A 71,813-nucleotide genomic window follows, 5' to 3' on the forward strand; every position below is an offset into this window, starting at 1 on the left:
GCCTCTGTCTTCTTGGGGACAGTTTTAGGTGAGCCAACACATCCACTTTTATGCACTCTAGGGATCTGAACACTGGTCTTCCTCCCTGTATAGTCAGTACTCTAAGTCCTGAGGCATCTCCCCAATCCTGCTAAGTCTCCTTTAAGAACAACTCTATAACCTCTGAACTTCTAATTATTCAATCAGAAATGATATTTCTTTTCCTCAAAAACCTGTAGCAACTCTGGACCATAACATTGATATATCAATCTATAGCAAGCATCAAGGATAGACAAGAGTATGTGTGCCTCGTCTTCTCTAAGTCTAGTTCCCTCAATGTTTAAATACTATTTTTTAAAAGTTGTCTCATCTACAATTTCCATCCAGAGTACAGTTGTAAATTTCTTGAAAAGAGCAATCCTCATAGGTCCAATTCCCCCAAGGCAATGGCTCTCCATGCTAACCCCTGGACTAGCAATGTCAGCATCACCTTGGAACATGTTAGAAATGCAAATTTCTATCTGGCTCCTAAGACCTACTGAATCAGAAATTCTGCTGGAGACCCAACAATCTGTGCTTTAACAAGCCTTTGGGTGATCCGGCTGTGAAAGTTTGAGAACCAATGCCCTAGAGCACCTAAAACAATCCCCTGAATATTTATTCATTCCACATCCATCCAATAAATATTTATGGATTGCCTACTACTTGCCTGGCATTAGGTTAGGTACACACAGCATAAGAACATGGACCCTGCTCCCATGCATTTGTAGGCTAGCAAAGAGACAGATATTATTAAGCAATTTCATGAATAAATATAAAATGGCAGCTGTCATAAGCTGTGCACAGAAGACCCATGAAACCTTATGGAGTGATCATGTCTGAGATATGCCTCTGAAAAAAGAGTGCCACTTGGGCTACAAATGAGGGATGACTGTATATTAACATATGATGAGGGACCACAGCACTTTCCTGACTGGGAGAAACACCTGTGCAAAGGCCTGTACTATTGGAAGCTGCAACCAGAAAGGTCGGAGCTCAGCAAGTTGGGAGGAACCTAATTAAAGGTGGATTTCCACTACACATGAAAAAAATCATGGCCTTATAAAAGTATGGAGAAAAGCCGATGAAATGTTTAAACAGGAGCATGGGTAGGTTTAGGGATTGCATGACTATAGCTCTGTTTGGAACAGATGCCACCGTGAAAGTGAACCAAACAGGGAAGGAGAGGGTTTGGGAAGGCATTGACTTTTGCTGCAATGCAGAAAAAGGAAGGTGTCTGCCTAGACCATAAACTTGGTGCAGAAGAGAAGGAGATTTGTGGGTGGAGAGGTAAAAGGGAGGTAAAAATTGACAGAATTGGTGGCTGATGGATATTACAAATAAAGAAAACTAAGTGTCAAGGATGATTCTAGGGTTCTCTGGGTTGAGTAATGAAAGAACGATAGTGCCATTACCAAAAATAAGAAGCACTTGGGAACAACCAGTAGACCAACTGGCAAAAGTGACGTGTGTAAGAAGACTCCAGGAAACACTAGAGAAAATAGGGCACCAATGAAAAGCTTTATCAGAGTGGCAGACCTTTCTTCCATGACTGAACAAGGAAAAGACTGACGCCTGGTATCCCTAAGCTATTTTAGAAGAAAGTTGATGTAGTCCCATCTACCAGATCCTGGACTATGATCTGCTTAGAGATGGATGCAGGGTTCAGTGGTAGCTTAGGGATGAATGGAGAATATCTAAAAGGCTGTTGCAGGGCGTGAGATTAGTTTCATCAGAGAAGGAGGATCAGCAGGAAATATTGAGGTTAGTATTTTTAACTCATCACAGTGCCTATCTGACCCATGATGCAAATTTCCTTCATGGGTCCTCTTGTCTTACCTTGATTGTAGAGAAAGTGAGTTCACATACACTAACTGAACTTAAATTTTTATTATTCAAATGTGTTAAAAGTCTGGAGAGGACCTTGGAACCTAACAGACATACATAGATTGTTTAGTAGATGATGAATGGATTCTATAAACTGTTTTAATTTGTCCATTTATGAAAATAACTGTAACTAGGCCATTTCACATATGAGCACATAACATAGCAATGTTACACTAATTCTAACCTTCCTTCAAGGCAGTCCTAGAGTAACTATTCCAGCATTTTCTCAAAATTTTGGCTGTCACTTTCTCTCTTTACATGTTCCATTTGATGAGCCCAAATTGTGTCAGGCCGAGCTATAACATCAGGGGCTAACCTCAGGGAAAGGTTCCAGGATCTCATTACTGGTGACCTGATTGGGAATGAAGGGGCCTGAGTACTGCCTGTGGCATTGATGGAAGGCCTCTGTGTCCTCTCCCACCGCCTGTTCCCTGGCAGGGTCAAGCACAGCCTGGCTCTACCTCGTCTAGGTGATACCATTTTCACAGAGTCAGGACAGCTTTGGAAAAGTTTCTGAAAGGGAAAGTGGGTGGAGATGGAGAGCCCAGATGGCCAGAAATCTTCTAGAATTCACTAGGAAATGATATAAAAGTAAAACCTTCTGATTCTTTGTATTCTCTATCCTACCTCTTTCATCCTCTCCTGATGCCTGAATTGTGAAGGTTAAAGAAGGTTAATTGTTGTTAGGAGGCCACTTGTTCATTTACCGGCTGCCCAGACTCCCGAAATAATCACACAGAAACTGTATTAATTAAATCACTGCTTGGCTCTAGCTTCTTATTGGCTAACTCTTATATCTTAATTTAATCCATTTCTATTAATCTGTGTATCACCAATTGACTGTGGCTTACTAGGTAAAGTTCCAGTGTCTGTCTCTGGCGGGGCTACATTGCTTCTTCTTGACTCCACCTTCTTTCTCCTAGTTTAGTTTTCCCCACCTACCTCTACTCTACCCTATCAGGCCAAGCCAGTTTCTTTATTAACCAATGGTATTCACAGTATACAGAGGGGAATCCCACCTCACCTCCCTTTTTCTGTTTAAATAAAAATGGAAGGTTTTAACTTTAACATAGTAAAATTACATATAACAAAACAGTTATCAAGCAAGAATTACAGTTACAGTATTTACATTTACTTTATTTTTCATCATATAAAAAACTATAACTGTATATTCTTCAACTCCATCAAAGACCCCAGAAGGATATATCTTAAGTAAACAGGAAGAGCATTGTAAGCAATATCCAAAACTTGAGAATTGACAGAGACATCTCACTGCCTGGACAGTCACCCAAAGTTCTTCTGTACTGTTGGGGCATCCATCTTCAGCCTACAAGCCCATAGTATCTAGCAGACTTTTCCACAAAGTGGAAAATTTCAAAGACAGTTATGCCTATATTGGCAGTTTGTCAATCACGTTCTTCTGTGTCCTGCAGAATGTCTGGCAGATTCTTTCATGAAACAGGAACCCCGAAGGATGGTCTCACCTTTAGGCAAAATAAGCAGTCATTTCTCTGTTGGTCCTGCATATCCAGTTCATATAGCTTACCATCAAGCAGTCCAGACAAGAGCAGTTTCTTGCCCAAATGACTAGCAAACTCCATAAGGACCTTCTTTGATGCCCATCATCCTCTTGAAGTAGATTGATGGTGCCAGAAGCAGATGTGTCTCAAGTTATGAAAAGTCTAACTTTCTTAAAACATTTTAAATGCCATATTCTGAAGGTTTCTCAAAGATTAGAAGAATACCTATCTAATTGAAATATATCTCTATATATCTAGAAAACCTAACTAACATGACTATAATTTTGAATATTATAGATGATTATCTATTAACCTGTCTTTCTTACTTATCCATTACATTTTTAGATGAACTGTACAATCACAATAACTTAATCAAGAGCAGAAATATACATATAATAAGATTGACCTAAAATTTGTATCAATAGAACAAGTTTAATACCAATGCAAATCTCTATAGCATATCCCTCTTGAAATGTAAACAAACATTTAAGAACAATATTTGGGAATATGGGTGTAGTTCTCTCCAAACTGCTTCCTGCTTTTTTTGGGGGCAAAGTGATTTTGGGGGATGTTCACAGCAACCTTTTGGAGGTTTGAGTCATCAAACCACATTAGTCTGGAAGGATTCCATAGTTTCTCATCCTCTGTGGAAACAAACAAACAAAAAAAAAAAACAACTCTTTTCCAAAGCAACATATCCTTAGACCCAAATTTTGAAGACAAAATACCTTTAAAGTATATATGTTTGTTGTTGACTGAGGTTTCTGTTCCACCCGGTTCCTCAGTCGTTCAGTCCCAAGGAAATCACACAGAGGTATACATTAATTATAAACTGATTGGCCTAGTATTTCAGGCCTCTTATTAACTCTTATAACTTATTTTAGCCCATAATTCTTATCTGTGTTAGCCACGTGGCTTGGTACTTTTTTTTTTTTTTTTGGTGAGGGAGTCACATCTTGCTTGCTCTGTGTTTGGCTTCCTCTCTTTATAGGTAATGTCTGCAGACTGAAACTTCCCTCTTCCCAGAATTCTCATTGCCACGCTTCTACTTCCTGCCTGATCACCATCACCCTGCCTATACTTCCTGCCTGGCTACTGGCCAATCAGCATTTTATTAAAAATAATACAAGTGACAAGATAAAAGACCATTGTCCCGACTTCCATCCTCCTCCTCTCCCCCTCTGCTTCTCTCATTCTCTCCCCCCGTCTGTCTCTGTCTCTCTGTATCTCTCCCTCCCTCCCATCCCCAAATAAAACTCTACACTCAAGCTCTTAAAAAAAAAAAAGACCATTGTCCCACAGCACTCCCCCATCCTTTTTTAAAAAACAAGAACTCTGAATCAAATCTCCCTTGTTTAGTTTTCTTCCTGACCATTATCCATAACAACTTGCAACCAACAGCTTGAGCATATTTCTGACTAACTCGTATCCTAAACTAACCCATCTCCATTAATCTTTGTATCACCACATTGTTGTGGCTTACTGGATAAAGTTCCATCTAGTGTCTGTCTCCAGTGAGGGCTACATGGTTTCTCCTTGATTCTGCCTTCTTTCTTCCAGCATTCATTTTAGTTTTCCCTGCCTAGCTCTACTATACCCTATCAGGCCAATCCAGTTTCCTTATTAACTAATGATGTTCACAGCATACAAAGAGGAGTCCCACATCAGATAATCATTTCCAAGAGAGCGAAAAAGTACCTTATAAGTTGTTTTCCAGTGAACAAAGGTCCCTGGGAGAGAGGAATATGTTCATATACCCCTCATAGCTTTCAGACTCAATAGCAACTATTATAAACTAAGTCTGGGGGGCTATAGAGATGTCTCAGTGAGTAAAGATAACCTGAATTTGATCTATATATCCCATATAAAAGTGGAAGAAGAGAACTAACTTCACAAATATATCCTTTGATCCACCTGTTTCATGGTGTGCATCACACACACGTACCATGCAACACATGTGCACAAATACATATAATAAGTAGCTTATTTGAAGTTCTACTGCACACATATGAATAATAAGTAGTTATTCAAAGAGTATTACAGGATAATTACTTTTCAAGTTGCTGATGAGTCTTCCTTCTCGGAAGGCAATGAAGACAGAACAGTAGAGGACCAAAGGAAAGCAGTAGCAGCAAGTGGTCTGCTGGAGAACATCTGACTGCCATGGTAATCTTTGAAGCACGTGTTCTTAAATGTTCTTAAATCTCAGGGCCCCCTTCACCTCTTTAGTATTCCCAAATAATCCAATATCTGGCAGTATTTCTAATTTGTTATGTTATTTTGCATAAAGATTATAAAGAAAAATTTGATCTGGGGGGGATGTACATTTGGTGAAGAACAAAATTTTGTAGCACCCTCTCAAAAAAATTTTGACTAGGGCTAGGAATATTGGTTAGAGGGCTTGCCTAGCATGTAGGAAATTTGCCATTTCCACAAGAACACTGTGGTATGTTGATGAAAGAAACCAGATAATTGTGAGTTGTCTAATTTTGCATTACATCAACTGCACACATGCACACACAGACACATACTGGTCATCTACATCTTCTTAAAGGATACTTGAAGTATGATGGAGTCTATAAATGAACATGAAACTTGTATTCTGCACATTAATCTGAAAATGGAAAATCATATCTTGGAATTAGAGATAAATAAATTGATGGTAGGGGACTGCATATCCTGGGAATCTCTTGTGGTCTCACAGCCACACTTGGGGGAACACTGATCTAGAATCTTCAGGAGGAACATGAGTGACTCTAATATGGTAGGATAAATTCAACTAAAAGGTAATAAGCTACATAATATAACCTCTATCTCTTAAAATGACTGGAAACTATGATAGAATAGTAAAATGTCAAAGCTGAAAGATGCATTGGTGTACTAATCTAAATTCTTGCTTTTCAGAAGAAAAAAATGAACACTAAACAAGGCCTGCCCTACAATGGAAATAGTCTTGTTAATTAGAAAGTCAGACTTGGAAGTCATCTCATTGGTGGGTTGCAAATGGAGTATTTTTAATATTTATTTTTATTTACATGTATGTGTGTCTGTATGAGTGAACGTTATAGGTGAACAGGTGTCTTCAGAGGCAAGAAGAGGGCATTGCCTCCTCTGGAGCAGGAGTCACAGGTGACTGTGGACCACCTGGTCTAGGTGCTGGGAACCAAACTGGGGTCCTCTGAAAAAGTAGTGCACTCTCTTAATTGCTGAGCCATCTCTCCAGACTGTCATTTTTTTCTCACCACATGGGCCAACAAAAAAATTAAACCACGCCTACTGTTAAAAGACACCTCTAAAACCTCAAAGGATACATACCTTTCTTTCCCATTCATTCCATTTTCCCACTGATCTATTGGCATACATCTGACCTTAAAAGTGAACATCTTAGAGGTTCAAATAGTAGGCAACCTTAGAAACTGGAGAATAAAAAGAAAGAAATGGCTGCTTACACGCCTCATAGTTTCTGAGAGCAATATCCTTGGCTTTGTGCAAGGCAGAACCTCTGCAGCTGTGCACAGCACTCCTGGCCAAGCATCCAACAGCCAGGGAATGACCTTGCAATTTTCTTAGTTACTTCTCTTTTTTTCCACTGCTATGATATTTTAATAAAACATTTATATTTCTGGAGCTATACTTAATTTTACAATATACATGACATGACAAGCAAAAGGAAGAAAACAGATATTTTCCCAACAAAATACTTAAAAATATTTTTTTTAGTTTATGACATATACCTCTTGCCCAGTCTCTTGTATTTGTTACACATGTTTTGTTTTGTTTTTTTTTTTTTAAAGAAAGCCTCATATAAAAAAGTAGCTATATTTTTTATACTAGTGGGCTTTCAAATGAAATACCTGGATGTTCTGTTTATCAATGTATATTGCATAGAAATGGGTACAGATAAAACATTAATAAGCCAGTTTTTGAATGGCTGCTCTACCTTAGGTTTATGTATACCTTTAAGAGTATACATTCTGTGGGTATAATAAGGTTTTTTTTAATGCATTTCAATTTAATTTTTAAAAGTCTTCTAAATTTTATTTTCAATACCACTGTGATTTCTATAACAACTATCCCCTAGGTACACCTAGTTATTTTTCTATTGCTGTGAAGAGATGCCATCTTCAAGGCAAGTTATGGGCCTAAGACTTTATAGGGGCTTACAGTTCCAGAGGATTAAAACCCATAACCATCATGGCAGGGGACATGGCAGCAGGCAGACATTGGATGGAGAGATTGTCCTTCCCAGTCTCACTACCCTATAGACTTGACCCAAATAAAGTATTGTGTTCAGAACAACAGCTATATCACACCACTGCTTCATACGGAGGCTGCCCTCAACCCAAATTTGTCAGGTTTTTTTTTCCTAGTATGCTCTTGTTTCTCTGTGATCAGTCCTGGTTTCTTTTTATTTTCCCTCCTTCCTCCAACTCATAGCCTAAGAATTTCCAGGTCATTTCACAGAACCACCACAGAGGTCACAGAGAAAGATGAGGGGGAGGAAGAACGGGCCTCCCTATTGTCTCTCTCCCACAGCAACAAGAGCAGATCTTTCTTACATACGGAAACATTGACAACAGTTTATATGCTGAAGCATTTCATGGTAAAGTCGTTCAATATCACTGCCGTAGCTCATCTGAGCAGGGGAAACTTTGGGTCTGCATGATGCTACTCGCTCTCTTCCTCCCATATTTTATCTCATAGGTTCAGAGCAGCATTCCGCTAGCTAGTGTCATTCTATTCTGATTTCTGCCATCACTGCATTTTCTGTCCCTCTCAGCTTTGTGCCATCTGTAGGGGTGACTCACTTGACAGCTCTGTCCTTAAACTAATTCAGTAATAAAAACGTTGAAAATCATTCAGTCCGTGAGCAAGCCCCTAGACACCTCCCACACGTGTATCAGTTCATTAATTGGCACTCTGGGATTGAGTGTCCGAATCAGTTATCAGCCAACAGAACTGCATACACTGGCCCTCTTACGTTGAACCTAAAATTAAGATGCATCTCTGTCTGGCAAAATGGACAAGCTTGAGAAGGGTAAATGTGCAGGAGTCAGTTGTCTGGGGACTTCATGCTGGGAGTTAGATCTGTGGCTTTCTTCTTGCTGTGACCAAACCCCTGTCCAGAAGCAAGTCGGATGAAGAACTTATCTTGGCTCACAGTTGAAGAGGAGACAGCCATTGCCATCGTGGAGGGAGATTGCTCAGCAGGGAGGAAAGAATGCAGCAGGCAACTGTCTGGTGAGGGAGTGTGCAACTCCTCACACCCCTTCTTGTCAGAACAGAAAGCAGAGAGTGGCCAGGAGTTAGGACTCATCTATGAAGACCGGCAACCCTACTTCCTCCAATGAGGATCCTTCTCCTAAGAGTTCCATAGCCTTAAGGAATAGGTTAGGGTTCAAGTGTTGAAACACATACAGCTGTATGGGACATTTCACATTCAAACCACAGTATGGATGATGAGGAGCCCTGTACACAGATGCCTGGCATAGCAGGGCTAGAGACTGAATGGCAGAACGACAGCTGTCTTCTCTTCACACCCTCTTCTTTCCACCAAAACAGCCTTTTTCTTATCTGTTCTATATATTCTCTCTGGGGAAAAGTTCACCAAGCAAGCTCTCTTAAAAAAGAAAAGAAAAAAAGAAAGAAAAAAAATGAGAGCCAGAATTTTAAAATATTCCCATCTTTAAGCCTGGTTATATTTTAAAAGTTCACCTGTCTAAAAAAAAAAAAAAAAGCTTCAGAGCCTCTTATTTTAAAGTTCATTCACTGTTCATTAATCCCCACAGCCAGAACATCCTCACATACTTATCTAAAGGTCATATTTATTCTATTAATGTAGAAATGACCAATTATATTGGTCACCACGTATCTCAAAGAGGTCACATTTAATAAGGACTATTAGCACCAATTTGGTAGAGGAAATTAATGCCGGTATTCTCATGTGAATAATGCAAAATCAACAGTGATCCTTGGGAAACAATGGGTTACATAAGCAATGAGATACTACAGGGCTGGGAAAGGACCCAACAGGCACCTGACCCAGCACAGAGATTCTCAGTTAAGACGCTACCTCACAGCTATGCTTGCATATTTTAAAGTTTGATGCCAATGCACAGTTAGTACTCAAATCAGTGCTCGTGAATGAAGAACAGAGATGTCATCAAATAACTCCTAAATGCTTCTGTCATTGGTGGAAGGCATGGTGACTCAGTAGTAAGGAATGTCTTGACACCATCTGTGACTTAGTTAACGATTCTTTGAGTCTTTTACTTTTTTCCAGGGGGTCACCAGAAGCTCTGTAGAGGTAAGAATTCATTAAAAAATGCAAAGAATTACTAGGTAACACAAACTCTTAAGATTTAGGACAGAGAGATCTTGCATCTCCTGCAAGGACACTAGGACTAGTCACTGGAATGCGATGTCACTGTAGTCCTCAAGTAGAGTAAAAATGGTAAACATTCTCACTTCCACCCATGAAGGTTATTAGCACAGTGAAGCACTTACTGGTGTCAGAGACATCATAAAGAAGGATAAGTGTCGTCACCTCCTTCATCTCAAGGAAGCTATAGGGCTAAGGATGCAGCTCAGTTAGCACAGGACTTGCCTACCATCCCTGAAGCCCTGAGTTCCAGTACCACCTAAAACTGGGTGTATTGGTGCAAAACTGTCAGAGAGGTAGAGGCAGAAGGATCAGAAGTTCAAGTTGCCCTTAGCTACACAGCAAGTTCAATGTTAGCCTGAACAACATGGGCCTCTGCCTCAGAATAGAAAAACGGTTTGACGTGATGTTTGGAAATCCTTGAGAAATGATTAGACGTGTAATACACGTAGGATAAAGGCCTAATATGACTCATGTCACAGTGTTATGGGGAGGTCAGGAAGGAATGGATTAATTGTGAGAAGTGCTGATGAGAACAATTTTCATGGAAAGATATATATAGTGAACACTTGAGATTCCAAGTCAATTTGCATCGATTGAATGTTTAGCTGTAGTTACCAGACTACAAGCCTTAACAATGTGACCACAATTTTGAGATAGAACTTGGAAATTTTATATGGATGATATGTAATGGTTTGGGGATTGTGATTTTTTTCCTAATTCATTCATCGTTAGCATCCCATATGCAACATGTAATGGAAAAAATAATTTGGAGCTGGGCTTGACGCTAGAACCCTATAATCCTTGGGACACTAAGGCAGGAAGATCTTGAATTTTGTTGGGTTACAGAGTGAATTCCAGCCATCTGAAGTACACAGCAAGAGCCTGACAGAGACTGATAGTAAGAAGAAAAAGAATCTGTAAGATGACTTTGGGTAAATAAAAAAGTAGTCTAAAGTGATTTGTAGTGGGAGACGATACTGTGTATAAGAACAGGGCAGTGGGAATCAGTGTGTGTGATGAAAACAAGGACAGTTAGTGCTGGGAAAGAATGCACAACCAACTGGAAAGGCAAGAGGGTAAGAAAACAAGGACCTGGAAGTCTCAGAAATGAGTTTCTGTTTAAGGATACCTACAAAGGCATAGAGTCACTAGAGGAAGATGAAGGAGTTAATTCCTCAGAAAGACCTAAGAATTATAAATCTACCCAATGTCAGGGCACCCAATTTTATAAAAAACAAATGTTATTAAGTGTAAATGAAGAGAGAGGCTCTTGCAGTGGAGATCTCAAACTCCTGTTCTCACCCACAGACAAATCACTCAAGCAAAAAATCCTAACTAACCGTGAGGATTAAACTGCACTGTGGATCTCATGGAATCAGCAGGCATTTATAAGATGTTCTCCTCAACAACTGCAGAATACACATTCCCTTTTCAGAACATGGAATTTTCTCCATAATATACCACATATTATATTAGGCTACAAACTACGCTTACCAAGTTCAAACCCTCTGAGATCATAGTCTTTGTCTTCTCTGATCACAATGGGATGAAACTGCACATTAACAACTTAAGGAACTGTGGAAAGCACACAAACAAGACTGCAGCGTGCTTTTTAATGGAAAAGTGAAACATTGAACAAGTCAGAGAAATGTTTTAAATCTTCTCAAAACAGATAAAATGAGAGACGCAACATATCAAAAACTTAAGTACAAAACAAAATCCGTAGTGAGATGGAGACTAACATAATCAGCACCTCATTTACGGCCTCATATCAGAAAAATAGAAAAAAAAAATGGGCTGGAGAGATGGTTCCATGGTTAAGAGCAAATACTTTTCTCCCAGGAGATCTGAGTTCAGTTCTCAGCATGAAAGTCTAGCAGCTTAGAACTAACTGCCTGCAACTCCAGCTCCAAAGGGAACAGATACCTCCAGACTCTGCAGTACCAACAGTTTGTGTATACACACACACCAAAATGAATATTCTAAGAGAAAAATGGAAATATATTTCAAATAAACAACCAACAATGTAGCTCATGAAATTAGAAAACCAAGAATAAGCCAAACCTAAAATTAGAAGAAGGAAAGAAATAATAATCATCAGAGCAGAAATAACCTAATAAAAGGTCTCAGCTCACAAAAACACGGAGCCATACAAAAGATAAATGAATCGTTGAAAACACAAGGTCGGCATAATTTAACCAAACTATGAAAAAAGAGAAAATGCCCAAGTAAACAAAATTAGAAATCCAGAGCAAAACTCAAGGAACTCAACAACCTAACCAAAAAAAAAAAATGAATCCAATTAAAAATTGGAAAATAATTTGACGAGGTACTTCTCAAAATGGCCAATAAGCATGTGTAATTGCTTAGTATCGTTAACTATCAGGGAAATACAAATTAAAACTGTGTTGTGAGACTATCTCAACTCAGAATGACTATTACCAAAAATAAATGAATGACAAATGTTGGCAAGGTCCCAAGTGAGCGCCGTGTGAGTGCGGTGGGCAGATGAAGGCTTCCACTAGAAGCTCTGTGAGAGAGGGAGAAGAGGAACCCAGATCTACAGCTCTGGAGCTCACAAGGCTTCTTCATAGAGTCTGCCGCAGATGAAGGGAGACAGAAATAACCTTCTCTTACTTTACTTGTTCTCCACCTTCTCCACAGCAGTCATCTTAAGAACCTGAGGCACACTCCTAGGAGGTCCGTCTATGACTCAAAGCTTCCCTGAAGCACTAGGATTCAAGCCAACCTTGTATTTTATTGTATTGTGTATTTACCTTGGTTGAGATAGGAATTATTTGTTAATTCTTGGCTGACGCTCTTTTGGTTATACATAGATTCAGAAAGTTTTCCACATTTCCTAAATAACTAAAACTGAAACTTCTTTTCAATTCCTCAAGACCAGGCTCCTGGCCATCTTCTGCATTATGTAATACTACATCATAAAAGAAGGTATTCAATATCCCTTATAGCTCACCTATTAAATCGCTAGCCATTGGCTGGACTGTCATGGAGAAGCAGAAAGTGGAGATATGGAGCAGCACACTACCCGAACAAGTCATACAGCTTCCTAGTGTCTTCCCACCAGCTGGAGAAAGTTTAGCCCTGGTGATTAAGATGGTGAGAGGTGATTAAGATTGTAATAGGTGATGTGTCCTATATGGCTCCAGGCATTGGCCTACTTTGAACACTGAGGGGATGAAGAAATGACAAACACATGGACACACCAAAAAGCTGGGATCAGGTGGCCTGAGCTCGCTGATGGAGAAGCCATAGAACCCTAGAAGCTCCGCTTGTTTACTACCATACAGTTGAACAGGGAAGGAGGTGTGGTCATTACACAGCTGAACAGAGAAGGGGCATAGTTATCACATACAGCTGAACAAGAAGGCCGGTTTAGCTAATCTAGTAAGAGCAGTCTCTGAGAAGAGCAGTGGGTCAGTAAATATCTAGGGTGATCACTTTCTGCACACAAGGCAACATTCATACTCACACCCAAGGACAGCCTTGAGTATCCTTCTGAGCCTCACCCAGGGAAAGGTTTGACACTCTGATGGGGCTATGCCATGTGGCTGTGCTGATACCAAACAATACACACTCTCTCAGGGCTTCACTTGCTCCCTACAAAGAGGAACAACCAAGCACAGAGAGATTATGACCTAGGTCAAAGATACTGGATAGAGACAATAGGACATGAAATAGTTTTAGAAAGGAAAAAGAGGCAGAGAAAGCTAGGGAGTAATTGCTTACTCCTACTTTGGATAATTACAGGAAACTTCGGAAATGCCATTAACAAAACGAAAAAGTCCAGACATTTTTTGAAGAGTAAACATGAGTTGAGTTTTGCCCTTTAAGCAATATCAGTGACATTCGATGGGAATGTCTCAGGAAATATATTTGGAGTCATTACTGAAAGCTGAACCTTTATGAAGGAATGTAGTTTCCAGAGATGCTCCTAGGCCTGACTGGTGGGCTGGCTCTCAGTCAGCAGACCTGCAGGCAGAAGCAGCAGGTGCAAGGCCTGCAGGGAAATAGCTCTCAAGAGAAGAAAGTCATGGGGATGTAAAATCTGGCACAAGAGATGATGTGAATAAAGAGGGAGAATGCTGTGAGTGAGGAATGATCCCTTAGTCTAAAGAAGATGGGGTTCACAGTGCAGGAAGAAGAGAAGCTCAACTACAGTACTGCAAACAGCCTGGTATTGGCATAAGAACAGACAGGAGGACCAAGGGAACAGTATCGAAGACCCAGATATCAATCCACACATCTTCAAACACCTGATTTTTTTTTTACAAAGAAGCAAAAAAATATCAGATGGAAAAAAGAAAGCATATTTAACAAATGGTGCTGGCATAACTGGATATCAACATGTAAGAGAATGAAAATAGATTCATACCTATCACCATGCACAAAACTCAAGTCCCAATGGATCAAAGACCTCAACATAAAGCCAACCACACTGAACCTTATAGAAGAGAAAGTGGGAAGTACACTTGAATGCATTGGCACAGACAACCACTTCATAAACAGACGCCGAGAGAAACAATTAATAAATGGGACCTCCTGAAATTGAAAAGCTTCTGTAAAGCAAAGGACATGGTCAACAAGACAAAACAACAGCCTACATAATGGGAAAAGATCTTCACCAACCCCACATCAGACGGAGGTCCAATCTCCAAAATATACAAAGAACTCAAGAAACTGGTCATCAAAATAACAAATAATTGAATTTTAAAAATGGAGTATAGACCTAAACAGAAAACTCTCAACAGAGGAATATAAAATGGCTGAAAGACACTTAAGGAAATGCTCAACATCCTTAGTCATCAGAGAAATGCAAATCAAAACAACTCTGAGATTCCATCTTACACCTGTAAGAATGGTCAAGATCAAAAATACTGATGTCAACTTATCCTGGAGAGGTTATGGGGTAAAGGGACCACTCCTCCATTGCTGGTGGGAGTGCAAGCTGGTACAGTTTCTTTGGATATCAGTATGGCAATTTCACAGAAAATTAAGAAACAACCTTCCTCAAGACCCAGTAATATCACTTTTGGGTATATATCCAAAGGATGTTCAATTGTGCCAGAAGGACATGTACTCAACTATGTTCATAGCAGCATTTTTTTGTCATAGCCAGAACCTGGAAACAACCTAAATGTCCCTTGACTGAATAATGGATAAGGAAAATGTGGTACATTTACTCGATGGAGTACTACACGGCAGAAAAAAATAACGACATCTTGAAATTTGCAGGTAAATAGATGGAGCTAGAAAAAAACATATTGAGTGAGGTAACCCAGATCTAGAAAGACAATTATAATATGTACACACTCATAAGTGATTTTTAAATATAAAACAAAGAAAACCAGCCTACAAATCACAATCCCAGAGAACCTCGACAATGAGGACCCTAAGAGAGACATACATGGATCTAATCTACATGGGAAGTAGAAAAAGACAAGATCTCCTGAGTAAACTGGGTAAACTGAGATCATGGGAGCAGGTTGAAGGGGAGGAGAGAAGCAGGGAGGGGAGCAGAGAAAATGTGTAGAACTCAATACAAATTCCAAAAAAAAAAAAGAAGAGAAGTTCAAATTCAGATCAAAGAATTTAGGAGAAAACAGTGGTAAGTGATGTGCTGGATAAAGGTTATAGAAAAATCTACGAAGTAATAACCATCTCTCTTAGGCAGTAGTTATAACCCTTAGCACAAACAACACTTCAGCAACACTTCAGAGCAAATGGCATCTGCCATGCTGCTGCAATGACTTGCCTCACCAATAGTGAAAGAAGACTATACCTGCAGAAACTGAACAGAAACTCCTGACATCCATGTTCCTCCAAATAAGTGCTTATTAAAGGCTGGACCTATGGTTCAGTAGGAGAGCACTTGCCTAGCATATGTGAGGCCCTAGGTTCCATGCCCAACACAAAGCAAAACAGACTGCAATGGTGTTTAACTAGAAACAATACGCAACTCCCTTTGTAATTTCTCTTTTAAGAAATGAGCTAATGGGCAGAGCTTCAGCTGCACCAGTGTGTGCTTGCACAGCATTGGCAAGCCCTGGGTTTAGTCTCCAGCACTACATACATAATGCCTGTGTCTGAGAGTTTTTATTGCTGTGAAGAGGCACCATGACCATGGTAACTCTTAGAAAGGAAAACACTTCATTTGGCTAACTTACAGTTGCAGAGGTTCAGTCTATTACCATCATGGCAGGACGTGGTGGCACACAGGCAGACATAGTGCTTGAGAAGGAGCTGAGATTTCTTCATCTTGATCCACAGGCAACAGGAAGGGAACTGGCTCCCGCACTGGGCATAGCTTGAGCAAAGGAGACCTCGAAGCCCACCTCCATCCACACAGTGACACACTTCCTCCAACAAGGTCACACCTCCTCCAGCAAAACCACATCTCCTAATAGTGCCACTCCCTTTCAAACCACCACAAGCCTGCAACTGGGATGCAAGCCTGTAACTCCAACATCCTGGGAACAAAGGCAGGAGGATCGCATGATTAGGGTAATCCTTAGCTACGTTTCAATTTTGAGGCCAGACTAGAATATATGAGACCTGCTTCAGAAAGAAAAGAAGAAAGGGAGGGAGGGAGGGAGGAAGGGAGGGAGGGAGGGAGGGAAGAAAGGAAGGAAGAAATTTGAGCCAGTCTAGTAAGGCTCCTCCTAGCATGTGGAATGATTCTATGCATATCTGAGTTAAAAACAAATAAATTAAATACATAAATAAAAGTAAAGTATTTAGTAGGAGTTGGCTGGAAAATGCTAAAGAAAGAAAATTGCCAAGCACCTCATGATCCACTGTGTGATAAGTATTTATACTATTAAAGTTGCATGTGTGTGAACTGTCCTTTGGTTATGCACATTTAGCATGCCATAGTGAGTATTTCTAGGGTCCATATACATGCGCAGATCAATAAATTTGCATTTTGCCGGACAATAGTAACACGTGCCTTTAATCACAGCATTTGGGGGGTGGGGGACAGAGGCAGGCAGATCTCTGTGAGTTCAAGACCAACCTGGCTTACAGAGTGAGTTCCAGCACAGGTACCAAAGCTACACAGAGAAAGCCTGTCTCAAAAAAACAAAGAAAAAGAAAAAAAATGTCTTTCATACATAATAATGAACTCATTGATGTGTGAATACTTTAATATAATAATAAAGCTAATTTTAAATCAAAATACACTATTAGCATTGTACTTTTTTCTCTGCTGTCCTCCTTAATAGGTAAAATCAAGTAAACTATTTCTTCAACAAAAAAATCCTTTTGTTACTTATACTGAAATGCATATATTGGTCAAACTTAGTTGAATGCAACAATAGTTCAAGAGAGCAATTTTAATAAAAAGAAAAGTTATGGTCAGCTGAAGAAAGGAAGTAACTTTCACAAAACCCAGAAATTACTGTCACCAAATGTGTAAGAACACGAGCACAGGCTACTTAATAAAAAGTACGCTTGTCACTGTAGCTGAATCAAATAATTGCCATTATTTACATTTGTTTTGCACTTAATTAATGGCTGGCTTAACTAGGTGATAGGAATAAAATATTCAAAACATGCACACAAAATTCAACAGGATAAAATTGTTGAATTTAAAAGAAAAATCTAGTAAATAATTAATCCATACCATTGAAAACATAAACATACCCTTGTCATTGAAGTGTATAAATGCGCATACAAAAAACAAGGCAAGTTTGTGATCATATTTTATAAAGTAAGCTGTCCCAATTTTTGGGATAGATAAATGCCATCATCTGTTTACTTTACAACACCTTTGTAGCTCTTTAAAATTTGTCTATAGGCTCTAGTTCACTTGGGTAAAATACTATGAATATTACATTGAAAATAATTTCCCACCATTTTTCCTTTAAGAAAGTATTCTTGCTCTCAGAATTCAAGCAGTTTTTTTTTTTAAATCCTGAAATCCCTCTGTGCTCTTCAAAAATCATATGCATTCAGAAGACTTGAAGGTCAAAGGCAAAGCTAACTGCTCATCTTAGATTTTTGCTACTTTGGAAAAGGAAAAGAGGAAAATGAAATTTATGAAGTAAAGGCAATCTTATCTTGGAATTTCTTCATTTTATGTTTGCCATAAATAACAATTTAAACATTCTCAAATATCAACTTTTTGTTTCTATGTGAAAGTATTAAAAAAAAAAAACAATGCATTCAGGCATTATATGAAGCAACAGAGACCAGAGCGCCTTATTTGTAGCAAATTTTATTTTCAAATAACCATAAAAGGTATCCAGGTACACTTCAGAGTCATTTATGAGATCATGCACGGTGTAAACAGAAAGAATCCAAAGGAAAGAAACATTCCTGATGCTTCTAACAAGTGACCTGAAGGGACACAGAAACAGACACCAGAACTTTCCCCCCTGATGCCTGGATCTGTATCCTTGCTTGTTTCTTGTCATTTCAGCACGAGATAAAATGTAACACAAAGAAGCAAAAATCAAGAATCCAAGAGAAGAGAAACTAGCCAATGTTTGGGGTTGGTTGCTTGTTTTTTATTACTGTTCACAGAGAAATGTAGCAAGCGGAGGATGGTGTCTGAATGAAACACTGATTTTGCAACACAGTTAACAAGGAAGTGAATCCCGGCTACTTACTTCCTGGTCACAGACTCCTTGAGATCATACACAGTGCTTACTTCCTGTTCACAGACTCTTTGAGCATCATGCACAGTTTTTTGGGGTTTTTTTTGTTTTTTGCTACGAAATCCAGGAAAATAAAATGGGAATGTTCCCAGAAGGCATTATAAAGAATATTTTAACTTGGGGATTTTATTTTTGAAAGTAAGGGAACTTATTATCATAATAATTTGAAAATACCATAAGACAAAATAGGTGAGACCAAAAAGGACACAAATCAATAGCAAAAGCTAAAGAGACTTAAGTTCCAATTTTGTTACATTATCTGTCTAGCAAAGAATTGTACATCAGAGGTTTTTTGTTTTGTTACTGTTTTTCATTTCAGTCTTCAGAACTGAGTTCTCATTACTAGAAATAGAAAATAGATTCATCCATCGGACCATAGAGACCTTCTCTATATGCACAGCTTTCAAAAAAAAAGTCAACATTATTTACTTAGTCTAGACTAAGCCCCAATATTCTTATTGGCTAGTGACCATAAATTCTAAAAGGTGTTGAGTCTCCTTCACAGTTTATCATCTTCTTACAAGTGAAGCTAACTGTGCTAGTAACACAGTTAAAAATGAAATAACAAAACTCTATTCAAAACTTTCTATTTTCATCGCAACAGCGTTATCTCTTGATTTTCCTTAAAAGCCTAGGATGATAGAATGCCATGGTTTTGTCCCAGCACTTCCCATTTCCGATGCTTCACACCACAGCGTGCTCTGCAGGCATACTGCGATAGAAAATGATGCTATCTTCTATGTGCCTAATAAAAGAGCTGTCACTCTGAAAACTGTACAGTGAATTCCACTGGGATTCTGCTAAGTAAAGCTATTGGCATTTTAGGCGCTGAAAACCACCAAGGCTCTAAGAGTTGTATGCTTTGGTTTCTGTGTTATGAAGTGTTACTCTATTTGAAGTATCAAAAGCCTACCTACTATGTAAGTCAATATTACAATGGTATTTCACCAAAGTTCACAGATATGGTCGGTAAGAGTTTGTGTTCCTAGGATCAATTTGCCAGAAGTTATATTCATCTAGGCATTTGGGGAGGTAGAAGCTATAATTTGGTGCCCTGCACCCATCTAAAATATCCTCAGTCTTCTAATCTATGCCAAACAATAAGTGTGCAGTTGCCCAGACTGAAGACTGTCGTACATCATAGGAAAGTGTGTTAGACCTTCCAAGCCTGCATCACGTGATTTTTCCACTTCCCACTCACGTAATTAGTGTTCTTTTTCTCTTCTTTTAAAAAACATGCCTGTTTCAAATTTGTATTATTTTTTTCAGATGTCTAATTCAGCTATGTTCTTTCTCTCTTTGGTCTCTTCCCGCATTTCACATACCAGACAGATAGTTAAAAGTCTGAAAAACCAGGCAAGCTTCCAAAAATATTTCAAAATGAAACTGCCCTAGGTGACAGAACAGGAAAAGAAGGCAAAGCCTACAGGACCAAAGTTTCAACACGCTGGCTGAAAATGTGTTGGAAAATCCATTCAGGTTGCTCGTGCTATGGATAAGATTTCGATGAGCCATAAACATCCAAGTGACTGACAAAACTAACATGTTCCCTGATGACTCAAAGCATGGTGCATTCTGGGTGCATTGTTAGTTAACTTGGTACCTGTCCTTTAATCCTTTTCTTTTCCGTGGTTAGCATTCAGGAAAGGAAAGTGTTTGAGAAAACATTCAACGTTCTGAGAATAAATATAAGTGAGATATTTTATGTCTATCATTCATAAAACTTACATCCTTTACATAGGGCTTATTTGTACATAATAAAAATTTTATAAGGAATTTTTTTTTCTGGAAAGTATTCTATATGCTAATTTGTTTAACATGTGCTTTGGATATAGAGCTAAGTAAAAGGAGCTTCACACAATTCTTTCTTCAAGTATTCCCTTTAACGATGAAAAGAAACCTCATTCCTAAATATTTGTTCTTCTTTCCAATTGATCCTTTGTTTCTGATACCTTCTGTAACCTGAACTACACAGAGAACAAAAATGTCAGCGTTTGGAACATATTTAAATACTTCAATAAATTTGTTCATTGCATAGTGAACATGTAAACTCACAGAGAATCTATAAATGTTATCCTGGAATCTGAAAAAGGTGGCTGGAATTTTACATAATAATTTATTCTGATGTTTGTTTTGTTGTAATTTGGGCTTGCTATTTTATTTTCATCCGTGTGTCAACTGAATACAAATAAATGAAAATAAGTCATAAAAGTTAAAATCAAAGAAAATAATTTCACCTCATTCTCTAGTCTGTAAATTTTTCCCCTGGGCATAACAGGCTGCAAATGTACTTCATGCCCTGACTCTTTAAGACAGTGTTCAAAATTAATTTCAACAATGTGTGCTTAACATAAAGTTAACTATATTTGCATCAAATAAAATGTTTATTCATGAAAGCTATTTATCATACAGGAAACAGCAAAGTCATCATTACAGAGACGTACACTAGAGGTGACAGATGCAAAGTGCATGCAGGGCCTTCTGTATAGGAAGGAAGGATAGACAATGGTGCTAAAACCGCTGGGTTTGAACCCTATACTCTTGTTAATGAGAGTAAAAGTTGTCCTCTGAATTTACAATTGGAAAATGACTTTAAGAGATAGGACTGATACACATTAGCAAGCAGATGAAATGGATGTTTGGGAACTTTATTTTACAGTTACTGTGCTTGACAAATGTGTGGAGTTGTTTCAATAATAATTTTCTCCAAATGAGGGGAGGGTGTATTACTGCCAGGTTGCTCTGGTTTTCTGCGTGGTTTATCTCGCTCTTTTATTAAACCACATGAGGTTAAGCCTTCATTTGTGTCAGACATCATAAAGAACAAAAGTTTGGTTAACATTCAATAAATGACACTTAAGTCACTCTCTCTCTCTCTCTCTCTCTTTCTCTCTCTCTCTCTCTTTTGGTTAATAAACTTTTAAGTGTATAATTATCATAACCTAATAGGGTCTTTGTCTTCACTGCAGTGGATTTCCGATCAAACTTTTCCCCTTCTTTTAATACTTTAGGGAATTTTCAAACGTCGGGATGTTTGGCTGTAATGCCCCAAGATTTGTTCTCCCTGAAAAAAAATCATAGTGACAATTTATTAACTACAGAGCAACTTGGCTTTTAGGGGTCTGCAATTTCTATTTAGATTTACAAATATCCACTAGAGCTCAATAGACCTGATACTAAATCTTAATCATCTTTAAGATTTCTTTTCATGCAACTATGGATCTGCTAATTTATTTTTATTCTGAAAACTGAACTGAGTCAAATCAGTGGGGCATTACTTTTATTATAAACAAGAATATTTCAGGGTAATTCAAGATTGAATCACATTTTATATACAATGGTGTGTGTATTTGATATGAATCAGAACTTTGGGAACCTAGGAACCTATTTGTCTGTTGGAATTTTTTTAGTTGTGCTGTTATTTCTTAGCTTTTACACATAGATACTGAAAATATACTAGCACAAGTAAAACTGATGGGAAATAAAACTCCTTAGATTCAAAATGGTTTATTCACACAAATTTAATAGGATATATCACAATTGTTTGGTCCATAAATATTTAGGGGAAATAGTTTCTATACAATGCATTTATCAATAAACAAAGGAACATGGACAATTTTGCTAGACCACTTACTGTACTATAAACACGAAGCTCAATATATAAGATTATTGAATTTATCAACTATATTTGAAAGAGTGCACAACTGCTTTCTATGACATGTTTGTCCCCTCTAACAGGATACACCATAAAAAGAGTTTCAGAAATGAGAGGTAAAACAGTACAAAACTAGTGAGGTGTCAAAAGGGCTTAAAACAGTTAATTTAACAAACAACACATATATCCTGATTTTTCACAAACTTATTTCCAAGTTATATCATAAGGCACATAGGAGAACTGAGTTATAATTAGTCTACTTAATAAAGTAGGTCTGTAGTACCATATATTGTTCTGTCAAAGAACAAAATTTCTAAGTATCGATATTTTACCTGTAAAAGTGTGTTAATAAGATCTCAGCCTTAAGAAGGTTGTTTGGTCTGGTTAGTGGTAAATGCCCAAAATGTAAGAGAAATATGAAAAGTCAAGATTTAAGCTCCATAGAAGATGACCACACTTGCTAAATATATAATGGCGATCACACTTTCTTCTGTTACAGTGTTAACTTCTCTTCCATCATCTTTTTTTTTAAAAAATAAGCTACTTTCTGTGCTAATTTTCTAAAGACCCTGAGCAAAAGTTACAATAATGCACTTTAATGTGGGCAGTGAACTGTCAATATGTAACCACACATTTATACAGCCAGAAGGGCACCTTTAAAATCTATTAAATAGCCACTTCGACCACCAGAGGAGATTAAAGGGTGCAAAAGAGTGGACAGTATGTGCAAAGTCATTCTGAACAATCCACTAAAGCAAGACGTAGATCTTGACTTCTTCTTGATTATTTTAGGAAATCCACAATCTAGTTGGTTTGTTTTTTGTTTTTTTAACTACAACAGAAGCAGGTAGATGAACATTCACCACTGCCCAGACCATTACGATTTCACGTTAAATTAAAAGAAAAAAAAATGCTGCTGTAAACTAGGAAATATATTCAGATCAGCATCCACAAGGCTTCTGAGTTTATCTACTTTAAGACTCATAACTTCACATCTGTAATATTAAAAAGATTTTTACACATAAATCAACCCGTGCCAAAACAAAATAAGGAAGAACCCAATAATTCTCAGTGTTGGTATTCATTTACTAAGTTGGCTTAAAAAAAAAAGACATTATATAGAATGCCAGATACAATATCATGGTACAGCTGAAGCCAATTAATTATTAATTAAATTATGCCAATTTTTACTTCTTAAAAATTTGTATTTTGCTTATTTCCATTTCTTTAGGGGAAAAAGTTAAGGAAAAAGACAGTTTCAGAGACTGGCTAAAAAAAGTTATCTTTTCACTTTTTTTAAGTAGGGGGTCAAAAGTACAGAATTTCACATTTTAAGTGTAACTCCCATGGAAACACAAGGAGTTTAAGATTGCTGTGTTTTTTTTTCAATTTTGAAAAACAGTAAAAAGCCCTAACAACAGGAAGTTACATTCCTGAGTTAGACTTTTCACCCAGTTAACTGTTGCTGTTTAAAATTGATGTTAATGTTTTGTTTAATCATATCCCTCACTTGAATTAATAGTTCAGGTTAAAAAAAAAACAGAAATAGTACATTTGTTTTTAACTTCTTAAAATGAAATTTTTAAATTGTAAGACTTTAGAAAATAACTTATTAAGTGTCTGGTTCATTAATAACTCGATCACAAAAACAGGAATATGATTTGCCCAACATAATACCATCCATTTTTTCCCTTCGAGATTCTGGAAATAAGTAACATACAATTTTAAGAGGCACTTACTAGAATGATTCAAAATCTCCCCTTACCAACTGAAAAAAACCTGATTAAAGAAAAAAGATCAAATACACCTTGTAGACAAAATACGTTCACTTAAAAGCGACAATACTGTAAACTCATAGCCAAGTGGTGTAGATGCTACACACCAAGCTGCTATTTATTCCCCAAACATCTTGTGGGTTAGGAGAAGGGAAAAAAAAATCTCGTAAATAATAAAATAATAATATTAGAATAAAAATAAAAAGAGGAAGAATCCTTTTTTTAAAAGACCAATGTTAGAAAAGGTTCGTTAAGGTAGTTTGTGAGGGGCTTCCGGATTCGTGGCTGTCCATGTTAGAGGTCACAGATGTCACTACAGTGACAGTGGGATTGGTCAGGTCTGTTAAAGTGGTCGCAGTGCCGGGTGGAGTGAGAGCGCCGCTGTCTGCTGAGGGCGGGGCCGGAAGCGACGTGCCGTCAGCTTTATCAACACCCCCATTCTCCTGCCGCAAAAGGTTCCTTCTGAATTTGGCTCGTGCGTTTTGGAACCAAACCTGCAAACCAATCCCAATTGATTTCTTTATCGATTTTTTTTAAGTTTTTTTTTCTCTCTCTCTTCCTTTTTTTCTCTTTTTCCTTTCCTCTATTTCTCCTTTTAAATATCATTTTTCTTGGAGAGAAAGTGGACTTTTTCTACTTCTTTCAAAATAGACTACTCTGGGTAATAGAGTTATTTTCTCTTTACTGTACATATTGCTGCATTAAATGTGCCACTTAGGATAACTAGTACTGGAGCAGGGAAACCACAGAAACAAAGGCATGGAGACTAGGGGGAAATACACCATTCCTCAATAGGGAAAAGCAGGGTCACCAAAGTGTCTCAAACTAAGAACTTCTCGTGTGAGGGAAGCACCACCAGAGGTTAAGCTGTTTGCTAGTCCGATGCCTGACAAATGCTCTATGGACAGAAATATTCTTCCCAGCCACAGACCCCCAAACAGCCAGAGAACAGAAAAAGTCTGCTGCTTGCCACTGAGCGGGGGGATCACAGGTCACTCGCGGCAACCTTATATCATTTTATAATTCTTACTATAAGCCTGGAGAAGCAATTCAACACCCAGAAGAACTCTGGATTTTTAATAATGTCTTGGTTAAACAGAAAAATTCTTGCTCCAACTTCTTGCTGAGATACGAACCTGACCTTGGGCAGTTCAGGAGCTGGGGGACGGGCCACCTGAATTTGGAAGGTCCTGACAGGAATGAGCTGCCAAGAGTCCGCAGACGTGGGACAGCAGATCCTTAAACACTAGTACACTAAACCCAGTGTGAGTGGACATCTCTATAGGCAACACTTGTTTAAATAAAGGTAATGCTGTCTACACAGCAATGAAACTTTGGAGCCCACCTCTCCATCTGGAGGGAGAATGTGAGTCCTCACGGACTCCTTGAGTACTCTCCAGGAAGCCCCTGTGGGAAGATAACTACAGGAGGAGACTACTAGGAAGCAGAAGAGGAAATATCCATCTCCAGGTGATTAGGGAAGAGAGCTAGTCTCTGTCAAGGGGAAGGGAGGACATATATACAAAGCCAATGATGGACATGGCTTACCTGCAAGACTCTTTTGGTCAGGCCCGTTTTTTGAGCAAGCTGCTTGAGGTCCTTGGCATCCGGGTTGTGGTTGATGGCAAAGTAGGATTTCATGGTCCGGAGCTGGTGGTGCTTGAAGGACGTTCGCATGCGTTTGGTCTTCTGGGAAGGTGGATAAGGCTGCTGGTCCCGGTCCAAGCGGTCTTCCTCGTTCTCATTACAACCTGTTGCGGTAACAGTGGACAAACAACTGGTCAGTGGGAACCTCTACATCAGCTGAAAAGATGGAGAGCATATGACACTACCGTCATCATAAAGCAGAAGACTGTTATCTCTCTCAATGGTGAGTGATATCTAGACAAGAAGACACTGGCTATAGTCAGCTAAACTAGGCCATTTGGATACAGCTGGTCTGCATAATAGAAAACAGAAGATCAAGTCTTTTCTCTCTGATTGATGCTACAGAAAATGTAGGGAGTGAGAGGGACCTCAAAGAAGAAGAAGAAGAGGAAGAGGAGGGAGAAGAAGAAGAGGAGGAGGAAGACGAGAGGGAGGAGGAGGAAGAAGAAGTTTATGTGGATCTGCACCCTGGTGTCCACATTCACATGGGGTTTTGTGCCATTTTGCCTTTTTCTGGTTTGTCCTGTCCTGTATCAAGGCACTGTTCTTTACGTGACAAATGTGGCGAACATGTATTTCAGGTCTCAAGTTTCAAGTTATCTAACAGCACAGTATGTGTACGCACACAGGAAACTAAGGGATAATCTAAAGAATTTCTTATGTTTGTGGCGCTTTCTCGAGAGGGAAAAAGAAGATGATAGGAAAAACAAGGAGACATGAGAAAATGATGCTTTTGAATGTCTTGGAGAATATAAGAGCAGTGCATTTGAGGAGTTTTAGCTACAACTGGTTAGCTTGAGCTGTGCCAGGAAGAAAACACCTTTTCCTTGGAGTTAGCCTAATAAATATTTCTGAAAGAAAAGAATCCCAGCCTCCTCCCTTGCTCCTGCCTGCAGCACTCCCCACAGCTCACCATAGAAGCACAATGAAGGTTTCTACCCAGCTTGGTCTCCTGTGTTGTGGATGTGTGTGAGTCAGGTATGACCCGTGCCACTGACCAGCCTGGCAGTAAGAGGGCAGCATCTTCTCTGCCCTTGCAAAACCCTCCTTGGCACCAAGGGCAAAATAAATTGGGCTTTAAAACCAGTGAAAAATTCCTCATTCTCAGGATGTGAAAGTTCATCATATTTAAAGCCACTTCCTTGTTCTGCACGAGACATGACTACAAAATGAGAACATTTCACTAAATATTTACTGGCGTACTCACCTATGCGATTCAAGGGCACAGCTGTCTTTAGCTCTTGGGCCCTTATTTAGTATATTCATCTGGTGTGCTTTCACATCTGACCATCCTGAGCTTCTATGCATTATTTCAAATCAATCTGATCATGTCATACCGAAGGAAAAGCTTAAATCTTTAAAGGGGTGAGTCATCTTTTAATGTTACCCCTCTCCTGCTTTATAAAATGGTATCTGCCTGCCAGGCTCTGGTTAGAATTTCAGAATTCCCTATTTGCATGTGTATAAGCATAGATGTGCTTAGAAATCAGCATGTATGCAGCTTTGTGGTCATCAAACAGGAAATCTACTGAAAATAAAACTCATTGAATGAGAAATTATCCCAAATATATAAAATGAAGAATTATCAACTTTTGTGTATCCCAAGACACAAAGGTGGGAAGTTGCCCAAGAGAGCAGTCATACAAAGGAGCAGGTGTCCGTGAGTTCTCTCGGGGAAAGGACTGTATCACATTCTCCCTTGCATTCCTAAGTCAAACAACATGACCATGAGCTCACAAGTACACCCTCCCAGCCCTTCGTTGACCAGGAACATCCTAAGTGCATGCTAATACAAAGTCCAATCAACTTGAGCTGGTGCCCAAGTCAGACAGATACTGCCAAACTTTGGTCTTAAGCTTCTGAGGCCTGCCAGAATGGAAACATATACCCACAGGTAACAAAGAGAATATCTTTTACATTTTGCCCTATTTCATCCCAGCGGGGATATGTCCCCTTCAAATAGTCTGCAGAATTGCACGGTGAGATCCTCAAATCGATGAAAGAGCATCCTGTGACTATAAAACGATGATATCTCCAGTAAACTGAGCCATATTTCACAGCCAGATTACAAAGAGACCCTCAGCAACTTGCTCAAAGAGGCACATTCCAGTCGTTGGAGGCTTCTTCAAATGAGAGAGCATGCCTAGCCAATGTGAGTTGCAACTTTTCCTGAACAACACATCAATTGTGACATGAGCCTCAACTTGATGTTTAAATAACACACTTATTTCCACCTCTCCCAGGATAACATTTCCTAGAAATAACCAACTTAGCTATCTAGCTATTCATCATTTGAAATGAATCTAAGAGAGAAAAAATAGTTAAAATAAGATTCGAGGAAATTGCTTTTCTAAGTATGTCCTCTGTACTTGGTTTTGCTCATTGCAAACTCAGCACAGTGGTTTAGTACACTAGAAAGAATTACTGAGTTTGCCACCACACAGCAATTCGGTGTGTAAGAACAGAGACACCAGGTCTTTCTTATAATATATGATTTTCACGTGGCTATGTTTGCACCTACATTCTGCAGCTTGATAGAGAAATCAATTTCTGCCACAATATATCAGCTTATCCTAAATTACTTGTGTTTAATGACAAAAGCTTTATGTAAATTTGCAGATGATTGTGTTCCCAGCATTTCTAAGCTTTAGGATCTTTCCCCCTGAATTATAAGAACAAATAACTCTCTTTAAGTTGCTTCAAATCCCCACCTGAGCCTATGCCTCTGTCGTTACTGAAGCTAACAAGAAAAGCTAAATGTTTTACATCCAGTTGCTTGCTTGCGAGAGGGTCACCTATCTAAAATGAGTTTCTGTTCTAAGGGTTCGAAACCTTCTGAGAATTAACTAATTCCTGGGAGACCACTAGGGGTCAGTGCCAGGCTAATTTAACAAGGAAAAATCCTGCACATTTAGATGAAAGAACCTGGGGGTGGGGGGGAGAAGTAGCAGAAATCCAGTTTCTTAGTGAATGGTCAACTATCCAAATAGGACCTGTCTACCCTAGACTGAATCCTCTTACCTCTGAAGGTCCTTATTTCAATCCAACATTTCAGCAAAATGATTTTTTTATCTTAAATATAAATAGGTAATTTTTCTTCCAAAAAAAAAAAATCAGCCTGAATAGTTTGGTGAATGTGTACAAAGAAGTAAAAACTAAACTAGGAACATTCCACTGAAAAGTGCTTAAACTATGGCAAGCCCTAACTGACCTCTGACAGTCTTTGGATCAGGAATATGTTTTGTGTATACCTTTTTAAAATTCATTGTATGAATTTATTTGGATCCCATTAATGCTGCTCTTTATGAAGCTTTACATTTCAGGAGAAATGGTAAGAGAAAACCTAAATAATGCTACAAAACCAATGAGCTTAAAATGTAGGTGACTTGTACATTCTAAATTTTAATGTGTTTTAAACTTGCTGATCCACCCTCCTCACCCCACCCCTACCCTATTGGACTGTATGACTAGCTGACATTAGAATCATAATTTTTTTTGTAAATGGGGGTGATTTTTGCTTAGATTACTTAAAACCAATTCCTTCAGGCAATCTTCCTAATCTTAAAGAAAGGTGTTCTATTTGATTGTGTCTCTGGGGACATCCAGGAAAGGGTGTTAAGAAGCTGCAGTGGACTGGGCAGCCTGGGCCATTTTTCTGCTGTCCAGGAAGAGGACAGTGTACTCAGAGACTGAGCAACCCTACGGAACCAACAAAGAATCTAAACAGCTTTTTGCTTTCTCTATTTGTCTTTTTAAAAAGTAAAAACTAAGAGAAGCAAAATTCTATTACTCTGAAAGCTTCTTGGAACCATATAACATAAAGATCCAAGGCAAAACCAAATTCAGCTAATTAGATTAACTAAAGCAAGCCAAGAGCCAAGAGCCGAGCTTGCTCCCAGTTTAACTAGAAATCCCCATTTCCCTGGATTTCATGGGGTGCCAGCATCATTCTCTCTCCCACTAGTTGTATGAAACCCAGTGACCCTTCCTCCCCTTCCCATTCCAGGCCTCCACTGTTCCCCTCCTCTCTCCTCCTCTCCTCTCTCAGTAGGACAGTCAGGTCTCGGTGAGAGGTTGGAAATTCCACTGTCATCCTCTATTAACAAAGAACAATTAGTGTCCTGCCTCTTTTGCCTTGAGGACCATGGATTATAGATGATAGAGTTTGCAGTGGGCAATTGGACCCTAGGCAAAGCCCTGCCCCAGTTTAGCAGGGGCCGGGGGCGGGGGGGGGGGGGGGGGGGGGGGGATGGACAGGGTGCAGCCAGGCAAAGCCGCAAATGCCCTTGGCCAACCCCTGGGTTGTGCTTGCTGCAGAACACAGAGCCGCCCTTAGCCTCTATGTTGGCTCTTTTCCCTTGGTCCAGCCGCTGCCCAGATGTGAATTCAGTAGAGACAGCCGAGGCCTCTTTGGGCTGTGTGTCCCTTCTCTCTCTCTGAGATGCCATCTCTCTGCTCCATCCCAGAACGGATTCCCCTAAATTTGGAAAAGAATCCCAGGAAACAAACCAGCATAGGGTTGGATATGCACAATTAAGCCAGTGGGTCTCTTCCAGTAGCCCAAGTCCCCTATGTGTTGAGTTACTAAATCAGTTTGGGCCAGGACATGGGAAATCAGGGCTTTCCCAAAATCAGCCTAGGTTTTCTGGGACCCAATTCCCCTCTGTGCTTACTCCAAGAGCTCAGGTCTTCAGGGTCCGCCAAGAGCCTGACCTCCAGGATGGGAAGTGGAGACAGGCTATCAACAGGAAGAAACTGGTGCACGGGTGTGAAGCAGATGGATGGGCGCTTTCTCCAAAGCTAGGAAGTCTTTGGGAGCTGTTGCCTGCGCTTTGTTATGAATTGAGAGAAGGCTGGGAGCGGGCAAACAAGCAGCCTGACATAGGACTGAGCAACCCAGTGGACTGGACCGGGAGATTCCTCGGGTTGTCAGAGGTCAAGAGGACCTGATGAGCTATTAGGCAGGGAGTGAGTAGGCTGGGTGAATACCCTGACCCTCCAGAGAAACAACTGTCTCAGCTGTGCAGAGTCCGTCCCACCCTATGGTTCTCTTTGCCAGGATCAGAGATTCAGTTTTTCAATACCCTTGCCAACTATGTTGCTGATTAACTTTGGGCTGGTGACCACAGCCTCTGCCCCCTCCAGACAGAGTGGAACTGGGCTCTGAAGTCTTTCTTTCCCCCCCATTAACTATTTAGGAAAACCTCCTCCAGGATCTATAATTTGGCTCCAACAAAGGAATTGCCCTGGGGCTGTTTTGCTCCAACCGAGAGCCAGAAACTAATGGGCTCATTAACTAATGGGCAACAAGGATTTGGCTTTGCCTGTTTGGGGGAAGTCACTTCAGCCCCATGGTTATAAATTTTTTTTCTCCACAAGCTCAATAACCCATCCTCTCTACCCTTCCATCCTCTTTACTTCTCTCCTTTCTCTTCCTCAGACTGAGAGGGGTTTGTGGTGAGAGCCAGGTCATGTTAGGCAAAGCACTGTCTTGGCCACAGGGTCCCAAAAGGGAACCGGTTCTGCCAAATTCTCCTCCAGCACTCTAAGATCTGAGCTGTCAGGGTGGGTAAAGTTAGGGGCCCACCTGAGTTGTAATTCACGATGTCCACTCCCAGAGCTGGGCTCTTCCGCTTCCGGGGCCTCCCCTTCTGCACTGTGCCAGTGCCATTGAAGTAAGGCAAAGCCAAGCCTCCGCTCTTGGCTGCCAACTCGGTGTAGCTCAGTTGAGGTGGATACTCCCCTTGCAAGAGGGTCTCGAAGTGTGCACGGCAGTACACCAGGCTGTCCTTCATGCCGAAATGGTCTCCCGTGGTCAAGGTCTTGTTGCAAGTGGAGCAGGTGAAGCAGCTCAGATGATAGACAGAGTCTCGGGCGCGCATGACCATTTCAGAGGCGGAGATGCCAAGGTGGCAGCGGGCACATCTCTGCACAGAGAACCTTCTGGAAGCAAACAGGAGAGTCAGAGTTCCAGCTGTTGCAAGCAGTACCACCTACCTCCCATTTGCAGCGCCAGGGCTTAGTCTGCAGGGGCCAAAGACTGACTTGGGAATGCTGGCTGAGGGCCACTTTGGATATCAGTTTTATTTGCACAGTGACCTATTCTGGTTCTGGTGAACCCAAACAAAAGCATCCTTACGCAAAAGTCAGAAGAACTGGGGAACTTAGCTTCAATGTAATTTAAAAAGCAAGCAAACAAAACTCTGAACTGGCCAACTCACAGCACTATTGAAAGAATACTAAGTTGCAACGCCAAATGAAAAGCCTGGCCTTACCAATGACAAAATAGTATCATACCTAAATCTTGCCTGGCTACCCCAGAAAATGGCAATTCTGCAGGGGAAAGATAGCACCCCCTTCTACTTCTATTTAGAGGGCAACAAGATCATCTCCACAGGCTCAAATCTTTCCCAAGCTTCTGGGGTTTGTTGTTGTTGTTTGTTTGTTTTGTTTTGTTGTTTTCTGTTTTCTTCCATCTGGTTCTGGCTGGCCTGGGGAGCAGTAGCCTGTGTGACCTTTTCATAGTCATTTACAGGATCCTTGTCATCCACTTAGTTGCTTCTGCCCCTGCCAATAGCCGGCAAGTTGACCAATTCACATTAAGGAGGGAGGAACCCACAAAACAAAACAGAACAAAAGTCTTGTTCGCCAAAGACCTGTCCATTTTCTCTTTTCCCAGTTTTCTCAGCTGAGCTGTGTAGCTAAGAAGAGCTGGGATCCTGATAAGCTCTCTACTTCCTGGGATCCTTCTCACCCATCCTCGCTGCCCCGCCGAGGGTGCACACAGCTTTAAGGCATACGTAATGAATTTCCCCCATCTCAGAAATAACTTTACCTTGGACGGGCAAAACAAAACAAAAAACAAAAGAAGGGAAAAGAAAGAAAGAAAGAAAGAAAGAAAAGAAAAGAAAAGAAAGGCGACTCTGGATTCCCGCAGGTGGCTCCACCAGGTTTATTGGGTCAGAGGAGTGTGTGAATGGGGGGCGGGGTGGGAGTACCTGTAGTAATCCTCCTTGCAGTAAATGCTACCGTCCTTGGCAAAGCAGGTGAGCTCGGACTCCAGGGCCAGCTTACATTCACAGCACTTCAGGCACCTCAGATGCCACTGCTTGTCTACGGCCAGAAGATAGTACCTGTCGGAGATCTTGCCCCCGCAGCCGGCGCACAGAGCAGGCTTCTCCGGACTGAGAGGGGGCATGCCCTGTGAAGCAAGCACAGGGCAAAGCTGATGGAGGGCTGGGGCGCAGCCGCACAACCCGGGACGCCTTTAGCAGAACAGTCCCCAGCGCAGGAGCGCGTCTTACCAGGGGCCACAGCACACAAAAGCAAAAGTGGGGAAACTTTCCCAATGTCTCCCCTTTCAACGACCAGTTCCCCTTCTTAGGGGATTACCTGGACCAGCATTCCGGACCTGTAACCCTGAAAGCACCCAGACTTTTAAAGCCTAGAGAATGTTTTGATAAGCGTTCCAGAATTAGAATAGCTAAGGCTAAAAGTTTGTGACTTTCAATCTTAAACAATACACAAAATAAAACAAAGCTGTTATCGAGAAGTAGAAAGAATTCTGAAGTACGTGGATTTTTTTTTTCACACAAGCAATACTATAGTTCTATTTTTCTGAATTTTAATGGGTGAAGTAATTTGGCCGGCATTGTGATTCGGACATGCTTAGCAGATGTTGCTATTCTGTAAGTTCAAGGCCGTCCCCCTGTTTCGGTAAGGAAGTGAAGTGCCTGTCCCGAAGGAAGGACCCCCATCCAGTCTTTTCTGTATATTCGCTCTTTTCTCTAGCCAGCATAAATAATACAAGTCTTTCTCTTGAAAATTTGATTCCCAAATTAAGCGTCTTACTTAGGTCCCAACTGAGACTAGCAAAGATGGTAAAATTCACTCTGAGGATCCCAGTCGAATTTGGTTGCTGTTTTTTATTTTTAAATAAAATAGCCGCTAAAGATGAAAAAAAGTTACTCGCTGGGTCGTTTCTTCAGACTAGCAGAAATAATTCGGGCTTCCCTTACATTATTTTGGCGACATGGAAAGGTTAAGTCTCGCCTTTTTCTCGGATAGTGGGTTCTCACTGTATTAATGGTGCAAACGACGATAGTGGACTATTTAACAAGATTCAAAACCTCGCCGACCGGCTAGAACCTTCTTGGTCAGTTTGAGCTACAGTCCCCGCTGTGATATGAAAGCTCTACACAGCCCTGTTCGCCCGGAATCGTTTCCGCGGACTTCTGTAGTTTTCTCCCTCCAGTCCATAAGTGAACAGGGGAAATGCTTAGATTACTATTAATTTCACGAAGACGTGACTGCTCTTAAGAATAGTAACAGGCAGTCGTAGGTGACTGTTTCTCTTAGGTTTGTAGAGTTCGTTCGTGTTTCTGCTTTTAGACGGGGCCGCTCCTTCTCTTTTTTATTTGATTTCCCGCTACATAAGATAACCTCTCCAGAAGAAAGAGAAACGCAATTTTGTGACCAGGGTAGTTGAAGCGGCATGCAGGCCCTAACAATCTCTGGATTGGAGGGGCTGAATTCTTCGCGTTCGAAGAATTGGAAACCGACCAGCGCGTCGGGGTCTGCTGGGAAGGTCTGGTCTTCCATCCCAGAGACTAGGGTCCCATGGCTGCAGCCAGTCCGGTACGCCGTGCGGGCGAACAGTCCCTCAGTACCTACTCCAAGGCTTGCCCTCTGGACTACGGATCCGGCCTAGCTGCCGAGTCACTAGAAACTGGAGTTTGGGGCTGGCAGGGAGCACGCCCGCTCCTTCCAAAGCCTGCTGCCTTGCACGCTCGCGCTCAGCCGCTATAAAAACTGGTGATCTCAGGACCGCAGCATCCCAGATACCTAGATTCCTTGCCTAGCAAGCAGACCTCTCGAGAAAACCTAGCGAACAGAGAACGTTCCCAGGCAGAAGTCCCCGAGACCCACCATCTCCAACCTGGGCAGGCCGGAGACACGCAGTTTCTCCAGCGCCGCGCTGGGGTTGGTCCTTACCGCGTCGCGACCGTTGAGCTGAGTGCCTTTGGCCAGACGGGCCTCGGTCTTCGATCTGCGCTCCATCTCCTCCATGATGCCTTGGATGTGGCCTCCGGAGATCCCATGGAAGAGCATGGCTGGGGGGCGGAAAGGACACGAATTGTTTTCGGCGCGGCACCCCACTATTTCCATAAACACAAGCTTGGGGCTCTCAGTTCATCCGCGTGAAGGAAGCAAAGGGGACCGCACAGAGCTGCGCGGTGAAAGAGCGTGGAGACGGGCGGGGACAGGGGCAAGAGAGAAAAGAAGAAAACGACAGAGTAGAAATAGATCTATTTGAGAGGGAAAAAACCCGGGCAGAAAAAAAAAAAGCGAAGGGGAAGGGGGAAAAAGGTCCGGCGTTTCCCAGAAGGAGATGTACAGAAAACAAACGCGGAAGGACGGGATAGCAGGAGAATCTTAACTGCGCGAGAGATCGAGTTACTAATGGGAAACAACTGCCATGGGGGTGGGGGGGGGGAGAAAAACAAAATCTGAGGAAGAAAGAAAAATAGTTTTGAACACAAAGAAAGAAAACGAAGCGCTATATTCAGCGGTCCCCGGCTGCCTGCAAGTTCCCAGTGCCTGTAGGGTTGGGTTGGGGACTGCTCCTGCCGGAGCTGTGTCCAATTTGTTAAGAGACTAAAGCCAGCCCATTTTTGATAATTTAGTAGGAGGAGTCCTCTCCCTGGAGCTGCCACGGATTTTTATTCAGACAACAAAGACCTGTCATACTCCTCTCAACCCCCTGGTGATGGGCAAGCAGGGACAAACATTACAAAGGGGTGGGGGGCTGGGGGGAGGCAGAAGGAGGGGGCCTTTACCCCCATCCCACACGCGCGCGCCTGCACACACACACACACACACACACACACACACACACACACAAGCACATATCCTTCCAAGAGTTCTCAATAGTCGTGTTTTAAAGGAACCCTTAGCGTCCGAGTCCTAGACGGAGCTGGAGGGAGAGCCAACCTCATTCGCTCCCAGTTCATCAGTCCCCAGCCCAGATACATAAAAGATGAGCTGCAAACCTTGTTTCCTTCTCGTCGATAGACTTTTTAAAAACAAACAAACAAACAAAACCCAGTTCACAAGGCTGTCACCAGGAACATAAGCCGCAGTCTTAGAAGCACTTCAGGGAAACGGGGTTTTTTAATGTTTACTTCTTTCCTCCCCATCCCCTTCTCAACACTCTTCGGACGGCAGTCTACTCGCCTCACGTCCCCGAGGGCAGGAGGCACCACCAGGCTCCAAGGCGTCCTCCAAAGTGAAAAGGGGCGTGGAGAACCTACTTTCCGAGTATTACTTTTGGAGAGAAATATATATATATATACTCTGAAATTTTTGATATTTTGAGTATAGAGGCCAGGGGATGGTTTTGTAGACCTAGATAGTCAACAAAATCTTGACCATGGAAAAATGACTCTTTTACCTAATTCTAGCGCGAAGGTAAACTAGTGGAGATTCTAGTGTCCCTTTTGGAATTTGTCAACTTGTGTAGGGCTCGGGTGAACTGGGCGCCCGACCGGGGTAGGATGAGGCTTTGGCCGCTGGCGTTCGGCACACTTCGGTGAGTGTGAAAGGGGCTCAGGGTGGAGGCGGGGAGGGAGGTGAGAACTAACAGGCAGGACGGCAGACCGCTCCTCACAAGAGATGGTATTGTTCCATCGCCCTCTGTTCTTGCTAGCACGGCCCTTCCCCTCCCTCTGGTACCATTAAAAAGTGCTCACAATACTCTGATATTGTGGACTCACTGAAACGGCCAGAAAAGCCCTAGGATTGTGGAGCGAGGACCAGAGTCGGAAACTTAATCAGAAAGAGAAGGAAAGCCTGGCCGCTCTCATCCCTTCCTTCATGGTCATCAGCCTCTGTTTCCCGACCACACCGCTGCCTTGCCGGAGGTCATTGGGGCTTCAGTCAAGATACCCAAGCGCAGCGGCCCCGCAGCAGGCCCGCCTCCTTTCACCCTGGCAGTCCACGTGGAGCCTCGGCCCAATCTGGAGGGAAAGCCAAGAAGAAACTGGGGAAAATGGGTATCGGAGGAAGGGAAGAAAGGAAAGAATAAAGGATGAGTGCTAATGAGGGGGCGGCTTAGGATGGAGGGAAGGAAGAGAAAGAGGAAGGAAGAGAAGAAGAGGGGGAGAAGGAAACCACCACCCTGGTGTAGCTGCTTAACTTCCTGTCCCAAAGCTTTGCCTTCTGAGGCTCCTGGGGTCGCCTCTTCCATGAAACTCAAGCCTCCACTGTTTCCCAACCTTTTTTTTTTTTTTTCTCTCAGGGTCAAAATAATGTTCTTTGCAGACTGGACGCTTTTAAGGTCCTCTGGGTACCAGAATACAGCTCATAAAACACAATTTCACACAAAAAATGAAGCCAACCAAGTGAACTAAGCGGGAGAAACACTCCCCCCCCCATTTTGGCAGCCCTACCTGACAGCAGGACGGCTATTTACTGTAAGTAATGTAATTAGCCCCTTTGGATGGAAATCAATGAGCTCCTCAAACCCACGTGCACACGCGAAGGGCCCCAAGGAGGGACTGGGGGCAGGGGCCCTTTCAGAGACAGCAGGTCCTCTCACAAAGAGGCAGATTGCCTACACACAAGCCAGCAGTTAAACTGACTCAGGGCTCAAGGGGGGGGGGGGGGGGACAGGACGGGCCTGACAGGACCCAAAGAACTACCCAATTAAACCCAAGGATGCTAGAAGCACAAAGTAAATACAAGATTGTCATCCACTTTGCCTAGTTTCTCCCCTATATCCTCCCTGACTTTCAAATAGGAGTGTTTGGAATCGGTTTTGGCTTTTGGGTCTTGGTCCTGAACTGTTAAGCAAGATCATTTAAAAAAAAAAAAAAGCAAAACAAAACAAAAATAAAAAACCGGACTTCATGAAGAAAAAGCTTAAAAACACCTCTTTTAAAAACAAAAGTCGTAGCTTTGGGAAGAGTCACTAGGGAAGCTAGGCAATGACATCATGGAAGCCTGCATCCACCCATCCATCCATCCATCCATCCAACCAATCCACTTCCTCTGCACAGATCTTTAAATCATCTATAAGGACAAGCCCAGCAGAGGGTCCCCAGCAATCAGCTTCCTAGCTGAAGACAAGCTAGGACTGGTCTTGCTTATAAAACTAAGGTTCTAAGTTCCAGGGCCCTCAGGGATTGACCACTTCCACAAAGAAGTGAACTGCCAAGATTTTTCTTTCTCTGAGAATGCAGGAAGTCATTGGAAAGGTGGGAATGGGACAGGGGTCCTGGAGTTTGGGAGGTCCCAGTTAGTTTGGGGGAAATAGCTTCCCATAGGTCCAGCCCACCCCCCTCTCACAGTTCTTCAAAAAGAAGCCCTAAAGAAGCAGAGGGTTAAGAGAGAACAAGAATTAGATGTGTCACAAGAATGTGCTAACCGTTTGTCCAGGAGCCCTAAGAACTGCTGAAGGGCCCATCTCCCCTCTCCTCTTCACTCAAAGGACTATACGTGCTTTAAATAGGGAAAGCATGCTGGCAGCTTTGCCAGATTTAAAAAAAAAAAAACAAAAAACAAAAAAAAACTTTTACCCAAGAAGTGTTTCTCTTTTTTCCAGGCTGAAAGGCTGGCACATGCTTTGTAAAAGTTAGAGCACTGGCAAGTTCAATGCCAGAGGCTTCACTTCCATTAATGGGACAGGTGCATGGTGGGGGGACTGTCTGCTCACCCTCCCAGTAGGACCTGGGGTCTTTCTAAATCCAAAGTTAGAGGCAGTGGGGCAGAGCCTTGACTTGGGCACTGCCCACCCCCTCCCCCAAACTGCCAGCATAGGCAATCTAATGTGCTCTTTTCTGCTCCCTGCGTTTTCATGGGGCTATTGTTACAACTTTTGGCAGAGTGGGACTCTGGATTCTATTGAGACAGAAGATTTTAGACTTAGGGTGTACCCGATTACATACAGCATTTCCAGGAGGACAGAGGAGACTGACAGGCCATTGTCTGGACCCTGGCAGTTTCACTGGGAAAAGGTTTTTGGCTTAGTCTAACTCCTCAGAGGCCAGGAGGGGAAGAGCAGAGATGTCATAGGTTGCCCAAACAGCTGCATAGCTTTAGGCTCCAGAACAGAAAATAACCCAGCCCATCATTTAGCTGTAAGAGACTCAAGGTCTCTTTAGACCTGGATTTTGGTGACCATAATCTAATGCTCGCAAGTTTGGTCATTAAAGTTAGACTATTTCTTCGGATCCTAAGAATACTGTTGTTCGGAAAGGCAAAACTTTGAAGACCTTGTCTAAGTTTTAGAATATGTCGAGTATCTCAGCAGCCAAGAGGAGTCAAAGGTGGTAAGGAGCTAGGGAGCCCTGTTTTCAATGGTAGCGCCATGTGGACTTGGATGACCAAGCTGCTCCGGGTAATAGAGGAGCAAATGGGCAGCAAGTCCCCAAAGCTTTCTCTGAACAGCCGAGACAGATCTTTCTATGAGCAAACCTTCCCCCAAATGACGCTGGCAGGTCCAGTTTGCTTCTGTTTCAGAGAGTCCCTCGGATTCAATCCTATGAGTAAAGCTTTTTCCAGACAAATGCAAGTCAGACTTCAGAGTTGGGGCTGCAGGAACCAGGCGGCCTGGGAGATGCTGCTCTCGGTCGGCCGCAGCCCAGCTGCTGCACCCGCACTGTTGCCTGCTGCTCTCAGGGACAGACGTCTTCGCGGGGTGGGGTCAGGGCTGGGCAAGTCTGCACACTTTTAGTGCAGGAACACCTGCGGCCACAAAGGCCCGTGTCAACTGTTCGCTATCTTCAAGCCTATGTTCTTGAATCTAGGTCCCCACCTCCACCCCCAACAGGGCTGCCTCCTCGGCTAGAAGATCCGCGCTTCTGAAACGTGAAGTCTCTTTACTTGAAGCTTGCTCTGCCGGTGGCCCTCAGAGTCTCCCCAGTAAACAATAAATTCTACACAGCGCAATGGATTAGGGATGAACGACAAGATGTCAATAAAACCAGTTTCCATTCCAGCCTTTCAAGGTACTTGCTTCCAGCCGCTCTGCCTAGGGTTGCAACTCCCTCATGCCTGTGTTTCTTCAGGCCCTAAGACACCCTGACCCCTGCCCAGAGCCCTGACCTTAGACTAAAAGGAAAGTCAATGGTATTCAAGAAAAGACCCAAAGCTGGCACGGGCGGGTCGAGGGGGCAGGTTCCGGGAAGTCTTGAGCCAAAATGTTTTCCAGTCTCCAAAGCAAAGCTCAATTTTAAGACAATTACGATCCTTCCACTCAATGAAGGCATTCTCATGGGCTCACAGTGGTTCTCTCTCTCTCTCTCTCTCTCTCTCTCTCTCACACACACACACACACACACACACACACACACACACACACGCACACACACACACACACCTAGAACATACGTGGGCCAAAGAAAACAGTGGCAAAGAAATACCGAGGAACCTGGCAAGAACTCACCTGCCTCTAAAGTGGTGCCGTTCAGCATCTTTAACGCCAGAGGGTCGATCTCGCAGACAACTGCGATTGTACTGTCAGAAGAAGAAAATCCGGTGTGTCAGCTAGACATTACTGCCTGGGCTCCCCAAGAACCTCCTTCCCTTAGTGGGGCCGGTCTTAACCTCTTGTCTGCTGAAATTCGGGGACCCACGCATTAATGCCCAAGCTGAGCTTCCTTTCCAGAGCTCCAGGGCTGGGAGCGCCCTCCTCGCCGCCCCCCCCCCCAGGATAGAAAAGCACTCCCCACTATGCGGAACCTAAAGGGGTGTTACCTTGATGTCCCAGTGGTGTCAGTTGTTCCTCTCAAGAATTTGGTTCTTGGGAGAAGTGGTGGCCAGAGGTGGCGGTCAGGAGTGCGGGACAGTCCCCGCAGACGCACTCTGTTAATCAAATAAACAAGCCCAGTGAATGAACATAAATAAGCTCTCTCTCTCTCTCTCTCTCTCTCTCTCTCTCTCTCTCTCTCTCTCTCTCCTCTCTCCCTCCCTGCTTCCCTCCTATCTCTCTCCTCCCTCCCTCCTTACCTCTGTCCCTTTTCTCCTCTCCTCTCTCCCCAGTATTGACTTGAATCTCTCACCTCTGACCTTCAGCCTTCTCCACCTGTCTTTTATTTTCTGTTTATGCTTTCTCAAGTCGGAAAAGGCGAGGGTCCGGGATGGCCGAGGGCTCAGCCTCCGGCCAGTACCCCAACAACCGTTCCGAGACCGCGCTCGGCCCTGCCAGCCTCTCAATAATCCGAGGAGGTGTTAATGGAAGACTTGGCGACAAGGGAACCTCATAAAGCCACGAGCATCCCGAGACTTGGGCGCAGCCGCGGGAGGGGTCCTGGAGCCCCGCAGCGTACCCTAGCCTCCCGGACCCCCAGCCTGCCTTTGACTTGCTGAAGCTGGTACCTAAAAGATGCTGCCGCCAGCTGGTGCCTGCTGCATAGAAGGTGAATGGGTGGTAGCTCCTGGGGAAACTGGGCTAAGCTATTGATTGCTCACACACCGCCCCCGCCTTCTTCTCCCCATCCCTCGCTCACCATCGATGCTTCTAAGCCCCGCATCGGAAACCCAGCAAGTTGGAGAGCGTTCTGCACTGGAAAGCGGCCTCTGTGACCCGTCTGCGAGGGGCCCCAAGACACCTGCCCCTCTTGGGTCCTTACTAAAGAGCAACAGCTGAGAAAAACCTTCTAGAAAAAAATTCTGCACTCGAACCTGGGCACTCAAAACGGCTATCGGCTATGGGGGACCGGCGGGGACCCTGTTACCTGGTCTAGATCCCTCTAGGACTGCGTAGCCCCGGGTTCCCTCGAGCCGCTGGTAGAGAAGAATCGGAAGCCAGACCTCTGGCCAGTTATTTACCCCACTCCCCACCCAGGGCGCCCCTCGCAGTCGGAGATGGGGAGGCGGGGGATTAGCTTGGGCTCCCGCGCCAGTGGGGAAGGAGGTGTGAGCAGAGAGATTGGCAGCTCCAGAACGCCGGTCAGCGCCGGCGCCGCCCTCCCCCACGCCAGTCTGCTCCCCAAAGACCCCGCAGTCTTAGCCGCTCCTTGACTTGGCATGAGCCAAGGGGCTGGATGGGTTGAAGGCATTTGTGTGCCTCGAAGCCACCAGCAAAAATTACGGATTTGTGCGGGGATGGAAGCCAACCAGTCCCACAAGCTCTCCACAGTTTGGGGGCTTTAAGAGACGGCTCGGGAATGATGAATCCAAGCCACCCCTCCCCCGCACGCTCACTTTGCACACTAAACAGCGGAGTGTTGCTCGGAGCCTTAGAGACTGACTATGCCCCGTGCGTGTTTCTCGGGAACACTAGGCTTCGTGAACTAGTCCCTCGGGTCCGTCAGTCAATCAGTCCCATCCGTTTACAGAACCGGACTTTCCCAGGCTCACCTAGTTTACTTTTTCTATCGTACCCTCCTGGAAAAGGAGGAGGACAGACTCTTGGGTTCAGCTTTATAATATAAAAATCAGTGAGCGAGCACTGGAAACTCTTGGGTTCTGTCCTATGCGGTGCCTTTTAATTTCTTTGGCTATCCCTTTCAGGTGTTTGATAAGGATGCGCAGACAGAGGAGGGAAGGCAGGGGGGAGGGAGGCAGGGAGGGAAGAAGGCAGGGAGGGAGGGAGAATCCCCCCCTCAAAGAGGAATCATTTTGGAATCTGGAAATGCATCTTAGCCATTGTAGGATTGTGCAAAAGTAACAGAGCTTTACGTTCTCCGCTGCCGACAGAGGTCAGCTCCCCAGCTTAGCCGTGGGTGGAAGGTAGGGAAGATAAAGTGGCTGATGGAAGTGAGCAGTGAAGGGTGATGAGGGGAGAGGCAGGTTCCTTTGGGGTTGCCCTGGGACCCTGCAACTTCTAACAGCTTCGGGACGCAGTGTGGCAAGTGTCATTCATCGGGTAGGTAGGGAGCCTCCTTCCCCAATCTTGTCTGGAGACGAATCAAAGCCCCAGCAAGTTTTGATGTTGGAAGCTTGTTGAGCAAAGGACTTTGCAGACGCCTTTGGATAGGGGGCACTTCGCTGAAACAAAGACCCTTGGTAGAGCCAGTGAAAACTTTTAGGATCTCATTTGCTCCAAGCACCGTATTTGGAACTTCAAGTTTTACTTGAAAGGATAAACTTATTTCTCATCTCGACCTTTTTAATCAGTGGGGACAGTGCGGCTCCCAAAGAGAGAGGAGTGTGCACCACTACTCACAGCTAGAGAGGACCTTCTTACAGCTGAGAGAAGAACTAGCCTCAGAAATCCATCTCCACCCCTGCTCTAGTAACCTTAGTTTCTTTGGGGATCATTCTGTGTTAGAAACAACCCCCCAAATCAGTCTCTCTTGATTTACTGTGCCCAGGGGCAGAAGGAGGCTCCAGGAACCTTGAGAGTGGAGCTACACCAGAATTGATTTATATGGGGACATTTCTTTTCTGGGCATCAGCATGTGTTTCTATCTATGCACCCAATAAGAGAGCCGAGTTTTTACTTTACAATGTGTGAAAACTATATAGCTTAAACCCTCTCTAGCGGAGCCCATTTATGTGGCAGTATTGTGTTTACTGTGGGAGCAACCTGCCCTGCTCCCATCCCTGTTATACCATGGTTCAGAAGCATCTCTCCAGAACCACTGCAGACCTAGATTCCTGGCATCAGGTGTAGGCATGAATAAGTGCCTCCCCTCCCTTGACCCAGCATCTACTGTGCTGCAAGTTGAGATCCCAAGAATTGCCAACCTCCATGATGGCTAGTTTTTTGGAAGGATTGAACTAAGAGGAAGAAAGAGCAGCCAGGGAGTAAAGGCTTCCCTGGGAGTTTCTTATATCTCCCAAGGGTCTTTTTTTCTAAACATTCTCTTAAGTAGGACTCCTCTTCAACATAATCTCTCCTTCTTTCTTTTCTAGATTCTTCAAGAAGATAACCTTTTTAGACTGTATTTCTTTAGAACATCACCAACACCCGTCCACCACCCAAGAGACTATCTGGTTAATCTTCAATTTTAGTTAAAAAGTAGAAGTGCAATTGCTCCTGAACCTAAGAATGGGAAAGAAAGTGGCTTCAAGGAATTCTAATGACACAGCTACTCCCTTCCTCAGAATAACTTGTGGATATGACAATCCCAGGCCCAATATAGTAGCATTTTAATCCAAGGAAGCTGCAGGCACCTTACTTGTATCTTGAGGGGTGCTTTCTAAAGACCAGGGTCAGAGGACTGGGAGACCTGAGCCATCAATGTGGTCAACAGGCTTTGGGAGCTATTTAATACCAGGCATGGACAGTATGTAAATAACAAAGTAGTAATTAAAGAAAATCAGAATCACTAGAAATTTATTTTCACATATTTTATAGCTAAGGACTTTTATTTGGGGACAAATATTGAAGAAGGCACTAGAACCTTTTGGTTGATTAAAACCTGAAAATCTCTGCATGGTTCATGTCTGAGGGCCAGTTATTGCATAACTTTTCCCCTGGCAGACAAAGGGCCTCCCAGGGGCTGCTGCCCTGCAACAGAAGCAGAGAAGGTAAGAAAAGAACAACCCTCACTAGAGGCTGGACTCTCACAGGGGAATTATCACAGTGGACAAAAACGTATGCAGAGCAAGGAAGATGTTCAAAGGCAGCCTTGCCTCAGAAATGTCAGAAGAAAATGGAGAGGACTGGGTAGAGGGAGAATGAAGGCTGGGCGAAGGGAGGTATGTTTGGTGGTCTGACCCCCATATCAAAATGGTCTGAGATTCACACTGAAAGTGCAGATAGACAATGAGAGCATCTTTGCAGGAGGGTGTTATTTCTTGGGTGTTCATATCCTGCACTACATGGTATTATATCCTGAAGTTGAAGATACACATAAAATAAAGAATGTACTTGCTAGTTGCCAGCAACCTTCCTTGCACTGATGAGAAACATTGGGAAAAGCAAAGCTAAGGAAAACCCAAAGCTACTTTCATGGCCCAACTGCTACTTTCATATAATAGGACAGTCATTATTTTCTTCTTCAACATATGCATGTGATCATGCAGCAAAAAGCAAGGAAAATAATGTCCATTTTATGGATGTCTGTTTGAATGTTTGTACTTAATACTAAATCAGTGTTCAGATATTTATAACAGATAAGAATTCCAGGCTAAGACTTTATTTAAGTTCAACTAGACAGAACAGATATAATGTTGTTGTCAAACATAAAAATAGGAGTTGAATTGCTTCTTTTTAGATGGATCTTTCACATTGACTTGGCCATATGGACACTGGAAAAGAAGGACAACAAATTATTATCAAATTATTTAACAGTCACTGTGGGAATGTGCATGTCTCACGGTGGGACATATCTTGGGTACTAAACAACACAATGGGGCCTTGGGTAAATAGCCCTAATTAGGGTTCAAGAACCATTTCCTAAGTATATCCTTCCAACTTCAAGAATTTTACTGTCAAACCCCCAATCTTATGAAATCTTTAGGTCCTACATTTATGCAACGCTGTCATGCATTTGATTAGGAACAGCTCGTGGCATAAGTAGGAGTATCCATAAATGTGAAGACTGACATTTAAAACTGTCTACAGTTCATTTGTGTACTGGTGTCTGGTCTTTAATGAGAACGTGGACTAGTGAAGGGAAATACTATCTTCTTGCAGGAAAAATACTCAAAGTGTTCTGTAAACAGTTGTTATCTGCTTACAATCTTAACCAGATTACAATATCACAATAGAAAAGAAAAACCCTCTAATTTCTTTTATGCTCAGAATAGAGGAAGGAATAGTCATTCACTTTGACCATTAAACACAGGTATGAGTCTCCTGAATAAGCCTACTCAGACCTGCAACACTAACTTTGGAGTAACATAGCCACACAGTCCCTTTAAACACTGACTAGAAGAAAGGGAAACAGGGAAGGACAAGGACAGGAGGGGGAGAGGGAGGAGAGGGAGATAGAGAGGAGAGGAACTACAGGAAAGTAGAGCACCAGTACTGGAGACTGCCCAGGGAAGGGGGACTGTGAAGCAGAGAGTGGACTGCAAGCTGAGGAAGTCTTATCATTTCAGCAAGATCCATGTCTCAAATGATGGGCAAATGTCTGTTTCTTAAGATAACAGGATTTCCAGGAGTTGAGCTCCAACATTTTTCTTTCTTTCTTTCTTTCTTTCTTTCTTTCTTTCTTCTCTCTCTCTCTCTCTCTCTCTCTCTCTCTCTCTCTCTCTTTTTGGAATTTTCTTCCTGCTCTCTGTGCTTGCCTAGTGAAGACAACTTCTTTCAGACTTTGTGAAAGCTTTCCTCCCAATAAAGAGTTACTCTGAATTTCAAGTCTTAGTCTTTGGAGGAGCTGATGCTTGCAATGAAACGGTACAAAATTCCATTAACTTTAAAGGTCCTGTGTTGGTACTAACAGCTTCGTTGTCCTTTGCTGAAACAGCTAGTGAAAAGCACACTCTAGGTCTATTTAGCTTTTTTATATGACTTGTTGTTCAAATAATAGGTATTTATGAAGTTACAGAAGCTCAGCAAACTGCTTGGGTAATTTGAGAACTGTTACTCACGTGTCTGCAGGCAGAACCGCAGCAGGCACCTCTCTGCAAGTGGGCCAGCCTTGTGAACACCACATACCCTGTAGCTGGGTCCACATAGCTTAGCTGGCCAGCCTGAAGAGTAATAAAACAATGTATTAATCTTTGTTAATGTTCATCATAGCTCCCTAGTAATAATTTTTTTGTCCAAAACTACTGTAAAAATAAGAGTAATACTAAATTTCTTTCCCAGTAATCTAGTGGCATTTGCAATAAAGAAGCAAATGCATTTCAATGTTATATACAATCTAACTGTATGTGATTAAAGGGAAAAACATACAGCTTGAGTAAAATGAGAAGCTGATGGAAAAACAAGAAGTCCTCTGTATGCAATAACTATGTAGCCACCTCTCTGATACTTTTCATCCTGCTTCTAGGCAATGAGCTCAATAACAAGTGATTTAGATGATTTTAAGAGCCTAAGAGGCTGAAAATGAACTCCACTCAGAAGCTGCAGTTACAATTTCAGTACTTACAATATGTGGATAATGATTTAAATCCGCAGAAAAGGTGCTAATCAAAGCCAAACAGCCCTTGCAGAAAAGCATTACCTTTGCTATTATTGAACACTCTCTATACCTTCATGATGTGTTGCTCTGCTACACAGTCCACACTATTTTCCCCTCCTCCCCAGCTCCCACTAATGCTAGCTCTAGTCTGACAGGAAACAAAGTATTGTTGGTTTAACAAGCTTGAGCAAAAGCAACTTCCAGTATACAACTTCAAGTGTCAGGGAAGCATTTTCCACCTATGCACAAGTATCACTTTAATGATGCTTCTTAGCCTCCAGATTTTAGAGGAAACTTCCCTATAAACTTTTATGTAACACCTTCATCTCCAGTAGCTCAGCATATCACTCTTGCATGTGGACTTTCATTAAAATGTGCAAGAAACATACAGCAGGTCTTTAGACATACATTTTTCTTTTTCTTTTCTGTTTTTGAGACAGGGTCTCACCATATGGCCTTGCCTGGCCTGGAACTCACTATGTCGTCCAGGCTCGCCTCAAGCTTACAGCAACATGTTGGATGAAAAGTATTACCAGCTATGCCAGACACTTTTTTTAGTCATGAGCATCTTCAACTGTTCAGTGTCATATTTAATGGCATCACTCATTATGGTTGACATTTAGACCAACTAATGTTGGTCCAAGTCTAGGTTTGCTCGAAGGCATTCCCACACAGATAGACCACAGTACTAAGAATCCAGCAAGTCTCAATGATGCTTTCAAGGGCTTCCCAAGTCCCTGGGGGGAAGGGGGGGAAGGGGGGGTCATATGACACCAGGTGCACTCAACACTATAGAATGGCCCACTTCCGGGACCTCATTTCTTTTTCTTTTCAACTTCCCATCCCCACAAAGCTCATGTTTGAAGACAAATAAACAAAACACTGCAAAGTCTTGAGCAGCCTTCACTTTTTGTAGCTTCCATGTGTTTCCTGGGGACAATTATCTGTCAAGCTGCCCCTATGTACGCGCTCTCTGCGTGTATGTGGTGCGCCTCCGAGTTTGCTGACTGACTATACACAATTGGTCCTCACTAAATGAGCCTCAGATAATGATGGCAACAAAGATGAGGCAAGCTTGACTGGGGAGCAAGCCGTCAGGTGACATGCAATCAGCAGCGGAAGAGCTATGAGGCCTAGCTGTCTTGAGGCATGGAGAAGTGCTGTGGTTTGGGAGCTCTGATTTGTGGCAAAGAGAACTATCAAACTTGTTTGAAGTTTTATGTAGGGTCTCCTGGACTGTCATGTAATCTGTGAAACCCACAATGATGAAACAGTCGTGGATTCCCCAGTGAAAGCAAGTTCCTTTCTTCCCCCATGTTGAATGAACCAGTCTTTACACGCACTGAAAACAATGAGACTTCTGGGTTTTACCTTACACGGTGACTAGTGGGGACAAACTCCATGTGTCATATTTAAAATAAGAGTATGAGCAAGAATAATCAAATACTGCCAATAATCTCTTGATGAATCTTTATTTACTTTCAACCCCTGAAAAGGTCAGCAGATTCCCAGGGCCGACTATTGTCAAGGGAGGGGTGTCAACCTTAGGAAACGGTCAAGGTTTTCCTCTCTACCTCTGTGGGTCAAACCAACCAAAATAACACTCAGTGGTCTTATCAAGAACTATCAAACAAAGAGCTTACTATACAGGTTTATGACAAATAACTTTTATATCTTATAGAACTTAGAATATAATAAATAATGCTATCTTCAAACTCTTGTAGTCTGAGTTGTCGGGAAGCTGCGGGGAGATAAGGATGGATATTAGTGGTGACAATCAATTGTCAAGTCCACAAACCAGAAGAAAAGGTTATTTAAGAATGCTTAGGGAAAAATGCAAATTTGCCCGGCAGTAATTTCCTCTGCTCACTTGGACTTGGGGACAAAGGATGAGAGGACATAAGGAAAAAATGCAAGGCATCTGTCTTGTCTTGTTTTCATTATGAAAGTCACTGCATGGCTCAGGTAGCTCAAGTTACCGTGCTCAGGCAACATATCTGTACGTTTCTGTCTCCATGTTTCCATCTTTGGTTCCTTCACACCCCTTTCCCCACCCAACACACTCACGCACTGGAGGGCGCGCGCGAGCACACACACCCCGAGACAAGCCTTTAGCTGGGACACTGATCAGAAACCGAGCGCCACTCTCACGCAAGAGTGCGGCCCGGTTTCTCGCAGGACCCTCCCAGCAGACGCACGACGCAGATCCGCCCCAGGCCGGAGGCCCTGGACCGACAACTCCTGCCCCTCCGCCCGGGGCTGCCTCCGGGGTCTAGGGGCTGAGCACGCGCAGGCGCAGAGGCCGCGGGGCAGGCAGGAGCGGGCCTCACCGCGCAGGCGGCCTCGTGCAGCCCGGCGATGTGCCGCTCGGCCGCGGTTAACTCTTGGCTCGCCGGATGCCTCGGCTCTCCTTCGGGCGCCCCCCGCGAGCCTGAACCGGAGCCGCCGCCGGCTCCTTCGGAAGCCGAGCTGAGGGTTGAGCTCGGCTGCTGGCGGAAGCCTTCAGCCCGAGGCGGTGGCCTCCCTAGCGCCGCTCTAGCCAGCGACGGGAACCCACAGGCCGCCATGGCGCCGCCACGGTGGGAGGTGTATCGACGCCGAGGAGGCGGGGCGATGGGCGGGGCGAAGAGGGAGGCGGGGCCTGTCCGGGGGAGGCACGGCTATCCTGCACTCGGCCCCTGGGCAGAGAAAAACGTACCCCGGAAGACTGGAACGAGGTGCCTTCTCCCGTTCTCTGTTCTTAAATTCTCTGCTGTATTTCTTCTGAGATAAAGGGGGAGCATTTTCATTTCCCGTCAGGCTAGGTTATAGCATAATCGTAATTATTTAAAAAAATAGAAAGTGAGCCGTGTTACTAAACACCTTCAGCCCATATAGAAAAGGCTGTGTGTTTGCTGCTTACGTGTGGAGGGAATAAAGCTGGAAGCACAAACTTGGTGACTTAGCTGGGTCACTCTAGAATGAAACTCAAGGAAAAGTCTCACGCTAAGAAAAGGTGCTGTTCACGTAGCGAAGTTTTCACGAAATCAAACCTAAAAGCCTGTCTGAAAGACAAAGTTACACCCATGCTCCTACAAAGTTAATTTGGAGGAATTAGCACAAGCCCAGGAAATAATTTCATGTGTTAATTAAATTAATACCATGCCCAGCCTGGACCGGTATCCTGGATTTCAAGAGAAGGGGTGTTGAATTAGTTAGTGATCATCTGCATAAAGAAGAGAGAAGAGACCAGAAAATGACTGAGCAAGAGAGATCTTTGTAGTGATGTAGTAGCTCTTCGAGTTGACCATGAAGTTTACACAAATTTACATGTGGGAAGATAGCATAGAACTATACACACAGTGTTCCAATATTGCATTTCTGGTTTTCCTGTTGTCGAGCATGTGAATGGGGGCTATGGATTAAACCGGGTTAGAACCTGTCTAATATATTTCCAACTCATGAATCTGAAATTATTTAAAATTTAGAACAGTAATCAATCAGAGAAATAATGGTTTCCAGATCACTGAATACAGAGAACCTTTCTTCGGTCTCTCTTTTATTCCCAATTTTAACCGTGCCCTTGATGTAGGTCTGGTGGTGTGTAGCTGTTATCCTAGTGCTCAGGAGGTGGTCGCATGAGGACTATGCGTTTGTGACCAGTCTGGGCTATATACTGAATTCCAGTCATAACGAAATCTAAGAAAAAAAAAAAACATCCTAGTTAGTCAATGCCTACAAGCATGCAAGCTGAGGGTGCACTTTGTGTTCTCACATGTTATCACTGTTTGCATTCTTTAAAATATAATCAAAGTTGAAAATACAGTTAAAAGAGACGAGAAAATATCTCACTACTAATAATTCCCAAATATTCTGGTAGTTTAATTATGATATCATTTAGATATTGAGAAAATATGTCTTCAATTTTCATTTGATCTCCATATCAAGGTTACCTTTCCTTACACCTCTTGTATGCAAAGGCCCTGCTGGGCTTGACTCCTAGCTCATTTTCGTGTGTGTTCATTTCTTTTCAGATTCTCTCTGTTCACAGTAGCCAACACTGTATGACAATGAGATTATCAAGTCCAACCTCAGAAGGTAGGTGTGGGTTTTGAATGAGAATGGCCCCCATAGTCTCATATGTTTGAATATTTGGTGCCCAGTTGGTGGAACTCTTTGGGAAAGATGAAGATGTGTGGCCATGTTGGAGGAGGTTTGCCACTAAAGGTGGGCTTCAGGGTTTAAAGTGCCCACACCATTCTCAGTTAGCTCTCTCACTGTCTCCCTGTTCCTCATGCTTGTGGATCAGATGTCAGTTCTCAGTTATTAATCTGGAGTCATGCCTGCCTGCCTCTTGCCATGCTGCACACCGTGATGATCATAGTCTATAACGCAAAAACTGTGAGGCACCAAATTAAACACGTTCTTTTATAAGTTGCCTTGGTCATGGTGTTTTGTCATGGTTCTAGAAAAGTGGGTGAGGTACTCGTGTTATTATGAAGCTATTATAGCTGGATTTTCATGTAGCTAGATTTTATAACTCTTCCCCAAATTCGGGGTGTTTATGTTGGCATTAAAACATGTATATCATGTTTGAGGGTAAATTTCAGGGAAATGCATTCCCCTATAATCCATTTACATTAATTTTTTTTTTTTGAGATAGCATTTCTCTATGCTGTCGTGGAACTCATTCTGTAGACCAGGCTGACCTCAAACTCAATCCTCCTGCCTCTGTCTCCTGAGTGCTGGGAATAAAAGCGTGTACCACCACCACCCAGCCTACATTAATTTTTAAATAGGTGTGTTAAGATTTTGGGTTGCAAGATTATACACACACATATACACACATATACCTACACACATATGTACAAACATATATACATTATACAAACTGAGACTAGTTAGAATAAAAGGACTGTTTATATAAACAATCATGGAGCATAACTGGATTTAGCACTTGAGGAATTGACCAGAGCATGGCTCTTTCCACTTTCTGTTTCAATGTTGATTTGCTGTCTACACAGTCTCTTTTCTCATTGATGGAAAGTGGCTGCAAACAGACCTTAGGGTATCATAGATTCTCATTCTTGTCTTATGAAGAAAAGCAGACCTTGCAGTGAAGCTCCAGGTGAGGAGAAGCTCCCGGCCTCCTAGAAGTTTTAGTAGTCATCATCTGTTGTGGGATATTTTGATCGTACTCAGACACTCCCATGTTGACAGGGATTTCTGTACTGCCCATTCCCAGAGCCTTTCAGTCCCAAAGAAACATACAGAGGTCTACTTTAGTTATAAACTGGCTGACCTAATAGTTCAGGTTTCTCATTAATTTCTACATTTTACTCCATAATTCTTGCCCGTGTTAGCCGTGTGGCTTGGTACCTTTATCAGCAAGGCATTCTCATCTTGCTTCCTCTGTGTCTGGATGATGACTGCAGACTGCATCTTATTTTTCCTGTTCTCATTGTCCCACCTATACTTCCTGTCTGTCTACTGGCCAATCAGTGTTTTATTAAAATATAAGTGACAGAGTACAGACCATTGTCTTCACAGCACTCCCAGGACTACCAACAAAGTTTACTTTGGATCAGAGGGCAAAGCTAGCCACTAGCTGATCAAAATTAGCCATAAAGTTTGGAGGACTGAGGACATATTGGAAGACAAAGGAAACAACAGGGAGGGGCTTAGAAAGATTCTCAGCCATTTTGGATCGAAGAAGGAGAGAGGAGGTCACTGGTTGTTCCTCTGCTGCTTCTCTGATTATTCAGGTTCTTACCCTAACATCTGACTCCCGAGCTTTTATTAATAAAGAATAATTAAATAAATGCTTCAATCATTAGTGTGAGACATAAATCTCCTTGCTTCAGGTTTCCAGATGATTTTTCAAATGACCTTTTGTATTAGTTATCCCTCCCCCATTCCCTCCTTTACCCATTCCTGTCCCTATTTAATGTGAAAGGGATCTAAATAGAGCCACCAAATAATAGGGACGACAACCACCCAACCAGACATCTTATGCTACCAAGCAAAACCTCCACTGCTAGGCATAGGTTACATTTTGTTGAATAATTGTTAAAGGGTGTCGCATGGAACCCCCTACGCATCACAGGCTATTTACAGGGCTATTGTTTTCTCTCCTGATGCTGAAGATAATGCTTACATCTTTGAACACAGAGATCAGTCTGGCGCTTAACTAGAATCTTTACCCCTACTGACTAGTGTTCATAGTACTGGAAGCCACTCTGCATGCTACCATAGGAGAGAGGTCCTGTGACCTACAACAGCAATCTGCCTGCAAGATACACTGGTGCATTAGTGGCACAAATGTTATGGAAGTAACCAACCACTTTCTGATTTCATTTAAGGCTAAGATGAAACTCATCCCTTATATTGCTAAAGTGACCAGGAACCTGAGAGTTTAGATATATCATGGGACTAGGGTGTGTGGAGAAACTTAATTCTGAAGGAAAATAACAATAAAATGACTTCTAATGACATACTGCTAAACCCATAGATCATTGCTTTGCTTAGCCCACATCAGAGAAGCCTCTTCTTGTAGTAGATGGAAATTTACACAGAGACCCACAACTACACAATGTGAAGAGTGTGAGAGACTTTAAAGCAATCATCCCTAAATGGGATGTCTTTATCGAACCCCTCCCATCAAGGCTCATGAATCCATGCAGAAGAGGAGGCAGAAGGATTTTAAGAGTCAGAGCTAATGGATTACTTCAAGGAAACAGTGTCTTCCAGACACAGCAGGCTGAACTCACATGTGAACTCACAGAGACTGTGTCAGCATGCACAAGACCTATTCAGGTTCAGGCCAGATGGGTTTTCCAGCTCTGTGACAGGGAAGTGAACATGGGGTCCCACCCCCTAACCAAGCTATCTGCAACTGATACTCATGACAAAGGGAAAATGGACTCTTTCCTTTGGATGGTCCTTGGGTGAATCAACCACACTCTGGGGTAGACCTCGTGTCCAGGAGTCATTGGCCAAAACAAAATGAACTCAGTAGTATTTTTGTGAACTTTTTCTTTTGTTTTGATTCTATCTTTTTTAATCTCATTATTCTTTAGCCTGTTTGTTTTGATTTTCATTTTTATGGGGGTATCTTGTTTCTCGTGTTTTTGTTTTGAGGGGGGGGCATGAAGTTGGGTGTGTAGGGAGGTGGGGAGGAGCTGGGGGAAGGGAAACATAGTCAAAATACACTATATGAAAACATTTTAAACCCTTGCATCATAAATAGAGCACCAGAGCCTCAGATAGAAAGTGAGGCAGTTCATTTTATAACTATGTGAAAGCTGGCATCAGCTCAGACGGATGTGAGTGCTGCCTGCATGCAGAGGAGAGTTTTAAACCATAATGAAAGCAAACCCCTCCCCTCCTCTCCTCTCTAGCTAAGCAATTGGAGGGGGACGATCTTATAGACCATCTAAGTCCTACCCGCCCCTCTTTCTCTTAACCTTTGTCTTTTGCGCAAGAAAACACCCTGCATGGGCTTCAACTCTACATTTTACATCCTTTTGATTTCAAGCTTATCAAGTGTGTAACCTTGTATGCAAGCTTAGCTGTTAGTACTTTTGTATTTAGTGCTTTTAGCTTTTAAGGGCGGTACGTTTAGCAGAGTTTGGGGGGTGGGGTGTAGCTAGACTATCAGGCTTCAGTAAGGGTCTAGCATTTTCTGACTGGAGGCACTTCTGGAAATGATCATCAGGGTTTATTTCATACCATCAGCATTGTGTCCATGCTTCAGTCAGTCTTAGGAGAACAGGTTACACTTAGCTCATCAAGATTAATCTAAACCTGTGTGTAACTCCTATCGTTGTCTGAAAGTAGACTTTATTGAGTGGATACAGACCTTTAATCCCAGCACCCAGGAGGCAAAGGCAGGTGGATCTCTGTGAGTTCAAGGCCTGGTCTATAGAACAAGTTCTAGGACAGCCAGGGCGACACAGAGAAACCATGTTTTGAAAAACCAACAAGAAATTAAAAAGTGGACCTTATTAATGTTGAGGCCATAATTAACAAATATCTACTATGGTGTGACATCCAAAAACAAGATAAATTCACCAGCCTACCCAGTGATTTTAGTATTTAAATTTTTATCTTGAAATTTGTCTTCGGACCCCTTTCTTCCTCCTGGGTTGCCTCATCCAGGCTTAATGTGAGGGTTTGTGTCTGGTCTTATTTTATCCTGTTGTTCCATGTTGTATTGATGTACCTGGGAGGCCTGCTCTTTTCTGATGGGAGAAGGAGAAGAGTAGATATGGGGGAGAGAAGAAAAGGGGGGATGGGAGAAGTGGAGGGAGGGGAAGCCGTGATCGGGATGTATTGTATGAGAGAAGAATAAATAAAAATTAAAAGCAAATTTTTAACTGTTCCTCTGGCTTACTCTGGTTGTACTTCCTTGACCCCTCATTTATTATACATGCCCTTTTGGTTTTGGCATTGCATGCTCAAAACACTCCCAACAATAGGAAGCCTGCCTTTTCTGTCTTCTCGTCTCTAGAGCCCACCATGCACTTTTGCGTGTAAGACTTTGAAACAGTAACGGCTAGAAGACCCATTGCTGCATAATTAAGTCGTTGTCTTGCTCCTAAACACTGGTCAGAAATGCCATCTGGAATTGTAAATCATCTACACATAATATTACACATTTGAACAAATACATATTACCTGCTGTAAATAAATGCTTTTTAAAAACTTAAGCAGAATGGTTTACTAAATCTGAAATCTTGCTAAGTAACTGGGTTATTTCAGTGACACTACACATGCATACATTATCATAGATCTGACCTGAGCCCCTAAATTATTGCCTCTTCAAGTGATGTTTTTAATTATGAATTTATCGAGCTGTGAGTGGACAATTAGCGCCGGAACACAGAGCTAGTAACACTCTTCTTGTCCACATACTGCCTGTTATAGTCAGTTATTTTGGATGCTGAGTTATGAACTTAGTGTTTTTCAAATAGCTGGATGGTGTGTTATGACATGACATGCCAGATGCAGTTGCATCTTCACTATCAATTCCTATGATTGAGAGCAAATGTTACACGCCCCTGAGGTTGCCTCTGGGACTCTCTTTCCTTTCTTCCCCCCCATTTAATCAGAGATTGAATAGCACACGTTGTTTCACAGAGCTGGTCTCAGAAAATTCTTCAGGGAATTCTAGCCATTTCTGTTCGTGAGCTCTGCTGACTTCGCAGAGGCTGCTGGTCCATCAGCATCACCTGCCTGGAGCACTGCTGCACTCAACCCATCCTTCCATAGGGTTCCTGTTATCCCTGATGAGCACAGACCAGCCACGTGACATCAAGGAATCTAGCCATTTCATTTCCCTGTCCTCCCTCCCTCTTGACTGTTGTCATGAAGAGCAGCCTGGCTTCTACCCCCATTGCATCCTTCAAGTCTCTCAGATGACTGAACTGGTCAGTTCAGTGCCCTCCTGTGGTACCCACTGGGCTGAGATACTGAACTCTACACACACGCCGTACATCAGGTTCATCACCAGGGGCTGTCAGGTTTTTTTGGGTGACATTATTGCACCTGTCCTCCCTTGGGCCCCAGCCTGTGCCTGCTCTGGTAGTCTCTCTGTCAGCTCGCTTTGCTCGTGGTTCCCAGACTTTCCTGCAAAGTGTGCACGAGTTTCTTCACAACTCCGCTAATATCCAGAGCATGACTTCATTTGCATGCTTCTCTTACATAATCTTGTTCATGAGGCTTTTCTTTCCCTGCTCCTTTACTGTCGGGCCTTCAGGGATAAATATGGTCTTGCTTACTTTTTTATGCATAGTGGCACAAACACTGAAAAAGAGCGAGAGAGAGCGAGAGAGAGAGAGAGAGAGAGAGAGAGAGAAGAAAAACTGTCCTGGCGAGGATGAATAAATAGCAGTGAAGCCTACTTGCAAATCGCATCCTCAAGAAGTAATACAAGGGCCTTTCCTTCTTATACATTATGGCTAAAAATTACCTTTGGGTTTTCCCAACGCATCAGTTTTTCTTAGGCTACTGTTTCGAGACATATTATGCAAAGATAATAAAGTAACTGTGATTTTCTTTGGCAATCTCCTTAGTAAGCTCCCCTGAAACGGTCATTGACTTAATGGTGAGTGCCGCCATGTATGGGGCCGCATTCCAAACGAAGTAAGTACATGTTGACAGCGAAGAGAAGCCTTGTTAACCCCGAACAATCATTCCAATTGTAAACTGCATGCACACAACCGCTGTCACATGGAATATCCACACTAATTACTTCTAGCCCTTCTGCTATGCAATCATTAGAAAGGAAACCTGCAACCGTGTCCATTTAGCGTGAACTGCGGAACCTCCCGAAAGAGCATTGCTAGGTTTAAGACAAAAGCAATAATTTATATATTGTTAAAAATAGATGGATTCGATGTGTGCTTTGAAATCGTCTGGATGGCACTGCTTCCCGGGCTTCCCTACACAACAGCACGCTTGTAACAGGCATCTTGGCTAAGTCCACAAATGCAGCATACAAATCAGAGAGCTGTTCTTTGCACTCTTGCTGCTGCCTGAGGGGGAAAGCATGGCCACTGTTCCATGACTGGAATGAAAGGCACACTGAGTTTCAGGTCAAATACCCATGACATTGACATGTACGACTAGTCTACTGAGTATGACACATGTTAATATTGTCCCAGTGTGGGAGGGAATGCTATGCCTCAGTGATCAGCCCAGCACATGTAGCCCCGCTCGGGTTTGCACAGGTATAAAGCTGCTGCACCTGCCAAACCAGTGGACTGTGCATCTCCTCTGGCAGTTCAGTTGCAGGATGGTCATGTTTGTATAATTCATTCAAGACGCCACCCACCTTAGCTGCCCTGCCTAATCGTATCTCATCATTTATTTGTTTGTGAAGGTTTGTTTATTTTAATTTCATGTGCATGAGTGTTTTGACTGTACATTATGTATGTGTACCATGCATGTGCTTGAAGAGAGCCTCAGATCCCCCGGACCTGGAGTTACAAACAGTTGTGAGCTGCCATCTAAGTGCTGGGAACTGAGTAGTGCCCTTAACCACTGCGTCTTCTCTCCCTGTTTATTTATTTCAAGACAAGGTCTCACTTTTATAGCCCAGCCTGGCCTTGAACTCTCAGTGTAGTTAGATATGACCTTGAACCTCTGTCTCCACTGGGTTACAGGTGTGCACCACCTTGCTGGATTTAATGAAGTACTAGAGGTCAAACCCAGAGACCCATGCATTCTAGGTAAGTATTGTAGCAATTGAGAATCATCCCCATATCTGATGATATGTCATTATGACACACTTTGGACAGCATACTTATGAATTAGATTGTTTCCATTACTTTATGGGGCCAATACTAAAAGGTAATTCAGAGCATCAGGACTGACTGAACACTGTAGAATATGTGAGTTCTGAAACTGACAACTATTTGAATTGTGTAATGTGTAATTGCAAATTGGATTTGCAATTGTGTAATGTCATCCACCAGATCTAAAGTCTGTGATTAATAATAACAATATGTTCATTCTGCCTACAATTTTACTCTGAATTTAATAACGGTGACTAAGTTGTGTGTGGTGACCCATACCTTTAATTTCATCACCCAGAGACAGTAGCAGGCAGACATCTTTAAGTTTGAGGCCAGCCTGATCTATGTAGCAAATTTCAAGCCAGTCAAGGCTGCAAAGTGAGACCCTGCCTAAAAAACAAAGAGAGAGAGAGAAAGAGAAAGAGAGAGAGAGAGAGAGAGAGAGAGAGAGAATAAATAAGTACCTAAGTCATAGCCAATGAATAAGTTCTTGAGTGCTAGCATGGCAGGTGGAAAATGTAATTGTTGAAGCGTTGAACACCTACCGTCTCAACCTGGGACACGATTATTTCAACTCTGTAGAGTGTGATCCCTCCTCTGCGAAATGTGACAAATGTCTGAACTTTGAGCTATTGTGAGATTAAACGAGATAGCATGTAAACATCCAGGAGTGTGCCGGGCACACACTGCGTTGCTGTTATTACTGCACTGGAAAACCCATTTCTGTGCTTTGATGCTTAATAGTTTAGCTGCCTACTTTACCACCAACCATTAAATCCGTGAGACTTAGTTTGGTTGGATGATTATCAGTTTTTATTGGCAAATGATAAACGTTTTCTATATGTGACTATTTAAACACACTTTTTTTCCATTAGTAAAAGCGTTTGTACAGTGATAATAGATTACAGTTTAGGATTTCAGATTAACTTAATTATAAGAAATTAAATTATATCATCATTTAACAAACCTATATTCGGCATGTGATAAAGCCATTTACAAAACCACTTGGTGCAGAAAAGTCTATAACAAAAGTTAAATTTTAAATGATTGGTAACAAGGGAATTGCAAATATTAATAATGAATATAAAGAAGGTCTCTACTTTTGATAGCATTGTAAATGACAACTTGCAAGGAGAGGGAGATCAGTAAAAGAGAGCTTTAATACGATATAATTTGGAAACTTTTGCTTATAAATGATAACAAAGACCACCTGTATTTACCCAAGGACATTAAGGATGGAAATGCAGCAAAGAAGAATACTTACCTGCTATGACTTAGAGCCTGGGTTCAATCACTACCACAGAAGAGGAAGGAGGGGAGGAGGAATGGGAGGATGGAGAGGGGGAGGAAAGGGGAAGAAAAAGGGAGAAGACCTTAGATGTTGATGGAGTCTTACAGAACAGGAGCTAGATATAGCATCTTGGGTTGGTTAGGTAGCTTTGTGATGGCAACATGAACAAAGTTGTTTCATCCTTCAGCTCCGATTCCCTGCTGTGTCCAAGGACATTAACCCTTATCAACCTCAGAATGCCAGTGTATGTTGTTGCCAGTTTAGGATCGTATCTAGGTAAGACAGTGCCCAGCGAGGGAAAACGACTAAAAATATTGTTAACTCAAAAAAAGAGATCCTGTAATATGAATTAATTTGGAGAATATTATGATACGTGTAGAATCCAACAGACCAGAACAATGATGCCTCTCACCGGAGTTTTCTAAAACGGGCAAGTCAGGTCTGCACGTAGTTCCTTAGGAAACTCAAGAAGGAAGATCACCAGAGATTAGAAGTCTGAGAATAGCCTGCACAGCACACCGAGACCTCATATGTAAACATCAAGCAAAGGAACAATGACAGATAATCAAACTGAAGAAGCAGAGAGAGGAGCAATGGTTGCCAGGGGCTGAGGAGATTGAAAAAATGGGAGGCACTAGTCAGCTTTCACGGAATTTCAGCTATGAAACATGAGAAGGTCCTAGAAGAACACCTATAGTTAATAAAATTCCACATATTTAAAAATCATTAGAGTAGATATTAAATACTTTCACTATGCAGAAAATGTGAGGTGGTGGGCACATTGCTTATGGCTTTATAATTAAAATAATCTCAAGAAAATTGTTACTTGTATATTTATGTGAAGATATTACATTGTGAATGGCAAATTCCACATATGTAAATCTGGAGGGAAAGAGGAAGGATTAGCTGTCTTGTATGTACTCATTTCTGATGCTTTTGGTGCTCATGCCTTCAGGTCACTTTCCTTTTAAGGTGATCCAGAAACTCAGGACTTTTTCTGTTTTCTTTAGTGCAACTGTTCTCATTCCCCCTTCAGGCTTGCCAAAAGATGGTTAGCTTCTATAGCCTGTGAGTGACCATGCAAGATATATCCACCATCTGTATCCAAGGGAGCTAGGAAAGGTCCCCGCTTGGCACCTCCCATTCCTGATGTACTCTGGCACTGTTTGATTTTCATACCCTTCTTATTTTCTTTTTCCTTTTCTTTCTTTCATTCTTTTTTCCCTACTTTTTGGTGTTTCAAGACAGAGTTTCACTTCATTTAATTTTTAAAGCATTTCAAGATAGGCAGCAATCACAAAACTCCACTTCACTGTGAGGGAACAGAGGATAGAAGGTATTCATGGTTTGCCCAAGGTTGATACACAGTAAAGGGTGGGGCTAGAAATGGAAGCCAATAACTCCAAATACCATGCCTTTTATCACACTATCAAATATATTAAAATGTACCAAATCACTGTGGTTATTATTTAATTTTTAAGTTAGTATACAAAGTAATAGGTTTTGTTATGTTGTTTTCATAAACAAATTTGATTTGATTTTGTTCTTATCCACCATTCTCTCCAACTCCTGCCTTCTACCCTCTCCCCACTATTGCTGGTCTCTTGCCTCTCCTCAAATCGTGCCTCTCTTTTGTATCCATGTCACATATGTTTTATTATTCTCCTTTTTTTCCTCCTTCACTCCTCCCTTAAGGTCCCTTTCTCCCCTTTCATGGTTATATCACACACACACACACACACACACACACACACACACACACACACCGTGGGAGAAGGGAAGAGAAGGAGGGGTACACATTTAAATCTAAAGTTCACTTATCAAAGAAAATATGTAATATTTGTCTTTCTAAATCTGGCTTATTTCGCCTAACAGAATACTCCAATTGCACCCATTTTCCTGAAAATGCCTGTTTCATTTTCCTTTGTGGAAGGAGGGAATTCCACTGGATTATACATTTGACAACCTCTATCTTCATTCATGGGTTGAACATCTAAGGTGGTTCGATTTCTTAGCTATTTGACTAGTACAGCAGTTAGCATGAAAGCGCAAGTGTCTTTGTCACGGGACTTAGAATCCTCTGGCTGTACACGACGGAGAGACATAGCTGGGTCACATGCTGTGATGCTTTGGTGTTTGAGGAGCCTGCACACTCATTCCACACTGGCAGCACCAGTTTATGTTCCCACTAGCACTGGGCAAAGATTCCATTCTCTTTACATCTTTGCCAGTATTTGCCACCATTTGTTTTCTTGAGGGAAAACATTTTTACTGGGGTGGGGGAACCTCAGAATTGTTTCCATTTGTATTTCCTTGATGGCTATGAGGTTGAGCAGTATTCCCAAACTTTGTTAGCCATCTCCATCTCTTCTTTGGAGAAATGTCTATTCAGTTCATTAGCTTATTAATTGATTGAGTGATTCAGTTTTTTTGTCTTAAATTATTGCTATTTTTAATATATTATATAGTACTCCTTTGTCTGCTGGTTGGCAGAGTTGTTCTCTCCACTCCATAGCTGTCACTTGACGGTGGTGATTGCTTCCTTTGTTTTGTGGAAACCTTGTCATGCCATGTGACCCCATGACTTTTTATCAAAGTTCTTGCTTATGCCTGTATATTGGGGTGTTTCCCTGTTCTTCTCTAACAGTTTCAAAGTTCAGGTATTACATTATGATTTTTGATCTATTTTGAATTTTTTCCCAAGGTGAAAGATACTGATCTAGTTTTATTCTTAAACAGGCAGATATCCAGTTTTCCCATCACCATTTGTTGAAGAGGCTGTTTTCCAATATATGTTTTTGATACTTCTGTTATGGCAACTGTGTGGGTGGTGTAAGACAATTGTCTATCTTCTGTCAATTATGATTTAAATAAACGCTGGTTGGCCAGTAGTTCAGGTGGGAAGTATAGGCGGGACAACCAGACAGGAAGTAGAGGCAGGTTAATGAGAACAGGAGAATTCTGGGAAAGAGAAAGTCCATTCCTTCCCAGTCCTGCCCAGACACAGAAGAAGGAAGAAGTGACCTGCTCTGCCGAAAAAGGTACCAAGCCATGTGGCTAACATAGATAAGAATAATGGGTTAATTAATATAAGTTATAAGAGTAATAAGAAGCTTGAGCTAATGGGCCAATCAGTTTTCTGATTAATGTAGACCTCTGTGTGATTTCTTTGAGACTTAACGATTGTGGGAACCAGGCAGGACAGAAACCCTAACATGTGGGCTTTTCCTATATTCTGTTTCATTGGTCTATAGGTCTGTGTTTGTGCAAGTACAGTGCTGATTCTGTTGCTATGGCCCTAGGGTGTAGTTTGAGATCAGACATTGTGATGCCTCCAATATTACTATTGCTACTTAGGTTGCTTTAGTTATCAAGGGGTTTTTGTTTTCATATGAATTTTAGGATCATTTTATCTGTCCTGTGAAGAATGCAATTGAAATTTTGATGAGGACTATGCCAAATATTAGATTGCTTTTGATGATGTAACCATTATTACAATGTTAATTTTGCCAATATAACCTTGGCTATCTTGGAACTCACTACATAGATCCAGCTGGCCTTGAACTCGCCGAGATTCACCTGCCTCTGCCTCACTAGTTCTGGGATTAAAAGCATGCATCACTACACCTGGATCAATTCTGCTAAATTTTGAGTATGTAGGTCTTTTTATCTTTGAATGTCTTCTGCTCTGTGTGTGAGAGCGCATGCATGTGCTTAATGCTTTGATAATGTCCTATGTGTATACACTGAGTTTGACATTTTTGTCCCCCATTACTGTCTCTCATTAACTGTCTCTCCCAATGAAACTCTTTTTCTTCCCAATAATCTCCCTCCTACTTCAATATCTTTTTAAATTTTAATTAAGTTAACTAATTAATTTGGAGACAGGGCCTCACTGTGTCTCCCTGGCTGGTCTGGTGGGTGTCTTTTGAAATCTGACCCACTAAGTTTAAATAAGTTTACTTTATGAGCATGAGTGGGAATTGTTTTCTCATACATGGGCAATTTATTAGTGGCTACATCACTTAGAAAAATGACAGTCCCTCCTCCTGCTTTATGCTTTAAAACATAATTTGTCACACCACCAATTTAACTAATCAAATTCTACTTACTCCTTTTTTTTATAACATGCCCCCTTTCCTTGAATTTTTGTTGCTACCTAACATCGTTCAATCTATCATCTTTTTATGTCTATATTACTACAAATGCTTACAAGATAAGGATTACTGCTTCTACTCTCTTCTCTCTGGCTCATACTTAACACTGTTGTCAAGAGAGTAACATTTACATGGCAGTACTAACATACTTTATATATATATATATTTTTTTTTTCCTTTGGAGGATTTTTTTATTTTCTTTTTAACTAGGTTGTCACCGTGTAGCCCATTCTGGCCTGGCAATTCATGCCAATCTGTCTGTTCCAGTCTCCCAAGTATTAGGATTATATGTAAAAGGTACCATTCGTGACTTAACTCACAAACCATTTTCATTATCATTTTCTGTTTCAAAAATCCTCAGTGTTGCTACTTGAAGTCATTAGCTCGGCATTCGCCAGGCTCCCACACTTTGACCCCTGCAGAACCTTTCCGAGCCTTTGTCCTATTGCTCTCCAGGTCACACCCTGCTCTAATCAGACATGTCTCCTCAGCCTCCTCTAAATTATCTGTGCTACAGACAGGCAATCCTGTCTCCCAAAGAGTGATTCCCTCCCTGCTCCCCAATTGTATTTCACTGTCCATCCCTCCTCCATGTGTCCCTGAGGTAGAGACTGCCAAGTCTTAAGTCAATTTTGGAAACTCCACATTTCTGGCTGTTGATAGATTTATACAAACATGTGACCAGTGACCATGAGAGGTAATTCTATCTAGAGCCCATTGGGAAATACATGATTTCTTTTCCTATATGGGATAATAAGGAATTTCTATTTTGAATATAGTGCTGCAAATATAATTTAAAACACCCACTTACAAAATATCCTGTTTGTTAAACAACACCATACTTGTTTGTTTTTACTACAAAAACAGACGAATAAATCTAAGCACGTACACCTAAAAACTGAAGCAAATGTAAGAGCCTGTATTTGTCTCTGACACGACAGCTCTGCTGGAGAAACCTGATCGTCTTGATGACCGTGATTATTTACGGTTTTGCGGCTGAATGGAGAGCCAGGACGTAGAACATGGCCTTTGCCAGATGAATAGTTTGTACCCACATCATTTGTGAAGTTGAGCCACTCAGTGAGCCCCACCCTGAATTAGAGCTAGGTCACTGACTCTAACTTTGTCACGGCCCAACATTAGCAAGAGGGAGGATTATGAAGTAAGGCTCCTCCTCGCCCAGAGGAAGGGCGGAAACCTGCCTGTCTGTGTTTGTGCTGTCCTGATCATGGACAAAGGGGACTGTGCTTGCAAGTGAGCTTTGGGTTAAAAGTCATATATTTCCATGAACATCTAAATTAGGATAGTAACAAGATCTTGTGATAGACTGCTGGGATCCCCCTCAGGTTGCTCTAGAGAACTGAAAGTAAATAAATTCATTTTAGAGAATTTTATATTTCACTTTTTCATCCCATAAAATTGATGTAACAACAGTTTTTATGAAAACAAATCCACATTCCTCAAGTATAGCACATGAGGAATCCAAGCCAAATATAGCACACGAGGGCCACAAACAACAACACAAACCCACACACAGCAAGAGGGGATAATAATGGAAACCTCCAATAATGGAAATGCCGGATACACAATGCAATGGAGAGCTGTTCTTGAGACACCCACCGATGTTGAAGCTCTTCACATAGAGTTGTGCAGAGTCTGCCTATGCTTATTCTATGTATTTTATCATCTCTAAATAATACAGTGTACATACCATGTGAATCATTGCTTTATTGTGCTGTTTTGGGGAAGACAAGAGACCATTTCTGTGCATGTTTATAATAAATGCATCTTTGTGTGCATACGTGTGGTTACATGTACATGTATGTGAAGACCAGAGGTCAAACTTAGATGTTCCTCGGGTGACCTTTAGATTTTGAGACAGGGTCTCTTACTGAGATAGAAGTCACTGAATAGGCTAAGCTGACTGGCCAGAGAGTCCCATGGATCTTCCTGTCTCTATACCCCCATGTTATACTTAGGAGCATAAGCCACCATGTCTGTTTCCCCCCCTGCTTTCGCAGAGACTCTCCTGACTGAGCCATCATTCCAGCCACACAAATGTTTGGCTCAGTGGATGGTTATGTCTGTGAAAGCCATGGAAATGAAGGGCTACCTGCATTGCTCTTTCTCACTTTAGCTAAATTCACTTCTGTTTGCATATGTAAATGATCTTACTAGTTTTTTGTCACTAGTTATTTTATTACTTGATACTTTGATGATGTCATGCATGTGTATAGTACATTCTGGCTACACACATCCTTACGCCATCTCTGATCCTCCTCCCTCCCGTTTCCCCATTTCCCCAAACCTCATTCCACTTTCACAGCTTGTTTTGTTTTTGTTTTTGCTTTGTTACCCACTGGCATTAACCAGGGCTGCCAGAATGGGCACGGGCTCAAAACTACCCATTGCGTTGTGAGTAACTCACCAATGCCTACATCACTGAAGACAAGACCGCCATTAGCTCCTCTGAGTCAGGAAGAGCCCCATAAGCCCTTCCCCCATCTATGGCTAAATTAGCTCAGTCTTACAGGCCCTATGCAGGGCAGGCAGCCATAGCATTATAAGTTAATGACTGCCATGAAAAAATGTCATTGTATGTATGCATCACGATTTCACTATTCTTCACTCATCTGTTGGGGATCTAGGCAGATTCCAGTTCCTTACGGCCATGAGGAGAGCAGCTTCCCTGAAAACTTAGGCATCAAAAGTAACTTTATTCATCTTACTATGTTTTGGTTTTAAACTTTCAAGGAAAAAATTTGCAAGAAATTTCTTTAATGTACTTTTAGTCAGTAAATTGTGTTCTAACTTAAACTGACACCTAGATGTTTAATCTGGTTTAGTTGTATGAGATACATAGTATTTCATTAACCTCAACCTTGTTCCCCTAAAGAAAAAGGGAAAAATATGAATCATTTTTCATAGTCATAAAAAGACATTTACCATTTTTTTTCTATTTTTTAAAAATTTTAAGTCTTCTCTTAATTGGTGTTATAATTCAGTCTCCAAAAGCTCTCATAAACTATATTGGAAGTGATTAAATTATTCCCACTTGCCACTTAATAAAATCAATTTATCAAAAAGTTAAATGAGCAAAATTCTTATAGCTCCAATTTACTCTCTCTCTATTTGATAAAAGAAGGCTCCCTAATTATCTACTGTGGGTTACATAAAACATGGTAATCAAATCTCTGTGCAGGGATCAAAATGGATAGATAAGTTCAACTTACCTTCTTGTCTTCTTGGTCCATGTGGAGCACAAGACCCTCCCAGGTGACTGATGAAAAAGAAACATGAAAACAACCCACTTTGTTAAGAGGAATGCTTAAGGACCTGGCTGAACCTTTCCTGGAAACTAAATGCAGCCTGGTGCTCTTCTTTCGCAATCAATCTTCCTATTGTCTATCTTCCTATACTTGTTGGACTGGTGTGTGTGTTCAGACTTAACCCAGAGCTTCATACATGCTAAGAAATTGCTGTAGCATGGGGGCTATTCTCATCCCCAATACTTTGCATGTCCAATCTGATCCAACCTAACACACATAGTATTCAGGAAACAGGAAGTAATTTTTTTTGAGACAATATCTCACTATCTAACCCTGTTTGGCCTGGAACTCATTATGTAGAACAGGCTGGCCTTGAATTTTTGATGCAATCCTTCTGCTTCTGCCTCTTGATTGCTGGGATTACATGTATGTCCACCATACTCTGCTTAAGACAGAGATTTTTGATTGGGCTACTCAGTATTATATGTATAAAGAAAATGTCATCCTAGTTATAGATTGGCTAGACATAAGAAAGCCAGTTTATAAAGATTTCATCATAGTAACCTAGGAAGACATCTCGCTGTAAAAGAATGTCTTTCTAGAGTGGGGACTCAGTATTGGAAATATGGAGGAGGGCTTACAGGCTTAAGTTTTGGCTATTGTTGAAGTACGGAAAGAAAATAAGAAGGGAAGAGCAAGAGTTAATAGTTAAAAGGCTGCAAGTGAGAGCCAGAAGGGTTTCAGAGTGGTTTACAAAGAGACAGTTGCCTTACGCAGATTCATATACATGAGCAAGAGATTGCAGGTCCAGTAGAATGTGTGTCCAGGAAGGTCTGGTCCTAAGTTGGTGTAGGTGAGAAAATCTGGAGCCCTAACATATGGGTATTAAAAATATGGGCAAGTCCTTCAAACCCTACAGATCACCATGGAATTTTAAAGGTCGCAAAAAGGTGGCCCACCTTTGCCTAACACAAACTAGCAGGTTTTGTGTTGGATATTTTAGAAGGCTTTCCCCACAAGGCAGTAGGTGCTCCCCTTTGGAAGCACACATAGGTCCTTTTCTAGATGGTTACGTTTTAATGAAACCTAATAAAATAGGAAACACTACTCAACAAAAAGATACAGAAAGTTCTGCTGTGAGCTGTGTGGTGATGGCGCATGGATTTAATCCCAGCACTCGGGAGGTAGAGACAGGTGGATCTCTGTGAGTTCAAGATCAGCCTGGTCTATACAGAGAACCCCTGTTTTTTTTTTTGTTTTTTTTTTTTAAAGGAAAAGGACATGGAAAGTGCTACTACTGTCAAGTAGCCAGTAGAAGGCAGCAGCAATACCTGCTCATGGTTTAAATCTAATCTAAAGTAATCTAAAGATGATTGGGTGTGTCAAATCCATTGCTTGGGTGTCCTCAGGCATGGTGGGTCTGAAGACTTTCCCAGTGATCATTCCTCCAGATCACATATGTGTGATCAGGACTGAGACAAGAATACCTCCGGCATCAGGTCCCTTACTTGTGGAATAAGAGCAATTACTATGGTGAAAATCAAATGCAAGCCCTTGACATGTTAGCCAGAATATTAATACATCCCAGGGTTGGTGGTGCTGACTAATGCCATTATTAAAGACTTAAGGGAAGCAGGGGTCATTTCTTCTACCATTCTATCATGTCTGGATGACTGCAGACTACTGTAGGCACCGCAAGCCTCACTGGGCTGCTGTGCCAGATGTAACAAGGCTAGAACAGATTGATCCCTCTCTCTTGTATCTGCTTTTACACTGCCACTGTGAAGTTCCTCATTCGAAACAGAGGCCTTAAAGTCTGAAATATTTACTACCAGTGGTAAGTTACTGTGGAAATTTTGCAAATGAGGGACAAAAATGTGCTCACTCACAGGGAATGAACAATTCCACTAATTCAGTTTTGGGTGACAGGCTCATGCCACCATATCTGGATTTTACGTGAGGGCTGAGAATCCACAATCAAGTCCTCATTCTTGGAAATCAATATGGTGGTTTCTTAGGAAGTTGGGAATCGATCTACCTCAGGACCCAGAATATACCCAAAGGAAGCTCCATCCTATGACAAGAACACTTGCGAAGCTATTTTCATTGTGGCTTTGTTTATAATAGCCAGAAAATAGAAATAATCTATCTGTCCCTCAGTGAAGAATGGATATGGAAAATGTGGTACATTTTCTGTGGTATATTCTTGTAGTGCAAAAGGGAATGGCACATTCTGTAGTACACAATGGAGTATTTTCTGTGGTACATTTTGTGGTACACAATGGAATATTATTCAGTTGGTTAAAAAATGACATTATGAAATTTTCAGGCAAATGGATGCAACTAGAAAGAATTATCCTGAGTGAGGTAGCCCAGACCTAGAAAGACAAATATGGTATGTACTCACTTATAAGTGGATATTAAATAAATGATATTCAAGCTACAAACCAAAGACCCAGAGAGGTTAGGTAATGAGGAGAACTCTGGGAGACTGGGGGACCATGGATCTCTTGGGAAGGGGAAACAGAATAGAATCTAAGGGTGGATGGGAGGTGTGGTGTAGACCAGATAGGGAGGGCTGTCTAAGGGAGAGAAAGCTGGAATTGGGGGACATTTGGAGGGTTATGTGGAAACTTAGTGAAGTGAAAGTTCCTGGAATCTATGAGGGTGACCCTAGCAAGGACTCCTAGTAATGGAAGATATGGAGTCTGAACTAGTCATCTTTTGTAGCCAGGTATGGCTTCCAGTGGTGGGACTCTGTTATATTTGGTCAAGTGTTTGCTGAGGAGGTCCTGTGGAGATCCCTAAACGACCAGGGCTGATGATAGGACATAAGGTCACTCTCTGAAAACTGACATCAGGGCTTCATTGCTGAGGACAACTTCCACACAGCTCATTAAACATAGAGAGGTTGAGCTGGTGTGGGCCTGGAGCCTTCATTCCTACATTTTAGTCTCTGGTGTGAGGAAGTCCTCTGCAGGCTGCAGTAAGAGAAAATTGGCCACCAATCCAGCCAGAAAGCCCTCTACCTACAATCTGTCCTGCCTGCAAGATGTGCTAGAGCAATGGATGCTCAGAACTTATGTGAGTGGCCAACAATGTTTGATTTAACTTGAAGTTCACACCATGAGAGGGACCCCATGCCCTACACTGTCTGGAGGACCAGAGAGTAGGTAGGTCAAAGACTTAGGGTAGTACCAAACATGACTGGCAAAGAAAAAACAAAATCAAAACCCCAATGATATGATTCCCAATGATATTCTGCTATACTCATAGATCGGTGTCTTGTCCAGTTATCATCAGAGAGGCTTTCTCTGGCAGCAGAAAGGAATGGGCACAGAGAACCACAGCCAGACATTATGCAGAGAGAGAGAGAGTCTAAATTAGAGGTCTCCACTGGGTCCCTCCCCTCGAGGAACCTCATGAAAGAGGGGGAGGAAAGATCGCAGGACTCGGAGGGGATGGAGGACATCAGGAGAACCCAGACCACAGAATCAACTAAGCAGGGCAAGCACAGAGTCTGCATGGATCTGTACTAGGTCCTCTGTGTATTTGTTATAGCTATTAGCGTGGTATTTTGCGAGAGTCATGCCAGGGGGAGCGGGTTTATTTCTCACACTTTTGCCTACTCTTGAGACTCTTTTCCTCCTACTGGTTTGCTTTGTCCAGCTTCGATATGAGGGCTTTTACCTTGTCTTATTGTATCGTGTTTTGTCCTGTTTAGCTGTCATCTTTTGGAGACCTGCTCTTTTCTGAAGAGAAAACTGATGGGGAGTGGATCTGGGGAAGGCAGGAGGTGGGGGAGCTTAGGAAGAGTGGAGGGAGGAGAAACTGTGGTCAGGATGTATTGTATCAGAGAAGAATCTATTTTTTTCTCCTTTAATGTAATGTTTTTATTGATTATTTGGAAATTTCACATAATGTACCCCAAGCACATTCACTTCCTAGTCTTCCTAGGTATATCCATCACCATTGTAACCTCTACCAAAACAAAAGAAGAATAAAAGAAAGAAAAAACAAATCCAGTTTGTGTTGCCCACCCTTACTCCCACCAGAAACCAGCAACTGTGAAGAGATTCACTTCAGCATCACTATCACAGTTTTTAAGGGTTTTCTTCAATGGTTTCCTGTCTAGACTGTTTCTATGTCTCTCATTCTCACTGCGAGTCTGTAGTTACTGACACCATTGCAGATGAAGCTTCCTTCTTTACAGTCAACAGCAGCATGGATGATGTATTTCTACATGGTGTCTGGCTACAGCACAGGTCACAGACATCAACATGGCTTCAGGTGGCAGCACAGATCATGGACAACCCATGGACTTTGGAAATAACACGAGCCATAGATATCAACCTGATTTTAGGTGGCAGTTCAGATCACTGACGTTTCCATGGACTCTGGTGTTAACTTCGACCACAGACATTAGCATGGTCCCCCGCCTCATTATGCACATGCACGAAACTGTCAACAGACAAAGAAACAACTTCCCCACAGAACGTTAGCATAACCGTAACAGACAAGGAAAGAAATAAACAAAAGGATTTGAACAGCCATTCCCATCAAGGATCTCTTATCATCTATCTATACACACGGCACAACTTTTCAGAATTGAAGCCGTTTTAACTCTAAATGTCTTCAACAGAGAAGAGGGAAAGGCATTCCATGGTGCATTTAATATATCTGTCGGCAGCTTGGTAACTCCGGCATGTAATTCCTAAGATCACACCCAGAAAACAAGTAAAAGTCTTAGTCTACATATATAATCTTTGCCAGGTTACAGAGGATGGCTGATTCAGGCTCCGAGTCCTTCATTACTAGAAGTCCTCACCAGGGTCACCCCCATAGAATCCTGGGACTTTCTACTACACTAGGTTTCCACATCATCCCCACAAATGTCTTTCAATTTTAGTCATCTCTCCTGATACGTTCTCCCTCCATTCCCCTGCCACCGGATCCCTTTGTTTCCGTTCACGACTGCCCCCAGTGCACTTGCAAAATCTTTTCTATTTCCCTTCCCAAAAAGAACCATGTGTCCCCCTTGGAGCCCTCATTATTTAGCCTTTCTGGATCAGTGGATTGTAGCATGATTCTCATTACTTAACAGCCAATATCCACTTATAAGTGCATGCATACATGTTTGTTTTTCTGGGTATGAATTACCTCGTTTGGGATGATTTTTTTCTAGTTCTGTCCATTTGCCTGCAAATTTCATGATACTATTTT

The 71,813-nt window shown here is 42.2% G+C and overlaps 2 protein-coding genes and 1 long non-coding RNA gene across 9 annotated transcripts; 1 reads left to right on the forward strand and 2 right to left on the reverse strand.

The window, feature by feature from the left end:
- Positions 1-18,041: 18,041 nt before the first annotated feature.
- On the reverse strand, positions 18,042-41,402 carry Lhx9 (LIM homeobox 9). Of its 7 annotated transcripts, none has more exons than XM_041646353.1 (8): positions 41,306-41,402; positions 40,326-40,433; positions 40,015-40,085; positions 34,563-34,681; positions 32,567-32,769; positions 31,156-31,511; positions 25,470-25,672; positions 18,042-21,555 (listed from the first exon to the last, which is right to left on the reverse strand). In XM_041646353.1, the coding sequence occupies exons 3-8, from the start codon at positions 40,040-40,042 to the stop codon at positions 21,499-21,501; spliced, it is 966 nt and encodes a 321-aa protein (XP_041502287.1). In that variant the 5' UTR covers positions 40,043-40,085; positions 40,326-40,433; positions 41,306-41,402; the 3' UTR covers positions 18,042-21,498. The 7 variants fall into 7 exon arrangements, with proteins under 7 accessions (XP_041502287.1, XP_041502294.1, XP_041502282.1 ...); XM_041646360.1 differs by lacking the exon at positions 41,306-41,402 and adding an exon at positions 40,947-40,998; XM_041646348.1 differs by lacking the exon at positions 41,306-41,402 and adding an exon at positions 40,631-40,924.
- A 3,241-nt stretch (positions 41,403-44,643) lies between these two features.
- On the reverse strand, positions 44,644-49,180 carry CUNH1orf53 (chromosome unknown C1orf53 homolog). Its single transcript, XM_041649281.1, has 3 exons — positions 48,925-49,180; positions 46,059-46,160; positions 44,644-44,771 (listed from the first exon to the last, which is right to left on the reverse strand). The coding sequence occupies exons 1-3, from the start codon at positions 49,159-49,161 to the stop codon at positions 44,700-44,702; spliced, it is 411 nt and encodes a 136-aa protein (XP_041505215.1). The 5' UTR covers positions 49,162-49,180; the 3' UTR covers positions 44,644-44,699.
- A 101-nt stretch (positions 49,181-49,281) lies between these two features.
- LOC121445857 lies at positions 49,282-57,808 on the forward strand. The gene is made up of 3 exons (XR_005974024.1): positions 49,282-49,311; positions 50,608-50,671; positions 57,742-57,808. It is a non-coding gene; the product is annotated as an uncharacterized LOC121445857 (long non-coding RNA).
- The last annotated feature ends 14,005 nt before the right edge of the window (positions 57,809-71,813 follow it).

Source organism: Microtus oregoni, unplaced genomic scaffold (genome assembly GCF_018167655.1).
Source record: "Microtus oregoni isolate MIOR12 unplaced genomic scaffold, Mior012 000003F_ref0000135, whole genome shotgun sequence".
Taxonomy (NCBI): domain Eukaryota; kingdom Metazoa; phylum Chordata; class Mammalia; order Rodentia; family Cricetidae; genus Microtus; species Microtus oregoni.

Coding starts and splice junctions, on each gene's coding strand:
- Lhx9 (XM_041646374.1), bottom strand. CDS start 34,736: ATGGAAATAGTGGGGTGCCGCGCCGAAAACAATTCGTGTCCTTTCCGC. Junction 25,673..31,155: donor CATCGTGAATTACAACTCAG/GTGGGCCCCTAA, acceptor TTACCGCAACAG/GTTGTAATGAGAACGAGGAA. Junction 24,416..25,469: donor TGACCAAAAGAGTCTTGCAG/GTAAGCCATGTC, acceptor ATTGGTTTGCAG/GTTTGGTTCCAAAACGCACG.
- CUNH1orf53 (XM_041649281.1), bottom strand. CDS start 49,161: ATGGCGGCCTGTGGGTTCCCGTCGCTGGCTAGAGCGGCGCTAGGGAGG. Junction 46,161..48,924: donor TGCACGAGGCCGCCTGCGCG/GTGAGGCCCGCT, acceptor ATTACTCTTCAG/GCTGGCCAGCTAAGCTATGT. Junction 44,772..46,058: donor GCGGTTCTGCCTGCAGACAC/GTGAGTAACAGT, acceptor CTTCTTTTCCAG/TGTCCATATGGCCAAGTCAA.